This window comes from Sebastes umbrosus, chromosome 18 (genome assembly GCF_015220745.1).
Source record: "Sebastes umbrosus isolate fSebUmb1 chromosome 18, fSebUmb1.pri, whole genome shotgun sequence".
In the NCBI taxonomy this organism is placed as follows: domain Eukaryota; kingdom Metazoa; phylum Chordata; class Actinopteri; order Perciformes; family Sebastidae; genus Sebastes; species Sebastes umbrosus.
The window spans coordinates 27,102,820-27,174,908 of NC_051286.1; the positions used below are offsets into that span (position 1 = coordinate 27,102,820).

The 72,089-nt window shown below is 41.5% G+C and overlaps 2 protein-coding genes and 1 long non-coding RNA gene across 5 annotated transcripts; 1 reads left to right on the forward strand and 2 right to left on the reverse strand.

Moving 5' to 3' along the window:
• Positions 1-923: 923 nt before the first annotated feature.
• Positions 924-34,541, forward strand: pnocb (prepronociceptin b). The gene is made up of 3 exons (XM_037751510.1): positions 924-1,050; positions 25,593-25,826; positions 33,652-34,541. Exons 2-3 carry the CDS (start codon positions 25,686-25,688, stop codon positions 34,303-34,305), a joined length of 795 nt encoding a protein of 264 aa, XP_037607438.1. The 5' UTR covers positions 924-1,050; positions 25,593-25,685; the 3' UTR covers positions 34,306-34,541.
• On the reverse strand, positions 15,514-38,682 carry LOC119477422. The gene is made up of 3 exons (XR_005204229.1): positions 38,262-38,682; positions 24,574-24,580; positions 15,514-15,526 (listed from the first exon to the last, which is right to left on the reverse strand). It is a non-coding gene; the product is annotated as an uncharacterized LOC119477422 (long non-coding RNA).
• A 286-nt stretch (positions 38,683-38,968) lies between these two features.
• Positions 38,969-58,756, reverse strand: znf395b (zinc finger protein 395b). 3 transcript variants are annotated; one of them, XM_037751501.1, is made up of 10 exons: positions 58,477-58,756; positions 54,230-54,393; positions 52,659-52,849; positions 52,462-52,574; positions 50,116-50,315; positions 49,834-49,934; positions 48,418-48,763; positions 42,734-42,829; positions 42,452-42,558; positions 38,969-41,132 (listed from the first exon to the last, which is right to left on the reverse strand). In XM_037751501.1, the coding sequence occupies exons 2-10, from the start codon at positions 54,344-54,346 to the stop codon at positions 41,021-41,023; spliced, it is 1,383 nt and encodes a 460-aa protein (XP_037607429.1). In that variant the 5' UTR covers positions 54,347-54,393; positions 58,477-58,756; the 3' UTR covers positions 38,969-41,020. The 3 variants fall into 3 exon arrangements, with proteins under 3 accessions (XP_037607429.1, XP_037607428.1, XP_037607427.1); XM_037751500.1 differs by having other exon boundaries at positions 48,418-48,766; positions 50,116-50,312; positions 58,477-58,754; XM_037751499.1 differs by having other exon boundaries at positions 48,418-48,766; positions 58,477-58,753.
• Positions 58,757-72,089: the final 13,333 nt, after the last annotated feature.

Consider the following 72,089-nt stretch of genomic DNA (forward strand, 5'->3'; position numbering starts at 1 on the left):
GTTGCATTTAGCTCCACCCTCTCGTGTCACTTCTGGTTGCAAAAAAACAAGATGGCGACAGGGCAAAATGTTGACTGCCAAAAGCCAAGATGGCAACGGACAAAAACCGAGATGGCGACAGGCCAAGATGGCAACAGGGCAAGATGGCGACGGCCAAAAACCAAGATGGCGACAGCCAAAATGCCGAACTTTAGTCCACGAACCAGTGGGTGACGTCATGGTGACTACGTCCACTTCTTACATACAGTCTATGGTTAACATCATCACCTTAACTGAACTCAACATGTTTTACAGACCATAGCTCTTGACCTTGGGACAGGTCTTGTTTTCCATCCCCAGATCTCCTGCATGAGTCATACTAACCTCCTGTCTGCAGACCCAGACTGACTCCATCCGTCCATTGACTGCCCTTCTCTACATTGTTCATTCTTTCATTCACAAGAAGAATAAAGTCTCCTATTCAGGTGCGGTGCCATCGCCACAAACAAAAAAAACGTCTTGTTGCCTTATCGACCTTTGATCATCTCCATGGCACTGCTTTTCTCACTTGTAACCGATATTCTGGGGGTAAACATCCAATTCGATGCGCTATTGTTCCCCTGACCTTGACCGACGGCGGTTGGCGTCGAGGTTGTGGGTTTTATGGACACCTCAGACATAGGAATTTCTGGATCACTCTCATGGTGGATGATGCACACTTTTAGAGCCCCATTAGTTGGCTCAATGAAGACGAAACTGGTGGCGTAGGCGATGCTTGCTACGTCAGCGCAGGTCACGGGTTGGTGTGTCTGCCCGGGGGGTTCGTGCGTAACAGAATGGGGGAATCCACCCCTCTCTCTAGCCCTCCTCTATGGTGATATACAGGGGAAGGGAGGGGAGGCGGGGGAAGTGGAGGGTTGAGCCAGGAGGGAAGGGGTGTGCCATTATAAGAAGCCTCAGAGGAGGCATGCGATCAGTTGTTGAAACCCTTAGCCTGAGGATACGAGCTGAGCCACCAAACTCTCCACAGAAGGAGGACGAAGAGAGAGTATCTTTACGTCACAGATACAGGTAAGGACTTTTTTTTTCCATATGAGTGTGAGCCTACCTGTGTGTACAGATTGTGAATAAGACAAGACACTTGTTTAGAGATGAGGAAACAGTTAATTAGGGAAAGGACTTGTTGTCTATTGTATGCACACACCACTGGCTAATAGATCCTGGGGGAATATTGTTGTTTAAGGGCAACCACTGTTAGGATTCTCCCCTCAGCCCCCCTTTCATTCCCTTTCTTATTCTGCTTTGTGTTTCTGGCTTTGTAATTTGGGGATTTTTGACCTCGGAGGTGATGCTGTAAATAACGCTCCTCACCTGCAGTAATCGTTTTTTTTTAGTTTTTTTTTCCCATTACTCTGATTGTCTCCCCTGCGGCTCTAAAGGTAACACAGTCACCGTCAGCAGTACCCACATCGCACCTGATTATTACTTAATTAACCAGAGAGAAAGTCCCAGATCGTGCTGAGGAAACAGTTAGTCACTCAGTTCGTATTGGGTTAAGGTGTACCTGACTTTAATGTAACACAAGTAGAGTATATATGAAGATATAATATACAAATAAATGTTTGTATAAATTAACTTTAAAAAAGCAAATATAAAATTGCATTTTAGAAACATTCCTTCTAATTTTCACAATTTTTTTTTAAGATAATTGATCAAAATAGAACTGCTAGAAGTCAGTGAACACCACTCCAAAAGCAGCTTGTGACAGATCATGGTGGTATTATTATATGTCAGATTAAATACATCACACAAAAGCTTCAAAGAAACAAAAGCTATTCTATTCAAGCTAAAGCAGCACCAGTGTCAAGCCTAAACAAGTAGGAGAAAAAAAAGAAGTGAATCAGTCGAACGCTGTTATTATGCTAAGCGCCCGATAATGATGATTTTAATGATAATGGTAATGAATGTGCATAATCTTTTGCCATTATCAGTGAAGACGGTGCTGGCGCAGACGGGAGAGAAAAGAGGGTGGTTAATGTGCCATTCACAGATAAATGACTTCACACAGGGGGGAATGTTTCATGAAGAATGGAATGTGTTTACAGGACAGAGTCACATACAGTATTTTATCGGACTAATCGGAATAGTGTGTTTGAGTAAGTTAAGTGGTTAAAGTAAACCGATTTATGTTGAGTTTTTTATTTATTTCTTATTTTGTGTAAAAATGTGCTTATTTATAGGCTTTTTAAAATTAAAAATATCCCAAAATAGATCATCCAAGGATCCATAAAAATTAATCAGATTTTAGTAAATCCCAAAATCTGAAATTGGTTTAATCTAATCCGACCTCAAGAATGTCACGATTTCTTTTGCAATTTATTTATTCTGTCTCGGTTGCTTTGCCAGTACATCATCTCTCTTTAATCAGCTGATAAAAGCTTTTAGGATTTAGATTGAACTGATTCCAGTTTACAGGATTGTTTCTGTCAATATTCATTAAGACTGCTTGCAGTGTTTTACATACACAAATCCTCTTCGTGATCATGGAATGGTTTACCGAGGAATAAGAGAAGCCAAGTTACCTGATATTTCTGTATCTGTTGCAATCCCATGCAAGAGTATTTTTTGTGGTTTGGTCACTTTTTTTTCCCAGCCTCACTGTCCTCACCTTGATAAAAGTGGCGAGCTTGTCTGGCTGTGCTAGATTGCTTTCCCTTGGCTCCATGTCCAATGGATTAGTGCAGGAGTCAACGCAGCTTAACAGCAACCAGATCAATGATGACACCATGTCAGCTGCCTTAACACTCTGCAGAATTCCAGCTCTACAGTCTGGTGGGCTGGTGGGATGTAAAACACTGCAGGATGGGAGATCATTAAAAAGTGCAATGTCCCTGTTGGCTTAAAATTAGGGGCTATCAGTCAATTAAAATATTTAATCATGATTAATCGCATGATTGTCCATAGTTAATTGCAATTAATTGCAAATTAATCACACATTTTTTTACCTGTTCAAAATGTACCTTAAAGGGAGATTTGTCAAGTATTTAATACTCTTATCAACATGGGAGTGAGCAAATATGCTGCTTTATGCAAATGTATGTATATAGTTATTATTGGAAATCAATTAACAACACAATGACAAATGTTGGCATTTAGCATGAAAAATATGCTCCAATCATAACATGGTAAACTGCAGCCCAACAGGCAACAACAGCTGTCAGTGTGTCAGTGTGCTGGCTTGACTATGACTTGCCCCAAACTGCATGTGATTATCATAAAGTGGGCATGTCTGTAAAGCGGAGACTCGTGGGTACCCATAGAACCCATTTTCATTCACATATCTGGAGGTCAGAGGTCAAGGGACCCCTTTGAAAATGGCCACCCCAGTTTTTCTTCACCAAACTTTAGCGCAAGATTTGCTCGTTATATACAACCTCCTTGGCGACAAGCTAGTATGGCATGGTTGGTACCAATGGATTCCAAAAAAATTACAAGTTGCGTTAATGCGTTAAAGAAATTAGCGTTAAAACGAATTTGCGTTAACGGGTTATTATTGCATTATCTTCGACAGCCCTAGTTAAAACCTTTTGTTTTCCAACAGTCAAGAGCTGATTTAGCTTTGACATATGCTGCACAATTAATCGAAATTTTATCGTAATCGCATTGGACTTTGGCTTTGTAACTCTGCAGACCTTTTACATGCACAAAAAAAGATTTAACTCACTGAAGGAAAGGGGAAAAAGCACAAAAGTATAATAGGTCCTCTTTAAAAATTGTGGTGCTGCAGAGATGTTCCGGCTTACACATCATATTCTACAGACTTAAGAAAACATCTTTGTTTGGTACAGATCCCGGCGAAAATCACACCATAATAATTTTATTATGTTTTTCAATGAAAATGAGAATAATGATGTAAAAATTTTAGGGCTATCAAAGTTAATGTGATAATAATAATACAAAATATATAATGCCAAATAATGCCACTAATTTCTTTGATGCATTCATGCAAATTGCGATTTTTAGGTTGTAGCGGGCTCAATTTTAAAGCTAGAGTGAAGATACTGGTATCATATGAAACTAAAAAAAACTAAAAATCCATCGGTACCAACCATGTCATACTAGCTTGTCGTGAAGGAGGTTAAATAACGCTCCAAACTTACGCAAAATTTTGGCGAGGAAAAACTGGCATGACCGTTTTCAAAGGAGTACCTTGACCTCTGACCTCCAGATCAGTGAATATAAATGGGTTCTATTGGTACCCACGAGTCTCCCCTTTACAGACATGCCCACTTTATGATCATCACATGCAGTTTGGGGCAAGTCATAGTCAAGTCAGCACACTGACACACTGACAGCTGTTGTTGCCTGTTGGGCTGCAGTTTGCCATGTTATGATTGGAGCATATTGTTTTATGCTAAATGCAGTACCTGTGAGGGTTCCTGGACAATATCTGTCATTGTTTTGTGTTGTTAATTGATTTCCAAAAATAAATATATACAAACATTTGCATAAAGCAGCATATTTGTCCACTCCCATGTTGATAAGAGTATTAAATACTTGACAAATCTCCCTTTAGCATTTTAGACAGATAAAAAAATGTGTGATTAATTTGCGCTACGGTGATTCAATATAAACGACTGACAGCCCAAAAGTAATTCGATATTTTTTCCTACTTTGACACTCGTCATTTTTTGACATTTTCCATTCACTTTTTATAGCGCTTTCTAGATGGTTTCGCTTGATTTCAGCATCATGGAACATTTCCTACATATGTCAGTGTGTGTGTGTCACCTTTTCTGGTCAGAGCTAAACAACCCTCTAGAACTTTGGGGGAATGCCATGGGAGCAAAGAGTCACGTGAATGCATTTCTCTGCACTTCTCTGCACTTCTCTGCAATCTCAAACAGCGTCCACCCTTTTTAGCTTCGGCCTTTGCAACAGTTTATTAGCCAAATGGAAAGGCGATGTGTCTGCTCTCTCTCTCTCTCAGCGCGCTATCGTTCAAGGTGCACGGGGAGAATATTATTTTGAAGCTATTAAAGACAGCTTCATGGGGACCAAATGAAATGATTGTTGGTGTGAGTTCCATATCATCTGACGCTGGGAATGATCTACCCCTCGGGTGCCAAACATGTTCCCAATTACAATAAACCCTGCGAGTGCAATTGATGGAAACAATAGTAATGATATGCTCAATTGATCTGATGTGATAGTGCCTCGCAAAGGATCCGAATATGAATACAAAGAGTATCATATCGCCATTTAATATTTGCACAAACGCGTGCGCGTGAGAGTGTTATAGTCTTTGCGGGATATGAGGAGAAAATAAGATGCGGTTTATCGTATTTCCACTCAATTTGTGCGCTCCACAGTCTATATGAGATAAGATTTCCTAAAGAATAAAAGCAATGCGAGATAAAGGCACATCCAGGAGCAGGAAGTGTGATTCTTCCAGTAGATATGATCACAGTTACACAAAGAGATTGTTCTCTATCGCATGTAATTGCATGTTAACACTATCTTATTTGAATTTAGCTGCATACACATCATCATCATGACCTCTTCCCCCTCGATGATGCACATAATCCATCTGCTTCTATGTGACAATTTGAATGCTGCAACAGGGCAGGTTAACAGGTCCAATCAGGAGACCTGGTGCAGCTGTGGCGGACCCGTCTAAATTGGATTAAGCGCATTCTCTCAGATGAGTCATTTCAGGATCCGACCTGCAAGGAAGGGCACAACTGCAAGAGCACCGTCTCCAGCTCCTTGTCCCCTAAACTGTCCACTGAGTCACATCACTGTTTATCTGTGGCTGCGCAGGCTGGATTTACAGTGCCGTGTGCGAGAGATGATCCCGATGTGTAAATCCTCCTCAAACTGAAGGCTTTTCCAAAGAGTAACTTGTTATCTGTGTTTTGACAGGACGACGGTGGTCATGTTTGGCGTCGATTTCAGGGGTGTTGCGTGACTCTTGTGGGTTTCTTTGGGCTATTCAATGTGTGTGAGTTTTGAGCTCAAGGAAGAATCGAGGTAATGTCAAGGTTGTAAGGCCATAGGTTTGGTTTCAGAAGTGTGCTTTACTGTCTTGTCTTTGGCTGTTTATAAATCAATTATAGCATCTTTTAAGAGTGTAAATAAAAATATTTCCCGAAAAATAAGTAGCCAACCCCTTTTCAGCCCTGAGGAGTGTCTGGTTTCAGGTTTCATATTGCCCCGACGACCATAGTCTGAATAAGAAGTGGACATAGTGACCATGATGTCACCCATTGGTCTGTGGACTGTCATTTTGAAGCCTCTAATTCGGCATTTTAGCCATCGCCATCTTAGTTTTTGGCCGTCGCCATCTTGGTTCTTGGCTCTTGCTATCTTGGTTTTTTGGCTGTTGCTATCTTGGTTTTTGACCATCGGCATCTTGGTTTTTGGCCTTCGCCATCTTGGTTTTTGGTCGTCGCCATCTTAGGTTTTGGCCGTCGCCATCTTGGATTTTGGCCGTCGCCATCTTGGTTTTTGGCCGTCACCATCTTTTGGCCGTCGCCATCTTGGTTTTTGGCTGTCACCATCTTGGTTTTTGGCCGTCGCCATCTTGGTTTTTGGTCGTCGCCATCTTAGTTTTTGGCCGTCGCCATCTTGGTTTTTGGCTGTCACCATCTTTGTTTTTGGCCGTCACCATCTTTTGGCCGTCGCCATCTTGGTTTTTGGCTGTCACCATCTTGGTTTTTGGCCGTCGCCATCTTGTTTTTTGGCCGTTGCCATCTTGGTTTTTGGCCATCGCCATCTTGGTTTTTGGTCGTTGCCCTCTTGATCATCGCCATCTTTTACTAAATGAACATCATGCTGTATTGAAGAAGACTCACACCTCATGACAATCTTCACCGATAAGGTAGGGTAGTCTGTATTCAGCCTAAGAGGTGAAACCATCACAATGCACTAAGAGCATCCGTCCCTGCTGCTTGTTAAGCTCGTTGCTCTGAACGTATCGTAATAACTGAAGGTGACTGAGAGGAGTGTACCAACATTTTTATCAGCTCAGATCCTCCCACAGCTGGATTTTGGCATCTGGATAGAGAAAACTGTGCAAAGAGGTTTTAGTTTGAAACTATAAAAGTGAGGGGTATAGAAGTGATGTCCCTCTCTCTTCTCCAGTGGAAATTACCACCTTGATTATTTGCATTGCAGTGTGTTAACAGAAAGAACTGTTCTCCATACACTTTGGGAAGCAGAGTGACCAAAAAACAATCTGAAAATAATTCAATTAGGGTTGGCCTCTTAAATGAGTGTATTGAGCACAGTGTAATTGCAGGCAATCAGTGACCTATGAGATACACTATCTCATGTCAAGAGGCTGGCCTGGTGATGAGTCACCGCATGACGAGCACTAATATGTTGCAGCGAGCCTGCTTTAGAAGACACAGCTCATTTGTAGAAGTATTTTAAATTCGTATTTGTGTGTGCATGCAGCTGTGCTACCCATCCTTCCATTTCCTAAACCATTTAAAAGCCTAACACACATTAAAGGATCGGTTCACCCCAAATGACAAAGGAACTTACTTTCTCATTTACTTTTATTGGTATCTACCCACGCAGATAATCTTGGTTCTATTTGGTCAGACTCTGAGATGTCTAACTCCACCGCAATACAATGGGAGTGAATGTCATTTTGTAATTAAACAGCAATGTGCCTTACCAGAAACAATGTGCCTGTTAATCTGCAGTTTTTTAATAAAAGTTTTCACCCGACCAACTTTCTACCAAAGAAATAGTCCCTATGAAAATTGTGTTCCGAGCAACCCCGTCTCCTAGATATATTTATAAATGTGTTTGTAGGTTGATGAAATTTGCAACATATTTCGAGGTAATAAATCAAGAGAGAAGTAGGCTCATTTTCTCATAGACTTCTATACAATCAGACTTCTTTTTGCAACCAGAGGAGTCGCCCCCTGCTGGCCATTAGACAGAATGCAGGTTTAAGGCACTTCTGCATTGGCTTCACTTTTCAGACCCGAAGGTTGCCGCCTGTTTAACCCCAATTACAAAAAAAATATGTATTTTCTAATTTAGCCATGCAAATAGTTTGGGTTTTATTTGCTCAGGTTTTGAGATGTCCGTCTTTGCCACTTCTGCCTCCATCCCAGTACAGCAGAGGTGAATGGAACTTCATTTGTTGCACTCACAGCATTGAAAAATGACATTAGAACAAAGACCTCGGTGTCAACAGTTTTCAGTAACACTACTGTCCACCAAAAAAATATGATGATAGTGATCTGTGGATTATCCAGAGTAACTTTTAATCTTTTTTATGAGCTTCACAGACAAAATTCCATTTACCTCCATTGTATTATTGAGGAAGGGACTGTTAGTAAACTAACTCTTGAAAAAATAAAAGAATAGACTGTAGTGATTTCCTACTCTCAGGCGTCCAGAGATATGTGTCAGGACCCGACTGGAGAAACTATGAATTTTGAATCAGTATTATATGAGGCCTGTCTTTGTCTTCCTCCACTCTCCGTTCACACACCAAACCGCACTTTATTGGCCCATTATCTCAGATCAACGCATTTTCAACAAGCGATTACAAGCGAGTGTAAGGCGATAAAACACTCATGAATCTCCTCAGGTTATAAAGAATTAATCAAGTACCATTAATGGCCCATGAGATGTAATAGGTATGGAACAGGCATTTTAATCATTTCCCCTCTTTATAAAGTGACCACATCTTCATGCCATCCATCCTTGGTGGCTCCAGCTCGGCCTTAATGAAGGGGGGGTTCAGATCTACACGCCACTGGAACAGACTGGAAACCTGAGCTCATTGAAGATAAAAGATGTCAGCCATAATAATCCACAGAAACACTGGGAGATGAGCAGAGGAAGAAAGGGAGGGTTGAGACAAGGACGGAGCGACAAGGACAGGATGCAACAGTGGGAGCAGGAAGGAAACGGAGGGAGAGACCCCTAGGTTATCTATGCATTAGCAGACTCCTTTTGTGTTTCTCAGCTCCATGCAGACGCCTAATGGACGAGATAGAGTGAGTCAGAGCTCCGTCAGAGACGAGCACGGAGCTTTTCTTCTCCCCCCCGTCTCACATTCATGACACCTTGGCCCCCTCTCCACCCTTCATTAACGCCGCTAATGTTAATTTATCACACCGTTAGCTTTATAAATACACTTTGCAACTTTGTACACGGTGCTGCTCATCCATTCACTTGTTGGCTTTTGCTTGAAACACAAAAGTGTCTTTTTTTTTAGGGACCGTACAAAATGTATTGGGGTTGGGAGGGGGGATGAATCTAATGTTTCATTTTATTTAAAAAAGCATTTATAATTTCATTTGTACCCAGTCTTTGACTTGGAAAAAAAACTGCAATTCCCTCCCCCGAATATCTCAGGAATATTTATGGTAGGGCTGTTAAAGTTAATGCAATAATAACGCGTTAATGCAAATTGTTTTTGCGCCACTAATTCTTTAACGCATTAACACAACTTGAGGTTTTTAGGTTGTAGCAGGGCTAGTTTTAAAGCGAGATTGAAGATACTGTATCATATGAGATTAGAAACGCTCAAACTTATGCTATATTTGGCGAGGGAAAAACTGGCATGGCCAGTTTTTAAAGGGTGTCCCTGGACCTCTGACCCACGAGTCTCCCCTTTACAGACATGCCCACTTTATGATAATCACATGCAGTTTGGGGCAAGTCAGAGTCAAGTCAGCACATTGACACACTGGACAGCTGTTGTTGCCTGTTTGAGCTGCAGTTTGTTATGATTTGAGCATATTTTTTAATGCTAAATTCAGTAACTGTGAGGGTTTTCTGCACAATATCTGTCCTTGTTTTGTGTTGTTCATTGATTTCCATAATAAATATATACATACATTTGCAAAAGCAGCATATTTGCCCGATCCCATGTTGATAAGAGGATTAAATTGTTGACAAACCTCCCTTTAAGGTTCATTTTGAACAGATAAAAACGAGTGATTAATTTGTGATTAATCACGATTAAAGCTGAAGTAGGCGAGATTGGAGCAAATATGATTAAAAAGGTTATTTTTATAAAATGGTCACTATACCCTGACAGTACTACATGAAACAGGTAACCTGAAAAAAATAATGTTCCTCTGTGTCCTCCGGTGTCCTCCGGTGCTCTAACGGCATCTGCAAGATTCACAGACCGGAGGAAAGCAAGCAGTAAGAGCTGATCTGAGGTCTGCTGTCCAGCTGCCGTCTATGAGAGCCGGCTTGTTAATCACTCACGAACTCCGACCAAACGGTCAAACTAGGCAGCGCTGATCAAATATGAATCAATATTCTGTTACTTTAATGCGTACTTCTCTCTCAGATGTTTTCAGAATCATCTAGTAGTGCACGGTTTAGCTGTAAAATGAGAAAGTTTGTGACGCATGCCATTGTGAAATCTGGTGAAGAATCGCCAAGTACTGGTCACATGACCGGAGCATAGCCAATAGGAACGCTCTCTTCAATGAAATGACCTGTGATTGGTCAAAGTCTCGGGTCATGAGCCAGATTTCTAAAGCCTGAAAACAGAGCCGTGAGGAGAAGCAGAAGTCTAGTTTTCTCTCAGAACACTTGAATTACAATATGCTGAAAGGTTATTATGGAATTTTTGCCCAATGATGCCAAAAATATACTGACTACTGAAGCTTTAATCTTGTGGTGGGGGGGATCCAGCCACTCAACATTACTCCAGATTTTGTTATGTATTTCAGACTCGGACAAAAAAAATGCACCCAGAAAACAAAACCAAATGCATGAGACCCACGGTCCTTTTATGAATGCTCTCCTTGTTCCTGGGTGATTCAAAGGGACAAACATTTTATCTTGAAAACACGTAACATTTTCAGGGTCTTAGTTAACTCTAATGGAGGCATAATTTGTTTTGGAAAGAACTGGATAAAAGCATTCATTTGTGCAAGATGGAAACACTAAACTAAAAGTAGAGGGACATCAGGCCCTTCGTTACCGTCACATTTTCTTTTTGCTTTCATGCCAGCGTTCGTTTAGAAGGGCAAGGTTGTTTATATTTGTGAATGATGAAGATCTATTTTCAAATGCAGCTCTTACTATGAGTTACAGGCTCCTGGACGGATTATGCTGTCTTGGTTTCCCCTGGTGTTCAGGTTTCTCCCTTTCCCAGCGACCACTTTATCCGTGTACAGTACATCATATATCAGCCCCCGCACCCCGCGCCCAGTCAACTGCTAGCTCTGTCAGATAGATTATGCAAATGATATGAACTGATAAAGATAGCTGAAATAGTATGCAAATTTATAGGGCAGGGTGGCTAAATGGACCAGTGGCAATATCAAGACCAAGAACTGTATCATTACTGGAATAGAGCAGAGAGAGGAGTGTGTCGGTTCATGGCTCAAAGTGTCACAGATGGGAAGGGCACAGATTCAATTTGAAGTTATTGAGATATGGTAAAGTTGTGACTGTTTCTGGACCTGGCTGTCAGGAGCCCCCGGGCACAATAATCCATGCATGTCGAGGAACGTGTGATAAGACATGAGGGTAAAAATAAAAGGGTAAAATGACTTTTTTTGGATAAGTTAATGACGTCTAATAATGTTCACAGGATCAGTGTTGCTGTATATGTTCCCAATAAATGTAACTTTTCATAGTCAGATCACTGTATTCCCATTTAATGAAGTGTTTCTATTACAAATGACCATTTGACACCAAATAATTGGCAATCATCACAACACGATCCAGCGTTTCATAACCTTTGAAGGCCTGACCTTTAAAGTTCTCAAGATCCCAGAAAGTTTTCATTCTTTTAGTGACTTTGATTGTAGCATACTTTAGTATTCTGCTCTTAAGAGCATGGAGAAAGCTCCCAATGTGATGCAGGCCTATAAAAATGATGACATTTCAAATTTAAGTATTAGATTTTGTCTTAAGAATACTAACACTACGTTTCCAAACCCGTTCTCACTTTCAACTTGTCAAATACTGCTGTTTGGTAGGTGCTAGGGATGCACTGATACCACTTTTTTTCAGACCGAATACAAGTATAAGTACTTACATTTGGGTACTCGCCAATACCGAGTACCGATACCAGTACTTCTCTGTGCCTAAAGACCTTCGTTAACAGCCAGCTGGAGGATGTGAGCGACACACGGCAGACTGGGGAGTCCCACATACGAGGCGGTGCGCTGCGACCGGCTCTAGGTCGTCTTGGTAAGACTCGGGGCGAAGGTGGCTCGCGGCCGCAGATTTACAGCGCTCCCCGCCCGGACCTCGCCGCACCGTGGACAAAGGGCTGGCTGTGCCCTCTCTCCCCGCCGTGGAGGGCTCCCTGCTCCCGGTGCGACTGTCGACCGGGGCGGACCGTCCTCAGTGCGTCCCAACCACGTCGTGCCGCCAGATCGGGCCTCGGCCCACGTAAAAGGCGCCAGGGGTCTGCAGCGATGTTGGCAACCCACCTGACCCGTCTTGAAACACGGACCAAGGAGTCTAACGCACATGCGAGTCAGAGGGTGCAAGCCAAACCCTGTGGCGCAATGAAAGTGAGGGCCGACGCGTGCCGGCTGAGGTGGGATCCCGGCCCAGCGGGGTCAGGCGCACCACCGTAAAGTGGTATCGGTGCCGTTGTATCGGAGACGTTTTAAGAGTACGAGTGACGTAGTATTAATAACATGAGAGTCCATTCGGGGCGGGCAGGAGGGGAGGTGGATGGGTCAAACAAAACACAAGACTTTCAACCAGGAGACCGGTGTTCGTGTCCCCTGTGAAACTAAAAGTAACGTTGACTTATTTTGTCTCAATCCAATTGACAATGACAAACCATCCAATAGTTGTAGAGACATTTCATTCAAAACAATGAAATGAAATGAACCACATGGCGGCACTAGAGGAAAGTTAGAGGATCACCAACATCATTGGGATTCATCGTCTGGGTACCATAAACGTCTGTATATGAAATATTTCAGACTGGACCAAAGAGGAGGAATGACGGGAGGACCTACATTGCCATCCCTAGCGATTGACAAAAGGATAAGAAACCTTTACATAGACAACCAGGTGCTCTTCATTTGTAGTTTTTAAGAACTAGACTCTGCTTGATTTGCATATTTCCACCCTTGATATTATCAAAGTTCATGACAGGTCAAAATAATATCCTCTAGCCTTCACTGCTCTTCAGTGAGCAAAAACAGTCAATTAAAGGTGCACTTCAGTAATTTAGTATTGCACTTCAATAAAGTTGGGGGACACACAAATGTCAGATTAATAAGAGATTTGTCAAAATTGAAGCAGCTGAGGCTGAGATGTCCTGACTTTTAGTCCTTAGTATGGGTCAAGCTTTGAAAACACTTAATCCTATACTTCCAAGAATGCAACTGAATATCATCATTCATTAGATCCTCCTTGCCTCCTAAATGCCCCTCTTTCAAAATCTCCATTTTGTAACGTAGGCAATGTCTCAGGTGTCCATCCCAAGCTTCATAATATATAATCTATATTATAACCATACACTGTATAAAATATGGACATAGCTTATGTAGTCTCTGTGACATTATTTTATAAATAAAATAATACTAACGTTGGAGCACAGACTTCTTCAATCAATCATTTCTTTGTCTCATGACTCAAGTTAACGTTACAACTGCAGAGAAATGCAATCCTGTCAGCTCCTTCAATTTCTACATCGTCCTATGTTCTGTCAGATCGGTATATAGAAAAAGAGTCACGGTTGAATGGCGCTGTCCGGTATTCCAGGATTTAGCCACGGACATTACAGTTCCTGATATCCCGATTATATATTGGAAACTGATGCGGGCACGGAGTTCATCCCGCGGCAGCCCATCATCCAACGCCCGCAAATTGCCGCTTGATTATAACCCCTAGTGACATCATCGGGGTTATTTAGGAGCTTGTCCAGAGCCACAGAACATATTATACGACTGTTTTCACAAGCTCACCATGCTCCTCATAATGAGGAACTGAACTCAATATGTAAAATCTCTTTAAGGAAGTATTTCAGAATAAAGGTGAATAAATTAAAAGGGTTGCTACGTGACACGATTCTGGCTTCTTCTCCTAATTTGAACAAAAACATTTATAATGAATCACACTGTTGTAAACGCAGGGATTCAGTAGATGTTCTGTGAGGCCTGCCTTATTCAGTTCAATATTCTCTGTGGAAGAAAAGAAAGCAGCTCACATTCACCCAAACTGATCATTGCTCGGCTCCGTATGCTTTTCCAATTGGGTGCACCCAATCTGTATTTGCTGAAATATATCAACTGAAGCGTGCTGGCGATTTTTATCCCAAAATTGAGATGCACACATTGACACTTGCCATATGCAGTGCATCATACCAAAGCAATGATGGCGGCTATAGATCTCAGAATCACACAGCCTGAAAGTGGCCATCCTGTGGAGAATACTACTGTACATAAAACATGTTAGTGCAGGGCACTCTCCCATTAATGGGAGGTATTACTGCGCAGTAAAGGGTTAAGTGAGGACAAGAGGTGTGCAAACAGATTTGTAATAAATAAGCATCGAGCAAGTGCAGTCACTTTAACCCATCCTGTGTCAACGAGTTGACCAATACAAATCATTGCGACCAGCTCATTATCATAAACATCACAAGGCTGCAGAGTGATGACAATGTAGCCCATTAACACTTAATATCCTGGTCAATTGTTTTCCCACTAACAAAAATGGCTCCCATTCAAAAGAGAGACGACAGCGGACGATGGCATGGTAGGTCATTCCCTGAGCCTTTAGAAGATGGAAATCACTCTCCTCCATTGCATATAAATAAATCTTCTCCCAAAAAACCTGCAGGCTCATAAAATCAATGAATAAATGCAACTTTACTCGCTATGGAAATTTAGTAAAAAAAAAAAAAATCACAGCTTTTTAAAAAAAAAGTCTGTTTGCAATTCATTTGAGAGGTTTATCTTATGCATGCGTCTTCATCAAATCATCCAGCCCTGTCGAACAGCAGTTCGTGAAATAGACACGATACAACCAATTTCACATTTTTTTCATGATGGTCAGCACAAAATCAATTCGCAGCGGTTAACTAGAAGGACTTTCGCCCAGGACAAACCGCTTTTTGTGTCCCGTGTGAAACCCGAAGTCAAAGTTGATGTATTTGTCACGTAACCTCCGTACTGAAGTTATAGCACTTCCGGTTTAATTTAAACCCAAACCGCGACTTTTTCCTAAAGCTAACTAAGTTGATCTTTTCCTAAGCCTAACCAAGTTGATATTTTTCTAAGCCTAACTAAGTAGTTCTGTTGCCTAAACCTAACCAAGTCAATATTTTCCTAAACCTAACCAAGTTGATCTTTTCCTAAGCCTAACCAAGTTGATCTTTACCTAAACCTAACCAAGTTGATCTTTTCCTAAACGTAACCAAATTGATCTTTTCCTAAACCTAACCAAGTTGATCTTTTCCTAAGCCTAACTGAGTAGTTCTGTTGCCTAAAGCCTAACCAAGTTGATCTTTTCCTAAACCTAACTAAGTAGTTTTGTTGCCTAACCCTAACCAGTTGATCTTTCCCTAAACCTAACCAAGTTGATCTTTTCCTAAGCTTAGCTGAGTAGTTCTGTTGCCTAAACCTAACCAAGTTGATCTTTTCCTAAACCTAACCAAGTTGATCTTTTTCTAAGCCGAACTGAGTAGTTTTGTTACCTAAACCTAACCAAGTCTAAACCTAACCAAGTTGATCTTTTCCTTAGCCTAACTAAGTGGTTTTGTTGCCTAAACCTAACCAAGCTGATCTTTTCTTAAGCTTGACTAAGTGTTTTTGTTGCCTAAACCTAACTTAGTCGACCTTTTCCTAAACCTAACTAAGTAGTTTGAAAAAGCACGAAAAACCGTTGTTGAAAGTCGTGCTGAGCGTCACAAAAAAGAGGAAAGATTTGTGTCTATGTACATGAATCAAATAGATTACATTTTGTGACTATTTCACAAACTGCTGTGAGACTGTTGAGTTATCCTAGAAACATGCTGAAAATACTGAAGAATGTTAGAAAATATTGGACAAAAATGTTTTGTAAAATGAAAGTACAAGTTCTAAAGCTTTATGAGCATATATTAGTTACTGATGTACCTCAGATCATCCAATGCTCTCCCCATATTGTTTAGCTAAAAGCCTAAATCACGATATTCTAATATGGACCTCTGAATGCAAACAAATGGACATCCATTGTCTAATTATAACTATTATGACAGACATTACACGACTCTTCATTAATAGGACTAAAAGCTCATATTAATACACTCTGGTAGAATATTATCAATGTGTGAAAGCAGCATCTTTGTAGTGCCGGAGCGTATCCAGGGCCCACGCCATCGCTTCCACGGCTGCTTTGCTCATTTGTTCAACTTACTTAGTAGGGGCCACTTAAGGGAGAACATAATATCAAATGGGCTTAGTCAGCAAGCTAGCAAATGATCATTGCACAAAACATCTCTGCAAGGCAAACAAACAGGTCCCTCTAATGATTTCACATAAAGCCATTTATATATTTCTAAATGAGCCGGGGTCACACACGACCTCTTTCCTATGCTATTGACTATACGAGCGGTAATGTGGTACAGGGGAAACGGTCACGGCGTGCTGGTTTTTACTTGTTTATATATTTTTACATCAGTGTACCCATCAATACGACACCTACTCTGTGTATTGTTAATGCTTTCCATTCACTCTCATCAATATGATGTCTTTACCAGGGCTGTGACTTCTACCCCCCGTCTCCGTCTTCATCACACCTGTGAAAACACTTCCATTGGACCAGACGGGGGCTTGTGTGGGCCAATGGGACATTAAAAGCATTTTTCTTTTATAGTGTTACATAACATTGCTTACAGCAGTTCTTATCATTGTAAATGTAGATTACATTTACAAAACAGGCCTTCATTTTTTAACAAACTTTCTTTTATCCTCAGTATATTCATTTTACAGCTTTGTTGTTATTATAGATATTGACCCTCCCAAAGCCTGATTCTAGCATTATGTAGTGCTTTTATTATAGAATTGATACTCATTATGTCCGTATAAGCAACACTATTACTGCTATGAATAATATGTGATGTAGGCGATGAATTAGTATTCATATTAGTAATATTTCTAATATGTTGATCATCTCAATATCTGTATAAATAATGACTACACAGCTATCTGAACATGTCAAAAAAGGAATCAAAAGCTTTTCCTATATTTTAAAGGTGCTAAATGCAAAATTGGGAGCATTCCTATTGCCTCCCCATGGCTCTCAACATGGCGGCGGCTCGCAACTAACGGCAAAGAACGTTTATAGCCAAGAATTGAAAGTCAATTGGTCGTTCCATTGCAACATCAGCGCCCAGCAGCAAAGCTATACGCTTCCGCCATTTTGGACTGAAAGCGACTACCGGAAGCCAGTAAAACGTCCGCCTAAAAAGTGCCATACAAAAGAAAAACAAAATCATTTCTATTCTGTTGTCATATTCTACCAAAATGGTCTGTGATGAACAATAAAATATTAGAAAATAAGCGTTTTCAGTCCAAAATGGAGGCAGATTTGTCTCTTTGCTTCTATACTCTTTGACTAAGGGACTCGCTGCTCCACTCAGCTGGCAGTTGAAGAGGTAACGTATCCACCTGACTGGTTTCTGCTTTTCTGCGTGCTGTGTCAAACAGGAAACAACATGGCTGCCTGCTCGTAAACTTTCTGTTATTTCGTCTAAACAATCCACCAAAATCTACTTCTGAAAACATTTTAAGAGAGAAATAGGCCATGATGCCACAACTGAATCTGGTTTCATTTTAGAACTACATCGCCTAGTTTCACAGCTTGGTCCAAGTTTCGTGAGCCGGACGTGTCGCGCTGGATGGGCTCATTTGCATAAAGGACTGTTCCAACCTTTTCATTTTGAAAGAGCAATGGCCAATGAGGAAACTCCAACACTCGGCTGACCAATCATGTAACTTCATCACTCACTCAGTGACAGACTTTTGCGTTTGTATTGCCAGGGATCTGCGGCGATGTCGGCAACCCACCCGACCCGTCTTGAAACACGGACAAAGTAGTCTAACGCACCCGCGAGTCAGAGGGTGCAAGGGCCGGTGCGCGCCGGCTGAGGTGGGATCCCGGCCCAGCGGGGACGGGCTCACCACAGTAAAGTGGTATCAGTGCCGTTGTATCGGAGCCGTTTTGCGAGTACGAGTACATGAGCACAGTATCGGACACGATACCCGATACTGGTATCGGTATCGGTGCATCCCTAATCCCAACATCTGTAGAAATCATGACTACAAAGCTATCTTAAATACCAGTGGAACGGTTCGGTTCATATCATGGTTTTGGGGTCACGGTTTTCGGTTCGGTTCGGTACATTTATGTTACAGCGAGGAGGTCATGTTCTGATTTCAATATGCTTTTCATTTATTTGGCAAAAATAAGTTAATAAATGTTTGCCTTAACAAAAGTATGGCTTCCATAAGGAACATAAACACTAAAGAATAGGTTTTCTACAGTGCAGCTAAATGCAGCTTTATTATATTCATATAAATATGATGAAGCTATAAACTAACATTGAAGCATAAGCTCAACCAGAACCATGCTATAAAACGTAGCTTTTTATCTCCCACTTATTCAACACTGGCTCATTGATCATAATTCTTATTATAACAGTTAAGGCACTCAAATACTGACATATTGTCCATAAGAAAAAATAAATTACAAAAATAAAATCACAAATGTCTTTAATGTAAATGTAATGTTCCATCTTAAGGCTGTTGGTCAATCCTCAACTGCTGCTAATGCTAGTTTCTACAGGGCAGGCACAACAGACTAACATTCACACGTGAAGGCTCATGCTCTTTGACCATATGCTTTAATTCTGTATTGTTTATGATGGAGTGAGGTCGTATATGCATTGATAAACACTCTTATAGCATTAGATATTACTTTGGCACAATGTGAATCTGCAGTAGGAGGCTGTCTGAACGTTGTGGGGAAACGGACTCTCCATCCAGTCTGCTTTTGTTTCGCTCCGCTGATCGACACATTCGGTTGATGCCGTTGTAATTAAATGTTTCCAGTGTCCACATATAAAACCGACTTCAGTTGAACAGTGTCGGCGTACAGTTTGACACAAATCGTTGTCAGTTTAGCTCGACTATCATGAGCAACTGGCCGCTACAGCGCTGATATCATTCCTGGTGTGCTGCCAAAACTTTCCGGGTAAAACTCACGCTCCAGAGTTTCTGTTCCGGGAGTGCGAGTAGTCGACATAAACAGCTGTTTGGGTAACGGCGAACCGAAAGGATGTTGCGGACCGAACCGAACGGTTCGGGTCAAATACACAAACCGTTCCACCCCTAATCTTAACATGTTCGCATGGCTATCAACATGGCGGCGGCTGACTTTTTTTTCTTGTGAAGTTATGACTTTATTCTCGTAATATTATGACTTTTTTTTCTTGTGAAGTTATGACTTTATTCTTGTAATATTACAACTTTTTTTTCTCGTAAAGTTATGACTTTATTCTCGTAATATTACAACTTTTTTTCTTGTGAAGTTATGACAATATTCTCGTAATACTACGACTTTTTTCTCGTAATGTTACAACTTTTTTCACGTAATATAATGATTTTATTCTGGAAGTCTCCGATTTTTTTCCCTTCAATGTGGCCCTAAACCTCTGTAGTACATTTGCACTTGGGCCCTCACTGCATTAGACTTATATACTATATACTTACTTACTATATACTCATCACAATGCTCAAATGTTTTGTGGCTCCAGACAGATTATTTTTTTTTCTTGTGTCTAAAATGTCTCCTTTGATAGTAAAGCTTGCTGACCCCTGGTATAGACCTATGTGTAGACACATTCCACATTTTTTCATGTTCAGCTGACCACCTGTGCACGGTGTCTTTGAAGGTTACACAAATAATTACTTAGAATTAATTATCTCGTAGTGTATTAACACTGTCACTGTTCTTTCCTTTAAACAGTTCTTTCCAGGAACTTTCCTATGATATGATTTCGACGGTTAAATATGGGACTCGTAAAGTAAAGTGTTAAAGGGAGACCTAAAACATTTTTCCTGCATCAGCTCCTGAGAGCAAGTCGTTTATGGTGAGAAGAGCAATAAAGAGGTACTAAACCAGAATGAAACTTTGCAGAGACACCATTATTGCTCATGAAATTAATGAATTGCTTATATACTGTGTATATATATATATATATATATACATACTGTGTATGTATATACAGACGTAGGCAAAGTTGTTGGTACCCTTCCGTTAAAGAGAGAAAATCCCACAATGGTCACTGAAATAACTTGAAACTGACAAAAGTAATAATAAATAAAAATTTACTGAAAATGAACTAATGAAAATCAGCTGTTGCTTTTGAATTGTGGTTCAACAGAATCATTTTAAAAAACAAACTAATGAAACTGACCTGGACAAAAAATGATGGTACCCCTAGAAAAGATGTAAAATAATGTGACCATAGGGACATGTTAAACTAAGGTGTGTCCTGTAAATAGCATCACAGGTATCTTCAAACTTGTAATCAGTCAGTCTGCCTATTTAAAGGGTGAAAAGTAGTCACTGTGCTGTTTGGTGTCATGGTGTGTACCACACTGAACATGGACCACAGAAAGCTAAGGAGAGAGTTGTCTCAGGAGATCAGAAAGAACATTATAGACCTTCATGTTAAAGGTAAAGGCTATAAGACCATCTCCAAGCAACTTGATGTTCCTGTGACTACAGCTGCACATATTATTCAGAAGTTTAAGGTCCATGGGACTGTAGCCAACCTCCCTGGACGTGGCCGCAAGGGGAAAATTGATGACATATTGAAGAGACGGATAATACGAATGGTAACCAAAGAGCCCAGAACAACTTCCAAAGAGATTAGAGGTGAACTCCAAGGTCAAGGTACATCAGTGTCAGATTGCACCATCCGTCACTGTTTGAGCCAAAGTGGACTTAATGGAAGACAACCGAGGAGGACACCAAATCATAAAAAAGCGAGACTGGAATTTTCCAAAATGCATATTGACAAGCCACAAAGCTTCTGGGAGAATGTCCTTTGGACAGATGAGACAAAATGGCAAGTCACATCAGCTCTATGTTCACAGACGCAAAAATGAAGCATCCAAAGAAAAGAACACTGTACCTAATGTGAAACATGGAGGAGGCTCGGTTATGTTATGGGGCTGCTTTGTTGCATCTGGCACAGGGTGTCTTGAATCTGTGCAGGGTGCAATGAAATCTCAAGACTATCAAGGCATTCTGGAGCGAAATGTGCTGCCCAGTGTCAGAAAGCTTGGTCTCAGTTGCAGGTCATGGGTCCTCAAACAGGATAATGACCCAAAACACAGCTAAAAACACCCAAGAATGGCTAAGAACAAAACATTGGACTATTCTGAAGTGGCCTTCTATGAGCCCTGATCTAAATCCTATTGAACATCTGTGGAAGGAGCTGAAACATGCATTCGGAGAAGGCACCCTTCAAACCTGAGACAGCTGGAGCAGTTTGCTCACGAGGAGTGGGCCAACATACCTGTCGACAGGTGCAGAAGTCTCATTGAGAGTTACAGAAATCACTTGATTGCAGTGATTGCCTCAAAAGGTTGTGCAACAAAATATTAAGTTAAGGGTACCATCATTTTTGTCTAGGCCAGTTTCATTAGTTTGTTTTTTTAAATGATTCTGCTGAACCATAATTCAAAAACAATATCTGATTTTCATTAGTTAATTTTCAGTGAATTTTTATTTATTATTACTTTTGTCAGTTTCAAGTTATTTCAGTGACCATTGTGGGTTTTTCTTTCTTTAACGGAAGGGTACCAACGATTTTGCCTACGTCTGTATATATATATATATATATATATATATATATATATTTTATATATTTCTTTAAAAAAGCTGTAAAAACCCACTGGGCTCTATCTGTCCAGCGACAGACAAAGTTAGCGACCAGCTGGGGAAACTTAGTGGAGCATTTAGCTGCTAAGAGCCTGATATTTCCCTCAGGAGTTGGTGGCAACTAAAGAGAAAATGATTCGCCAGGTGGCAGATGGACTCAAACACAACTCCAAATGAATGCTAATGCTCCGTGTGTGCTAGATGTGATGAATTCGCAAACTGTTGGCTAACAAGTTTGCTCTATTAACTTAAAAGATGATAATATATCATTGTTGTTTACAGCTTGTTTCCGCTGCCCCCAAGTGGTCAAATAATATAATGCTGTTCTTGTAAACAGACAAAAAGTTATGTTTACATTCAGTGTTACGCATTGATTGTGTCCTTGAGGTCGTCTCGATTGCATTTCCTTTCCTCATAAAACATTTGCAAAGCCAAATTATTTTAAATATGTTTACCTCCATGTTTTACTAGCTTGCGCCCTTCTTCTCCCCTGCCTTTGCTTGCAAAGTGGGGTGGAGAGCAGACCAGTGTCGGAGGAACGTAGTTTCTGGGATGGGGTTTCGGGGTGGAGAAGGCCGGTAAGGCATCGGGGGGCATGGAGGGATTTGTATTTGAGAAGGAGGAGTTCATAGGTGATGCAGGACTTTATTGGAAGCCAGTGAAGGTGGATGAGTGTTGGGGTGATGTGCTTCCAGGGCCTAGTGCAGGTGAGAACCCTGGCAGCTGAGTTCTGGACATACTGGAGCCTGTCCAGGGCTTTGCTGGGTACTCCATTACAGTAGTCCAGACGGGAGGTGATGATAAGGGTCCCTGCCACGGAGTCAGAGACTGATGGCCGGAGTCTGGAAATGTTTTTGAGGTAGTAGAAGGCGGATTTTGTGACGGATTTGATGTGTGACTGAAATGAAAGGGTGGAGTCCAGGGTGACGTGTGTCGTCGGCGTAGGAGTGGAAACTGAGACCATGGTGACGGATACTCTGACCATGTAGATGGTGAAGAGGAGGGGTCCAAGCACAGAACCTTGAGGCATGCCTTGGTTGACTGGGGCTGAGGAGGAGCTGGAGTCACTGATGGTGTAATATGGTCATTTTTGACTCTCCCAAATTACAAAATTTGAATTTTAACCATCAGAGTATGTAATACATAGAAAGGCAAACAAAATGACATATAGTCGTTAAGATTTTAATCTGTAACATGTTTATTTTGTTATGGTTTTCATTCTTACTAAATGTCATTACCACAATAATTACAATAATGTTCATTTTATATATCTAGCTTTTTGAATTTCTGTAATATTTTAAGACATTTAAATACATTTTTCATCAAGCTTTGTGTGTCATATAAATATTGATTTAAAAATAGGGGATTTCATGATTTTCTCCTCACCCTGAAAAATTTAGACAGTAACCACATATGTCAGTCTCCATACACAAAAAAATATAAAATATGTTGTCAAATAAAAATAAATAAGAGTGACTGTCCAGCTTATTTTTAAAGGGACTGTTCGTTCGTTTTTAAAATTTTTTAAGTGTTTTTATTGCCAATGTGTGAACAGGGTGTAACCTCTCAGCCTGTAGACTATTTTTAATGTGAACAATGCGGAACGTTTTTTTCGCGAAAATCTAACAGTTGTGACGTCATGCGTTTTCGCCAGTGCCTTTAATTTCAGCTCTGTTACATTGCTAACAGTGTGTAATGTAGCTAACGTTCGGTTAGAAATGGAGTCCGCTAACGCCAACAAACAACCAGCCCCCAGACTCCAAAATAAACTCCACGGAAGCACAAAACAAAACAAAGTTATATCTGGAGAAGCCCGTCTTGCTAAACAGGAAGGTGACGGACATCGGGGAGGAATTCTAGGATCAACATTGGCCGGGCCTTCGATTCATTGAGGGACCTTCTTTTGGTTTTGGGTATCAAAACGGACCCCGAGCTGGCAGAATTCCTATTGGACAACTAAGTTAACATTACTATCAAGCATGTGAAATATATAGTAATATTGTGGTTATAGCTGGCTAATGTTGCTAAAGTTATTCAACATGATGCCTCTCAATCACGTTCAGTCTCGTGTGTGTCACCTCGCTGTTTTGATTGATGCTCGCTTGAGTCTATGTAGTGCGAGCACGAGCAACAGGACGCTGACTGTCTTCGACTTAACGGCCACAGGTACCACTGTTAACAAGCAATTTCATATTCCTACATACAGCCCCTCTAACACTGTATATTTATCAAGCATATGACAATTTGAACATAAATCCCAAATTTCTGCTGGAACTTAAAAATGCCCGTAGTAGTTGCAGATACAAAATGGAGACTTGCTCATAGAAAAACAGCTCCGTAGCGCTACTGGAGGTCTAAAACTATACAGGGAGCCTTTAAGTTACTAACGTTTTAAAGGATGAATTAATAATTGTTAAAGGGACTGTTTGTAACTTCTTACACGTATAAATCATTGCGGGTCGGTGTGCCATGCGCGCTCGCGTGTGGCTACGCTGTTCAGACTCAGACTCCAACACAAACTAGATGGAAGCACCAAAACCTCTTGGTTGTATCTAGTGAAGCCCGTCTGTTAAACAGTGTTGGCCGCAGTCGGAGGATGCGGGGGAGACCGTAGCTTTGGTCTCCAGGACCGGAGTCTCTGCTGTACTCTGCTCCTCTGCCTGCTTGCCTTCATCCACACACCACGCTCCTTCTCGCTCTTTCGCTCCACTCTTACGTGCATGTGCGCACACTACACACTGCAGAAGAGTTAGTTTAGCTCTGAGAATATCTAGTGAATGTACAGTGGACGTTTGTGCAGAAATAACTGCTGCAGCTCCTCTGTTCCCTCCGGCCGCGGTCGGGAGGCTGAGGCAGGAAAAGCCAACACTAGGATCAGCAGTGATTCATGGAGAGACCTTCGTCTGGTCAGCTAACATTACTGCCAAGCAGCTGAAATATAGAGTGACATTGTGCTTTTAGCTGACGTGTGTCTCCTCACTGTTTTGGGCGATGCTCGTTCATGTCTATGTAAAGCGAGCACAAGCGCGAGCAACAGGATGCTGACTTTCGTTGACTTAACGGTCACAGGTGTCGCAGTTAACAAGTAATTTCTGATTCTTACAAACAGTCCCTTTAATGTAACAAAACATGCAACACTCATAACTGAATGAGCACTACATAAAGGGGGCATAAGTACGTTGGTTTATCTTATAGCCGTGGCCATGGCTCATAAGCCAGCAGAGGCCATATGTTTCTGGTGAGGCAGAAGCAATCAATGATGTTGTGAGTGGCTGTTTTTTCTTTATCTTTATGTTATTGGATGATATCGTGGTGAGGGACAGGATAGATGGGGGTCAGGGAGTGGAGGTCAAGCAACAAACACCGTGCACCTGGTTCACAGTTTTGTATCCTCTACCGAGCGGCTTTTGTTGATACAGGGCACGACCCACGGTGTCTTCAAGCACAGATCCGCTCCCCGCTGCTGTATGATTTCCATCAGTGATCCGCCCCAGCAGCCTGTATAGCGGCCGCTTCCTGCCCACTGGAAAATACCCATTTATTGCCTTATGCTCTCCATCCCACCCACATTGTCCATCTCCTGGTGTTGGCTGAAAACTCTCCAACCACCAACGCTTTGACCGACCGCCCAAATCCAGCCGGTTGATTCCTGGAATAAACTGGAATTGATGCAATGTCCTGTCACTGCTTTCTCCCTGTAGGCTGGACCCAGATCCCTTTATCTCCCAACATTCTCCAGCTGTTTGACCCTGCTGGGCTCCTGTTTGTCCCTGCCTGTGTGGCTGAGCTGAGCGATGAAGATCCCTCTGTGGTACCTGGTGGTGCTGCTGGCGTGTCTCTTCACCCCTGGACGCAGCGACTGCCAGGGGGAATGTGTGGCCTGCGGCGGCCTGCTCCTGCAGCAGCAGCAGCTGCAGCAAGCTTTCAACACCATGGTGAGTACGTGTGTGTGTGTGTGTGTGTGTGTGTGTGTGTCACTGCTGATAAGAGCATCCATCTTCTCAACACTGTATTGTGTGTGTCAATATATACAGCAGCACCCTGATAGGTGTGTTTGCCTGTGTATATGGGAGTTAAAATGAGGTTTGGATGATGTGATTATATTGTTTTTCTCTTGCAATGAAATTGTGATTTTCGAAGCACTCAACCAAAGTGTTTTGCGAATAATTCATTAGTTTCATTTTATTTTGGGGGCATCATAGTGGTCGAGGGGCTAAAACGCACACCAAGGAAACACTTTCTGTCAATTAAAGGCAAAAAGCCTCTCCGCAAAAATTATTTTCAGATTCTAAACTAGGAAGGAAGAGAAAAAATAAAAAGAAGAAATAGTAATAGTAATAATAATATAAAAAAGTTTCCCTGATGATGGCACTAGAGGAAAAGTGGGTGTTTCAAAGTTGTTACAATTCATTGTGCGGGGGAAATGACGGTCTCTTAAGATTTTGTTACTAAAAAACAAAAATGTCAACCTCATGGTGGCGCTACAGGAAAAGTCAGGGGATCCCCAAAGTCAGTAAGCTTAATTGTCTGGTCTGACCAGTGATGAACCATGTAGTCTAGCTAAAACGAAACAATACACAAATACAAAGGTGTTATTTTTCTGAGCTCCTCAACAGTTGGCATGTCGGAGATACATTTCAACCGGACAAATTTGGTGTTCTTTCTGTCTCATAGTGGAAGTGGATTATTTGCATGTAGGGATGTCCAGAATTAACCTTTTAACCATTAACCGACATTAAGCATTTTAACCGATTAACGCTATCGGTTAAAATGGTTCAAAGAAATGTTAATAATTAACTCAAAAGCTGAGCGGCTCAGAGGAGCGGCTCGTCTCTTTAACGATGAAAAGCTGGTCCACCTTAACAGTCCACCTTAAGAGGCAGAGCCGGAGTTGAAGGATACAGGAAGTTGGCTCCGGTCTCTAGCTTGCTAGAGAGGAGCGGAGGAGTTGTAGTTTCATAGCATTTATTCACCGACAAATAAACTACACACACTGCTACACCTACGTTCACAGCTAGAACGCCACCAACAACCTCACACTCACTGCCAACACACACACACGGTCTGTTGGAAACTCACTAAAGTTACGCAGACTGCGTGTGCGGCGGCGAGAACGAAGCCTCCGGCAACGCTAGAGCTGCTAACACTGTTTGTTGGACACTCGCTAAAGTTACACCGGGCAGACAGAGTGTCGTTACGCCGGGCAGACACACAGCTGACAACCTGCTAAACTAAACTAAATGTGTGGTGGAGACTTTTACTGGGAAAGTGGCTGCATGTCCGCGACACTACACGCAGCATCGTAGCTGCTAAGTTAACGCTCCCTGACGGTGAACTGGAGACTCCCGTCAACCAATATCTGTTGTGCTCCTGCAGCTGGTACACCACTGCATGCGAGGCACAAATCTTGCCGGTTAACGGTTAATAATCGGTTAACGAGGGTCGGTTATCGGTTAAGAACATTTTTCAAAACGAGCATCCCTATTTGCATGTGTAAGTATCTGCAGCACTCGTGCAATGCTTCGAGACCAACATGAAGGTCCTCTGCAGCCTCTGCGCTGAGAGAACGCGATTGCTCTCCGGACTCAAACCCCCCAAACTTCAGTGCGCCACACAATCTCATTTTCAAACCACCACGAGACACAGTGGGTAAAAATAGTCGGCGGGCGTCCATGAATAGCTGTAGAACGGCTAATTTAGCTGATAATGATGCAGAGAAAGACAGCTGGGACCTTTTTGGGAGTTGTAATAGAACTCTGTAATTGACTGCTGCTCAGTATCATCAGCCCAGGCTTACATCGGTGACTGACACATTTTATCAGCTCCTCATTGTGTTAGCCGCTTCCCCATTGAGCCACAGATGGAATCCACTGAGCAATTCCATTGTTTCCCACTCCAGACTGAAAGAGTGTGTGTGAAGCCGCCGTGTGTTTGTTATAATGTCAGGACCCACTGATTTATCGGCACGCACACCTACACACTCGTGGACGCGTCCGTACACACATCAGGTGTTTTTTTCATAGTGTCATCCCTTCCACTGGCTACACTCATTGTGTAATGCTAATCTTAAAGGTAAATGCCAGCTTCTCTTTACATTTGTGCTACTCATCCGTGCTACAGTTATTATTTACATCATTCTGAGCAGCTTCTGCATATTGTCTTTTGTATACATATAAAAATCAGGATTAATTTATTGGCAACACTAAGGTAAAGTGGGAAAGGAAAAAAAAGGATCGATGGTGGCGGCATTACAGGCTGTTCTCATACACCATTCCTAGTTATACCTACGAAAAAGTAATGCACTGTAATTTATATATATCCCACAAAATAAATTTGTATGTAATCCAAGTAATTGTGAACCAAGAAATATAAAGAGCGACAAACGCCATGTAGGCAGGAGGTCGGGGTGGATGGGTGGGTCAAAAACCTTCGCCTAGGAGACCGGTGTTCGTACCCCATGTGAAACCAGAAGTCAGCGTTGATTTATTTGTCATAAAACTTCTGTTCTTATGTGACGCCACTTCTGGAGTTATTCACAACCTTTTCCTAAATGTAACTAAGTATTTTTGTCAAGTTACATCACTTCCGGTGTTATTCTAACCCAAACCACAATCTTTTCCTAAACCTAACTAGTTAGTTTTGTTACCTAAACCTAACTAAGTTGATATTTTCCTAAACCTAATTAGTTTTATCTTGAAAAGACTGGAGCGGAAATTGACACGTGCGTCACGTGTTGCTGGACCTTTGTAGGAAAACCCACAAGAAATGTGTGAGAAATCATACGAACCGTTGTGTTTAGGTGACCCAATTGGTGAGAGCTGGAGTCTAGGGACACTCAAGTATGAGACATGAGGTAACCAGATGTTTACGACAAAAAAGAGACTTTATTTTAGGTGAACTTCCCCTTAAATGACATAGACAGGTTTGCACATGCATTTACTCATTGTACTCATAATTATCAACTCAAAGCCTGATAATATATAAACACATACAATATTCCACTTTAACATGGGACTACCGTCATAAAGTGAAAAGATAAAGACACTTGATGAAGACAGGGGAACAGGTCTGGCTGGTCGCAGGGCAAACAAAGTAATGTCCTTCCTCCTCCCCTCCCAGTTATAGGAGCACTGATCGTGTGCAGATTGAGCTCACCTGTGTCTAGTTGCCTCTAAACAGCACAGGTGGCTCCTCTCAGAGCTCATCAGGGTTATGGCAGACATGAAACCTAACTAAGTAGTTTTGTTGCCTAAACCTAACCATGTCGATCTTTTCCTAAACTTAAGTAGTTTTGTTGCCTAAACCTAACCAAGTCAATCTTTTCCTAAACCTAATTAAGCAGTTTTGTTGCCTATACCTAACCAAGTCAATCCTTTACTAAACCTAAGTAGTTTTGTTGCCTAGACCTAACCAAGTCGATCTTTTCCTAAACCTAAGTAGTTTTGTTGCCTAGACCTAACCAAGTCGATCTTTTCCTAAACCTAAGTAGTTTTGTTGCCTAAACCTAACCAAGTCAATCTTTTCCTAAACCCTAATTAAGTAGTTTTGTTGCCTATACCTAACCAAATCAATCTTTTCCTAAACCTAAGTAGTTTTGTTGCCTAAACCTAACCAAGTCAATCTTTTCCTAAACCTAATTAAGTAGTTTTGTTGCCTATACCTAACCAAGTCAATCCTTTACTAAACCTAAGTAGTTTTGTTGCCTAGACCTAACCAAGTCGATCTTTTCCTAAACCTAAGTAGTTTTGTTGCCTAGACCTAACCAAGTCGATCTTTTCCTAAACCTAAGTAGTTTTGTTGCCTAAACCTAACCAAGTCAATCTTTTCCTGAACCCAGTTAAGTAGTTTTGTTGCCTATACCTAACCAAGTCAATCTTTTCCTAAACCTAAGTAGTTTTGTTGCCTAGACCTAACCAAGTCGATCTTTTCCTAAACCTAAGTAGTTTTGTTGCCTAGACCTAACCAAGTCGATCTTTTCCTAAACCTAAGTAGTTTTGTTGCCTAAACCTAACCAAGTCAATCTTTTCCTAAACCCTAATTAAGTAGTTTTGTTGCCTATACCTAACCAAGTCAATCTTTTCCTAAACCTAAGTAGTTTTGTTGCCTAAACCTAACCAAGTCAATCTTTTCCTAAACCTAATTAAGTAGTTTTGTTGCCTATACCTAACCAAGTCAATCTTTTCCTAAACCTAAGTAGTTTTGTTGCCTAAACCTAACCAAGTCAATATTTTCCTAAACCTAAGTAGTTTTATTTTTAAAAGACTGGAGTGGAAGTTGACACGTACGTTACATGTTGCTGGACATTAGTAGGAAAACGCACAAAAAATTAGAAATAATTTTTCGTAAGAAATCATAAAATATTTGTTTGAGGATACGTTGAGCACTAACATGGCCATCAACCATCAGTCATGTGTACAGATTCCTGGATGGCACAAAGGGGGTGGCCAGTTAGATTTCAAGTGTGACCCTTACCACTCTTCTGGTTCTGTTTGTTGACCTTAACCCAACATCAACCCAATCCTTTTGTGTTTTAATAACTTTATTTGACGGATGGCAGAATATGTGATAAAGGTCCCCAGCCAGAATTGAACCGGGAATGATGTGAGTAGTCTAACCTTGACAATATATTTAAGTATCAACCCTTAACCATAGTCTCCTGACAAAATAAAGCCTTTGAAGCATCCTCACTATGCAGAATTCTCACATCCTCTTCATCCTCTGGCCCTCACAAGTATATAAATACATGACTGCGTGTGCACACACATACACACACTCATCTCCTCTCACTCATAAACTCCTTTAGATTGCTCCATTGATCTGACGTGGAGAATCCCGTGGTGTGCTCATTTCATTTACGATGGATAATTAATTTCCGTTGATAGATTCACAGCGGAACTCCCTCTCCTCTCATTCCTTTGATGTGAGCAGGTTTTCTGATAACAATGCAATTTATCTCGTTTGTGCGCGATTTGACGAGTAAATGGGATTTGCGTCTTACCTCAAACTGAAATTTAACTCAGAGGGCACGGGAGTTTAAAAAAGGGAGAAAGGAGAGTGCTTAAGTCTCTGTAGCGTGGCAGCCGTAGCCTATTTGCTCCGTCTGAAAAGGTAATGCACCGTGGTTTTCCACATTCACAGAGTATAAATTATATATTCAGTCTAAGTTGAAGTGAGTCAGCAGGTTAAATATCAGGGCAAAAATGATTTTCAGGTAATAAAACGTGAAAAAGTAGAAAGTATTTTGACCAAAGAAAAAACAAAGAACTTGAAAATGTTCTTCATATGTCCTTACCTCTGTACCGGTATAGTCCTGCGAGTGTTCAGGCACGAAGCCCAACTGTCAGGTGTGATGATAATAAGACAGGAAGGTCATTAAAACTGCACAGAGAGTCTATATAAAAAGTTCAATTCCAAATATATATCATTTTAAGAGCAAATATATCATTACCAGAAGTTGAAGAGCCAATCTGGGAAAAAAAATTGGACATAATTTACCTGCTGTCCTTCAAACTGATTTGTAATTTCCTCCAATTCTGTGCTGTCAATCATTTTGCAGAAAGTAGATGTCACATTTATCAAATGATGGACGTCTCATGACTTTCCATACACGCCCCAACACAGCGGGGACAAAGCCCATTAAACTCCCAGGACACACAAGCTGTCTAGGTCAAGAGACTGCTTTCTCTGCCTGGGTCTGGTTGTAGCCTGCAGCAAAGTTTTAAGGTTAAAAAAAGAAGTGTGATTGCCATAAATAATATGCTGACCTTGGACAATATGTTTATAAACCTCAAGTTGATGCAAAGATGAAGAAGTATGAAGTTTTTTAAGAGCCCTTAACGTCACCTATCCTCCCTGATTGACGGAAGTCGGAGTGTTTTTAAAGCTGCACTAATCAATATTTTTATGAGAAATGGTTCTAATGTGTAATTTGAAAGGGTTGCTCGTAATGACGAACCCACTGAGAATTAATAACCAACTCTGCAATTTCCCTCAGCTCTACGCAGCATTTTAGCATCTTTCAGCAAATTGTTTTGGTTTTCCAGTCCGCAACTTTTGGTTCAGTCTCACAGCTCTCATCAACCCCACTTCTCAACAGGCAGCTGTTTTTATCAGTAATGTTCTGACAGATCCACTGTATGCTACCTTCACTGCAAAGTTAGCGACTAGATAGTAAACCTAAGCCGCATTTCCATTTCCACAGCACGGCTCGACTCGACTCGCTTGGAACCAACCGTTGTTTTTTGGGTGTCCATTAGCAAAAGATGTGGATAGTACCTGACTTTTTCTGGTATCACCTCGGTTAAGGGTTCAAATGATTTGAGCCGATACCAGAAGCTTGAGTTAAAACACTACAAATCAGTGGTTGGTCAGTGAGAATGGTCACTAGCACAACACGGAACATCCTGCACCAACCCGCCATTTTAAATAGCCGAGCTACCTTCAATAGCGACCACAATTTGTTTATTCACTTGACCAAGATTTTTTTTTTAAATGGCGGCCCACAAAATCCACTATGTACATTTTACCGCACAACTGACGAAGTGCAGAAGTTCTTCTGTTCGGTTCGGTTGGTTCGATGTCACGGCAATTTCGAAAACAAAAAAGGTGCAGCTGTTTTCTCTTCGGTTGCACTTTGAAAGGTCAGCAGCAACCGAGGTCAAAGTTGAAATAATTTGAACTTTGAGCGCAGCGCTCGATGGTGCTGTGCCACGCCGAGGGCAGTGCTTCCGCCTAGTCGGGCGGCACCGCTCTCTCCATAAGAAAACTATAGCACAGCCAGCGCAGAGTGATTTTGCTGCTAATCATGTGTGGGCGGTTTTAAGGTCCAGACACACCAACCCAACATCAAGAACTAGCAGCGATGAAGGCCTGAACCCTCCGTCGCCTCACGTCGCCTTTGTCTTGGCCGACAAGTTGCACTTGAACACACCGCAAAGACTAGAGCCGACGGCCAGTTAGCACGTACGTTTTGAACCTGCCTGAGAGGAAATAACTCTCCAGACCAGCAGGCGGCGGTAGTCTGCATTCAACAAAGGAAACCGGAAGACCGAGGACGGCGGATATACAAGCCGTTATTATGATTCGCGCATGAAACAAAGCGGCGTTTGTCGACCATTTTCACACCACTCTAACTCACCACTTAGCTTCATTCCAGATGTTCATGTCGCTGTGAAAATATCCGTGTGTTGGAACAACCAGATGAGATGAAGATGAAAAATGAGAAGAGCCTTCAGTGTTTGCCCTCTAGACTTTGCTCGTCGGCTAGCTTTCCTCACGTCCGTTTCTCTTCTCGTGCACTGATTCGTTTAAGCTGAACAGCAAATCAGAGTGATTTCTCTCACCGACGAACTCCGCCGCCGATTCAACATGCTGAAAAACCTCCGACTTGGCCAGACTAGAGCCGACAGGGCGGGACGCACCGCAAAAACTAGGCCGACAGACGCTCACCGACTGTGGTCTCGGTGTGTTGGGGCCTCAAGGCCCCATGTTGCTGCCTGTGGAGATTTATCTATTTAAATGATGTGTCAATGCCTTCCATTGTGTTGCCATACTGAGAAAGAATCAATACTCTCAAATTAAACACCAAGAGGCTCAGCAGGCTAATTAAAGAGCAGGTAAATCAATGGGTTAGGTCTTAGAACTGGTTGCCACCAGTGCCATAGCTAGAAACTGTTTCACCCCGAGTAAACTCAAATTTAGAATTTTTGATTGGATTAATAAATTAGCATTTAACACACCCCTCATCTTCTCCCTCTGCAGGTGTGTTTGTTGGAGTGTGAGGGTCACGTCTCCTCTTCACTCACATGGGAGGTGTGTAAACGTGCCGTCAAGCTGTCGCACCATCCCACGCTCTCTGAGGGAGGCGCTCTGTTCAAGAGAACGGGAGGGGAGCTGGAGCTGACCTCTCTCGACCTGAACTCTGACAGCGAACTACTGCAGTCTGCAGCCGCAGAGCGCTTCCAGGAGGGGGAGCAGGATGAGACGCCCTTCGAGCAGCGCAGCGTCCAGTATGACTCATCGCTGCTGGAATCCTCCGAGGAAGGGGAGGGCCTGCGGGGTCTGGATCTCAGTCTGGCAGACGAGGAGAGGAAGCCGAGGGAGGAGAGGAACGTGGGGAGCGACAGCCAGCTGGAAGGGGACGAGGACGGCGGCTCGGAGGCCGTCGCCTTGTTCAAACGCTTTGGCGGCTTTCAGAGGGGGCGCCACGGATACAGGAAGCTGATTGGCTCACCCATGAGGCCCTTACAAAAGCGCTACGGCGGGTTCATAGGCGTCCGGAAATCTGCCCGCAAATGGAACAGTCAGAAGCGGGTGAACCAGCTGCTCAGGCAGTACCTGGGCATGAGGAGCAGCCGCAGCGGCAGGTTCAACAACGTCCCCGTAACTCGGGTTTGGAGGCAAAACAAACTGTAACGTCTTTCCGTCGCTCTCGTTACCCCAGTTACCTCAGCCAATCACATTTTCAGCAGCTCACTCTGATTTGAAGTATGACGTCGCTCATTGTCATCAGAAGAACAGACTCCGCCATCTCGCTGCACCTCTCTTTGTGTCTCCTAGTAACGAGGAATGTTTTGACCGTGATGTCCTTCTTATTAAGCATATTTTCATGCCATTCTGTGAAATAAAAGAATTAGAGAAGTGCAATTGAATATATTTTTGTGTGTCGGTATATTAAAAAGGGGCCAAATGAGATTGGAAAACTGGTTCATTGCGAGCTTTTCAAAGGAGGTGAGACCCGAGGGCGTGATATTTAAAATCATGTTGAATACACTTTCATGCATGTGTGGATGGGACTGAAGTCATGGCTTCAGTGTTTTTTTGCACTCTGTAGTTTATGTTATGAGAGCTGTTACTAATGTCCAGTTCTCATGTAATGGACCTATGACATAGGTTTCCCCTTTTAAAATGGCATTTGGGAATTATTATTATTATTATTATTATTATTATTATTATTATTATTATTTGTTACGAAATAGGTTACCCTTTTTAAAATGGCATTTTGGGAATTATTATTATTATTATTATCATTATTATTATTATTATTATTATTATTTGTTACGACATAGGTTTCCCCTTTTAAAATGGCATTTGGGGATAATAATAATATATATATTATTATTATTATTTGTTATTGTTATTATTATTATTATTTGTTATGACATAGGTTTCCCCTTTTAAAATGGCATTTGAGAATTATTATTATTATTATTAGTAGTTATGACATAGGTATCCCATTTTAAAATGGCATTTGGGAATTATTATTATTATTATTATTTGTTATGATATAAGTTTCCCCTTTTAAAATGGAATTTTGGGAATTATTATTATTATTATTATTATTATTATAATCAAGAATCAAATTGCAAGTGGACCAGCACTGTGCTTTCACGATGGTTCAGTCAGATGGTTGGACAGCGCTGAAGCACACTGTTAATTACTGATATAAGAATCTAATTTTCTGCTTAAAGAACTTAATTAATTAAACACAATGGATGTAAAAGTGGTTTTCTGAACTTTACAACTCATCAAAAGTCTGCATTTCTCCTAAAAAAAAAAAAAAAAAGCCTAGTTCACGTTGCTTCAATCTGATTATTGGCAAAAAAAATATTTTTCCTTTCTATTATATTCTAATTTTGGCCATTTAGCGGGGTTAGGGACTGTTTCTCTTGCAGGAATGAGCAGCAGGTTGGCAGGCTCCCTCGGGCCCCTTTCAGTGGAACAATACTGCCCTCTAGTGTTTGAGGTATACTCAGAGACTGACTCGGGGTCCGTTTTGCCATGTCCTCAGTCATATCTGATGTAATTTGTTGGATTTTTCTGCAATAACAGTTAATTCAGAAATTAAGATAAGGTGTCTAACATATAAATACACTTCATTTATGGCTGATAATGACACGATATTCACAGGCAAACTAAAAGATCAGAACATTTCTAAAAACCAGAAAAATATTATTCCTCATTCTCCCATTATCAGTAGTGTCTGTATGACGGCTCATAGTTGATCATATTTACCAGCCATCTGAGGGACTGTACAAAAATGATTTGGGTGGGGAGGGGGGCTGAACCTTATATTTCACTTTTCAGAAAAGCAAAGCCATTTGCAGTGTTATTGATATTTTCTTTGGACCATCCTATTGACGAAAAAACTGCACCCTCCCTCCAATATCTCAAAACTGAATTAAGTGCAATTCATTTCACTACTAAAAGCTAAAGTAAGGCAAAGTGTATAGAATTGTGGGACAATGCAGTATATTTAATTTTAACTAGGGCTGTCAAAGTTAACGCAATAACATGTTAACGCAAATTCATTTTAACGCCACTTATTTCTTTAACGCATTAACACAACTTGCGATTTTTAGGTCGTAGTGGGCTCAGTTTTAAAGTTAGAGTGAAGATACTGGCATCATATGAAACTAAAAAATTCCATGTCATATTGTCAGGAAGGAGGCTAAATACATTTACACTAAATTTTGGAAAGGAAAAACTGGCATGGCCATTTTCAAAGGGGTCCTGTTGGGCTTGAGTTTGCCATGTTATGATTTGAGCATATTGTTTTATGCTAAATGCAGTACCTGTGAGGGTTTCTGGACAATATTTGTCATTCTTTTGTGTTGTTAATTGATTTCCAATAATAAATACATACATATATTTGCATAAAGCAGCATATTTACTCACTCCCACGTTGATAAGAGTATTAAATACTTACATTTTGAACTGATAAAAAATGTGATTAATTTGCAATTAATCTTGATTAACTATGGACAATCATAAGATTAATTGCGATTCAATATTTTAATGGATTGACAGCCCTAAATTGAATCCATAATGTGAGTTATATAAAAATGGTTTACTATAGCCATTGATGTGCACATTAGAATTATAAATTGCCATTTTTTTGACAAACTAATCAATGTTGAATACCACTCAATTAGAATTACAAAATAATTTGTTTACAGTCCCTAACTTACCCTGCAATTATAGAAACGAGGGAGCAAGTTAAAGTGATGCTAAGGAGGAACTCAGGAGTAAGGAGAAACTAATCCCCAGTCAGTTCTGTTCATGTCACTGTGGTCCAATTGTACGGAAGTGCACAAAGCTGGAAATTGGCAGGGCCACTGGGTGTGTATTGCACTGTAGGATGAGAAAGGAGGTCTAGATGAAACCAGCCCTGAAAACCACCGTCTTAATGCACCATTTAAGAGCAGAGGGATGTAAATGAACTGTGCATGTCAGCTGTGGTCATTATTATACAGAATAATGTGTTTCTGCTTGGGTGAAAAAAAAAATTGTTTTACCATCAAGATATTTTCCTCTACTTGCAGGTCACATCCGTTATTTTGCATCTTAATAGTGTTTAAGTGTTTACTAGTGTTTGGTTACGAGGTGTATTAATGTATGAGTGCGTGGGTGATTGCACAGAGTGGGACTGTGCACGTGCATGTGTACGTTTCTCTGTCAATCCAACACAACAAAAAAAAATGGAATTTGTGAATACGGTGTACATTTCAGACTACATTTCTAACATGATACCATTGTTCTGAGTCTTCATACAAAATGTGTATAGAGAAAACTACAATAAAATAGTTTGCTATTTCTTTTGTGGACTGTCATACAGAGGGGAAGAAAAAAAAAGAACAAATTCAAATTCTCAGTGCTTTTTAATTTGTGTTTGACAATATATTTCCTCTTTTTTTTTATTGCTATTACAAACTCATTTCCCTAATGCTAATCCCATCGCCATGACTCCATATAGCTTCACGGATAAAACCATTAACACTGGTCGTATGCCAACACACGGGCAGGAAGGAAACAGGAACTTGGTTTGAGTCGAACCAAATGTAGCTTATTCTTGTGAGTTTATATTCCGACAAAGTGCCAAAAAACATGAAAATTAAAAAAAAAACAATCTGCCCAGTACGCGGGCGGAACGAGACGATAAAAAAAGGTATAAAATACTTGTACGTAACTCAAAGCACACAATATAATGTACATCATAACCACTGTGTAACCACTGGAAGAGAGGGTTGGAATAAAGGAAACAGCCAAGTAGCAGTCTAATACAGTGGAGCTACAGGGGCAGTAACATGACCTTTGGATAAAAGTAGGAGAGTATTGTAGGCTTAGCACATCACATGGTCAAAGTCAGTCAACAGTTAGCACCATCGCAGACTTCAGTTTTTCAGGATCAAGTTACAAAGATACAGAAAAGTCCATTTGCGTTTCTTTAAGAAAACCCCCCCTAAGGTTGAGGCTACATCCACACTAGCACGTTCAAAATGATCTCGACGAGCATTTTAGCACCGTTTCAGAAATAGTCTCCGTCCATCCCAACCATAGACTGTATATATAAATTAACGATGCATCTCCACTTCCTCTATAGAAGTGAAGCCAAAATATCCCCATACGGTAGCTGCCATCTTGAGATTTTGTCTGAGCAGTAGTGATCGGGGTGGAGTTGAAGCCACGGTATCGAGGTCCGGCCCACACACCCGCCTGAGCCAATCACGAGCTGAGCACGGCCGCAGCTTGTTAGCATGAGCCACCTAGCTGCTACGTTAGCACCATGGTAGCTGTTTGGCTAGAAAGACACAACAACTAACAGAATATCTCTAAAACTACATTTATGATCATATTGACACATTCTATCAAACAGATTCATGACGATTATGGAAAGTTAAAGGTCCCATATCGTGCTCATTTTCAGGTTCATACTTGTATTTTGGGTTTCTACTAGAACATGTTTACATGCTGTAACGTTCAAACAACACATTCTTTTTTTCATACTGTCTGTCTGAATATAACTGTATTCACAGGAACATCAGAAACGCTCCGTTTTAGTGCATTTCAACGGAATGGCAATGGAATTGCGTTGCTAGGAAACAGCTTGGGTCCATGTTTACTTCCTGTCAGCTGATGACATTCAAATACACTGCAACACGAAATAAACTGAGACACATTTAGAATGTTTACGTTTAAAACTGTGAAATTGTCTAAATATTGTATATTTGTGACATCACAAATGTACAGCTATCCTGACGACTTGTTTCAAACACACAGTTTCTGAATACGGGCTGTGTGTGTTTATCTGAGGATTGAGCGTTTTGATACTCTCACAGTATTTATATGTCACTTAAACCTGCTTTATAATATAAAAGACATGAAAATCTCACATATATACAATATGGGACCTTTAAAGTTACATCTCTCCTCTCGTACAATTCTCGGGCCGCCGGATGCACGACTATTTCACTCAGAACAGCTGTCAATCACAGCTGCCAATCATGACATCTCCCCCCCGTTTTTACAACACAAATAACTAATTAAGACCAAACTTATCAGAAAAAATGAACACTTGAACATACATTAGTGTGATAAGAACTACCTGAAATGACAGTAACCATCCTTGGGAAAAATGTATTTGACGTGTACTTTGACCTTTTAGTTTGGCCCATGTCCCATCCGCTAACATGGAGGGGGGCGGGCTTTATGACCCATACTGCAACCAGCCACCAGGGGGCGATCCAGATGTTTCGGCTTCACTTTTGGGGAGCTGTCATGTCGTCCATCTTTATATTACAGTCTATGATACTAATGCGCCAGAAAATGCATATCGCATGAACTTTCACTGGGCATGCGCGTGCCGGTGTATACATGTAAACAGGAAGCAGATCGTCTACTCTGCGGTCGGAAGAACAGCAAGGGCGAAAAGTAAGACCAGAGATTTCTTTGCTTGGACTGATGACAAGGTGGAAATGTTACTGAAAGTAACATATGTAGTATAAGTCGGTGGAAAACATAGATTGGGAGTCATTATAGAGCACATGCGGTTTTCTAATGCCGGGACGGGATCCAGTTTTTGACTGCCTATGTTCCGGTGCCTCTTTGCGTGGTTCCGGTAGGTGCGGCGCTGTCCATTGCACTGAAAACGGAGTAGACAGAGAGAACACGTCACGGTTTCTTAGCCTGCTTGCTTTTCCTGGTTGTAAACAGAACTTTCGGTCCTAATTCCATTTCCTCCCCATAGTGAATGGGAATCGTGGAGCATTCTGAGGGGCGCCGCCATTTTTGGAGGGTAGCATACAGAGTTCGGTAGACTGTCATTATCTGTCACCGGTCTATTCATGTGTCAATCGTTCATCACCAGAAATGTATAAAGTACGTGCGAAAGACAAATGTCCATATAAAGAGAAGCTGACAGAGGCAAAGGGGCCATATATTACAAAAGTGAAATCAGTTTATGATATCGATACTTAATGAATTAGGAGGACCTTGACAGCTAGCCAACCATTACAGTCACTGATGTGTTTTGGTGTTAGTGAACACCTGTCAGCAGTTCAAAATATGTAAATCTTTGGAGGCTGATGTCCAATTTACAAATGGGTAGCCATATGACATTAAGATCTACAGGCCAAACGCCAACTACACAATCATCATCAATCTAATACGGGATATTTAATCTACTGGTATCTTGCAAAACTAAACCCATAGCGTTAGCCAGACCTTTGTGTCTGACTGTATGCTATATATACTACAATTCAGCTTTTCAATCTTATTCACTGTGCAGTGTTTTGTGTTATCTTTTGACACTTGCAGTACCAGCCAGCGGATGACACTCTTACCCTTTAACCTCCAAAAATGTCCGACTTGCTGTCGGTGACATCATATTCCCATTATCCCTATTGTGAATGCTCTGATTAACAAATCCAAATAAATAATGTGTTTGTTTGTGATGATAGTTTTGTTTAATTTTAAAAGCTAGCACCTATAGGCATAGATTTTTGGAGCCACCTCCTGATTCACAAATGAAGCACTGATCATGTGATAAGGGCATGACCACGTCCCAAATCAGGAAGCGAACATGTCTGCGTCAGCATTTTAATAAGTCTCTGTTTTGGGGGGTCGAAAACGGCAGAGTAGTGTGGACGCTAGGCGTAAACGTAGCAACAGTTATGAAAGCGTGTTAGTGTGGATGTAGCCTGAAAGTAAAAATCAGTTTTAAGTGTTGTTTTTCTTGATGGCTCTCAGGCCCTGATTTATATCCTCATTTTGAATAAAAGTCTCTTTTTCTCACTCATCCATCCGTCTCTCACACTCTCTCTCTCTCTCTCTCTCCGTCACGCAGCAGTCTTTAGTCGGGGAAGCGCTGGCAGGCTTTTTTCCAGCGGCAGGCGGTGCACCACTGATCCTTGCGCTCCACTCCGTACACCTTGCGGCACTTTTTGGCCTCCCCGCGACCCTTCCTGCAGATGCGAAGACACAAATCATGTGATGAGAAGCGATACGAGGGAGGGCAGGAAAAGGAACGGGCCCTGCCGCACACACACGATGTGATCAATCTCTATAAAAAAATGAGACTGTGTGAAAATAAGACTGATAACAAATGAGGAGACGATTGAATCAATTTTATCTTTCCTGGCCAAGCCCATGGAAATGTGATTTTTACAGACAGCAGCAAAGTGGGCGATAAAATGACAACCTGGAGGTGGAAGATAGTGGACAGATACTGGAATCTATAACAGCAGAAAGCTGTATGGACACTGATAAATAAAGCTTTATTCACACTCCGTGTTCAAAATATATTCCTGATAGTGATCGTCAGTGTCTTTAAGCACAATCTACATCTGAAATTATATATATATATAATGAAATATATTCATTAGAGAGACATGGGTGTAAAAACAGTAACCATTATGAGTACAGAGTAACATGAATACAGACATCCCCATCAGCCTCCGCTGTATTTCTGTTTACTGCTAATTAGCTAATGTTAGCATGCTAACGCAAAGCCACACACTAGCATGGCTGTAGACTATTTACATCTTACTAGACCAGGGGTCAGCAACCTGCGGCTCCGGAGCCACATGCGTCTCTTTAGCCACTCTCCAGTGGCTCCCTGTGGATTTATAAAAATGGACATGAATAACTGTTTTGTGTTTACATTTTCATTTTATTTATCATTGTTGTAGGTCTATGGTACGACTTTCTCATAATATTAAGCCTTTTTTCCTCGTAAAGTTACGACTTTATTCTCATAATATTACAATGTTTTTTCTCGTAAAGTTCCGACTTTATTCTCGTAATATTACGACTTTTTTTCTGGTAGAGTTATGACTTTATTCTTGTAATATTACGCCTTTTTTTCTTGTAACGTTGCGACTTTATTCTCGTAATATTACAACGTTTTTTCTCGTAAAGTTATGACTTTATTCTCGTGATATTACGCTTTTTTTCTCGTAAAGTTATGACTTTATTATCGTAATATTACGCCTTTTTTCTCGTTAAGTTACGACTTTATTCTCGTAATATTCCGATTTTTTTCTCGTAAAGTTATGACTTTATTCTCGTAATATTCTGACTTTATTCTGTAAATCTCAGATGTTTTTTCCCTCAATGTTGCCCTAACACGCCATAGTACATTGTCTCTTTGGCCCTCACTGCATTAGACTTATATACTATATACTTAGACTATAAACTGTGTTACCTTCATCACAATGATCAAATGTTGACCCCTGATCTAGCAGGTTAAAGTGTTAAAAGTTGAACAGGAGCAAAGCCTCACCTGAAGGAGCAGTGAGTGCGGGAGGGTGACGCGATCATCGGCTGCAGCCGGTTCTGTTGGAGCCACTGTTCCCCGACGCTGACAGACCGACAGCGAGGTTTCACCACCTGAAGAGACACACGACCACAGGTTAAGTACAAAAACAGGGTGGAGAATGAGTCATGGAAGAGACAGAAAATGCGGCTGTTTCGTTTGTCAGTAGCAGGCATGGTTGTCCCGTAGCAGGTTCTAATGTTAAGATGACAGACACATATAAAGACATAAAGGTGACAGAGGACTCACCGGAGTGTTACTGTGGCCAGAGAAGGAGGTGGAGGGGGTCCAACCCTGGCAGCCGGGGCTTGTGGGGGCCACGGATACCTGGACGGGGCTACAGGCCTGGATGGAGCAGGAGAGAGGAGGCAACATGTCATTCATCATATCTGTAGGACCTCAAACTGGCTGACAACCTGTTCCATATATATATATATATATATATATATATATATAGTTAGTAAGTTACATTTTTGGTACTGGACTAAAACAAACAAAAAAAGCTCAGTCTGCTCTGATTGGTCAGCTGGCCCTCTCTGTTGTGATTGGCCGCCCAAACCAAACTCTTCGGACTCCACTCTAGCTCCGCTTTAACTAGTTTTGTTTGAGGGTGTGCCAAACTAGCCGCTACGTGGGTATTTTGCTAATGTGTTACTTGGTGACATCACCACGTTCCGTATATATATACATATATATATATGTGTATATATATATGTATATATATGTATATATACATATATATATACAGTACATACTCTCAATGGCAGGGCAATAACAGCCGGTCATACCCACCAAGAGCTGAGATGGAAAAATACTGGAAAGGCACCGGTGCCCAATGGCTAGTGGACCTGAGAACTGACCACAGCAACCTCCCAGAACAGAAACTAGTAACCATCTCAATGACAGACATCCAAGAAAGAGGGTCAAAGATGAAGAGCTGGACACCACCAGGCCCCTACATGATCCACACATACTGGCTGAAGAAGCTAACGGCACTGATGAACACCTAGGAGCACAGATGAACCCGCTGCTAAGGGATGGGACCCACCCAGAGTGGTTAACCCAGGGCAGGACTATCCTAATCATGAAGGACCCCCAGAAGGGAACTATCCCATCCAACTAGCGGCCAATAACCTGTCTCTGCACAACATGGAAGCTCCTGTCAGGCATCGTAGCGGCTAAGATGAGTAGTCACATGGCTCAGTACAGCGAAAAAGCAAGTCCAGCACCCTAAGGCTATATACTAAGCGGAAAGAGGGAGGCTGAGGAGTAGCGAGCGTCAGAGCCACTGCCTAGGAGGAAACATCGAAAATCCAGGAGTACATCAAGAAGATGGCCCCAGATGATGAGCTGCTAAGGGAATACCTCAGACAGCAGAAACCGGATGATAGTGAAGAGGAAGAGGAGCAGACAACATGGAAGGACAAGCCCCTACATGGCATGTACCACCGTCAGATAGAGGATCAGACCAGGGTCTACCATAGTAGATCAGACCAGGGTCTACCATAGTAGATCAGACCCAAGGTGCAGGCTGTGCAAAGATGCCGCTGAGACAGTCCAGCATTGTGGGATGTTATTCTCTCCTTTCCTTTGGTAAAGGATGGTCCAGTGTATCCTCTGCTAAAGGAGATAATAAAGGAAGCATTGAAGCTTCTTTCCTCAGCATTTAGAGGATTCAAACAGCTCTCATCATGGCTGCTACTGAGATACTTCCAGGTCATTTCACGCCGTCAGAAACCTTCCTAAGAGAAAAATAACTATTCGACAGCAGCCCTGTTCTCACTTTCCCCATATAGTCAGTCACCATTTACACCACCTCTGTTTCTTTGTTCTTTGTCGGTTTGTGTTCGTTGCTAAATGGAGTTTTGTTTGAGATCTGCCAGCTGTAACTTCCTGCCTTTTGGGAACTTTTGTTTGATCTGCCAGTCTCTGACTCTACATTTGGGTCCTCCCTGCTTCCATCAGCCATGACAAATTTGAAACATAGATGTTGTTTTGTAGGTGTAATTTGCCAAACAGTTATAACTCATCAATTTATAGCTTTTCTATCCAGTTGCTGTAACATCCAAAATGTTATTCCCATTCCCTCTGGCCTATATTTCTCCTCCCTGTGCATATGCTACTGCATTCCTCCTGACCCATCCCACAGTATCGACAGAATGAGTTGAAATTGCACTAATATCCACAAAATAAAACTTGGTGAGAGTGAGTATCCACTGTGCTAACCCTGGAGTTACAGTCAGTGTGTCTAAATCAGGAAAAAAACAACAATGTGCCAGTGTGAGTTCAGCGCTGTGGTCGAGCATTTCAAACCACAAGCTGCCAGCAGCCATGACACACACACACACACACGCACACACGCACACACACACACACACACACACACACACAAACACTGCTCCACAAGCGGCGCTGACCCTTAATTCAACCCAAACTCATGCTTCGGCAGGGCTAGATTTCTGCATCCATGAGGAAATTAAAGACAAATGTGGTGCAAAAATTGACACAGTTTCACATCTGTATCACATGAAAAATGCAAAAAAAATATTTTTTAAAGGTCCCATATTATAAAAAAGTGAGATTTTCATGTTTTTTTTATTATAAAGCTGGCTTAAGTCCTATATAAATACTGTGAAAGTATCGAACGCTCAATCCACAGGAAAATACCCACAGCCTGTATTCAGAAACTCTGCATTTGAAACAAGCTGTCAGGATTTCTGTCCATTTGTGATGTCACAAATGTACATTATTTAGACCCTTTACACAGATTTAAACATTCTAGATGTGTCCCAGTTTATTCCTGGTTACAGTGTATGTGAATGTCATCAGCTGACAGGAAGTAAACATGAACCCAAGCCTAGCAACGCAATTCTGTTGCAATTCCGTCGAAATGCACTAAAATGGGGCGTTTCAGACAGAGGGTAAATACAGGCATATTCAGGCCGACAGTATGAGGAAAATAACGTTTTTTTTGTACATTACAGCATGTAAACATGTTTTAATAGAAACACAAAATACAAGTATGATCCTGAAAATGAGCATGATATGGGCCTTTAAGTTTGCTAGGGACATTTTTCAGAAAGTTTTTAGGTTGAATGAGTATATGTAATGTGTACGTCGGGTCCTAACCGCTGTACAACTACACCGGAAGAATTCATGTTGTGTTTTTCTGCCTTTTACAGGCTGGTGAGAGTCTAGTCTCCTTTGGGGGGCGGAGGGGAGCGAGCAAGCCGACAGCTTACTCTCTCACTGTCACAAAGCATCCATTTACAGACTCAGTGGTACAGGGTAAATGCAGGTCACCAGTGAAATGTGCTGCTTTGTGATGCATAAACAAAGTTGCAGCTCATTGGCTCGTTAGAGGGGGATTTGCAAGGAGGCGCCGGCTAAGGGGGACCTATGAAACAACACAACAGCCGTGTAACACAAAACCTCTGCAACAGAGAAATGAAGATGATGTCCTTTGAGATGTTTAGTACAAATCTAGATACATTAGTTACTGTTTTCATTTACAGCCGGATTTCATGGAAAAGATGATTGAATTTGGGCAAAACTGTGATGTCTGGAGCATAAATTCCTGTATTCTCACACGCTACGTCTACGCCTGGCATTTAATAATTCATGCTAACAAGAGCCGTGCTGTCTCCTTTCGTCGCTCTCAAACTATTTCAACCCACAATGCACTGCCTGCTTGCAGAGAGGAGCTCCAATACTGGGAAGTAAACAAGTATTTATTGAAATTAGGGATCTTAGATGAAAATGCTAAAACAAGTTATTTTGTGCGAAAATGCAGTTTGACCTCGAAAAATCTCTCATGTTAGATGGATTGAGTGTCTTCTCAGAATAAATTTCGGCATTTAGACAACTAGTGCAGTGTTCGTTCGTTCAGAGCGTGTGCTGGTCCGAAATGGGCCCCCAGAAGATCTGCTTGCAGCGTTGTCGAAAACCGCGGTATGGCTGCTTGTACCCACCAAGTGTGAGGTTGATCGGATGATGGGCTCTCGAGATATGCAATATGCGAAGGGCAATGCCACCTATCAGCCAAATGGCACCAAATTCGTCGTGGTCACTCAGACATCATATCTACACATGTCCACCAAATGTGGTCCCAATAGCTCAAAGGAGATATGACAATTTCTTTGCAATATAAACCCTGCCCAGATTATTTTAGCTAACTTTGAGGGCCAGCTATAGAAAGACTCTAGGGAAAAATCAACAATCCAAAAAGGCAACTTTTTCCGGCTTGGTCCAGAGATGTTCTGTACCAAATTTGGCGACAATTCCTCAAAATTTGTAGGAGGAGCAGCAAAAAAAATCTGATTCGGACACATTCAAAATGGCGGACAATTGATCTAGACACAACTGGGCGTGGCTTATTTAGATAGATTTGCCTGGACCCACAGGATCCAGAAAAAAAATATTTTGTTTCTGAGACTTATGGTTAAAACAGGCCAAAATGTAGAGTTCATTGTTTTAGCGCCACCATCTGGTCAAATTGCACCACATTCGACACTGCACTCCCTTGGGTCCTGAGCAATACACCCGCCAAATGTGAAGTAGATCGGATGAGCGGTTCTCGAGATATGCAAAGGACACACGGACAGAGATTTCTTGCTTTATAGTTAGATAACAAAGCATTAAAAACTCTGTGCTGCACACTGTTCCTTTAATCTCAGATTACATATTATGGTCGTTTTATGATTTAAAGGGACTCTATGTAAGAATCAGAAATTGCTTGTTAACAGCGACACCTGTGGCCGTTAAGTCAACGAAAGTCCTGTTGCTCGTGCTTGTGCTCGCTCTACATCGCTCAAAACAGTGAGACGACACACGTCAGCTAAAAGCACAATATCACTCTATATTTCAGCTGCTTGGCAGTAATGTTAGCTGACCAGACGGAGGTCTCTCCTGATCCTAGTGTTGGCTTTTCCTGCCTCTGTATCCCGACCGCGGCCGAAGGGAACAGGAGAGACACCGGAGTTTTGGTCGAAGACGATAACGTTTCTCTCTGCGGAGCCCCGTCACTTCACAAGACACGGGAAACCTCTGTTGGTCTGGAGGAGCTGCAGCAGTTATTTCTGCACAAACGTCACTAGATATTCTCAGAGCTAAACTAACTCTTCTGCAGTGTGTAGTGTGCGCGCATGCCCGTGAGGTGGAGCGAAAGAGTGAGAACGAGCACGGTGTGTGAGTGAAGGCAGGCAGGCAGAGGAGCAGAGTACAGCAGAGACTCTGGTCCTGGAGACCAAAGCTACGGTCTCTCCCACGTCCTCCGACCACGGCCAACACTGTTTAACAGACGGGCTTCACTAGATACAACCAAGAGGTTTTGGTGCTTCCGTGTAGTTTGTGTTGGAGTCTGAGTCTGAACAGCGTAGCCACACGCGAGTGCGCATGGGACACCGACCCACAATGATTTATACGTGTAAGAAGTTACAAACAGTCCCTTTAATACAGTAAATGTATTACATATTGTTCCTTTAATCTGCACAAAAACTGAAGTGAAAAAAAATCACATGTGGTTTTACGGGGGTTATGTGCGGAACTATTTCCTGTGCACGTGACTTTCCGGGGGTCTACGTTGACTTGCAACCTCATGGTGACAACAGGACTCCAGCCAGAGGGCTTTTGTTCCCTTTGGACAGAGCCAGGCTAGCTTTTTCCAGTCTTTATGCTAAGCTAAGCTAACTAGTTACCTCTCTGCAAGAAAAGGAAAATTACCCAAAGAACTTCTTACAATTTTTTAAAGGTCAAAAACGCTCTTAGTAGTGTAATTTCCAAATGATCCAGATCATTCAAGAGGTCTTACTGGCTCAGAACTCATTTATTTCCCCAATCTTGTGCACACACTTTTCCTGCCAGTGCTTGACAGCCATCACAGTCAGCGGGGCCAAAACTCCCCCAGAGACTGAGAGCAACACTGCTGCACCCACCTGATAGAGATGCTCCGAGTGGATCTGCCAGAAGCTGCTGGGGGCCGACTGGCTGAGCGGACTGGGCCTGCTCGGGCCGGGTTCGGAGCTGGAGTTGGACCTGGGCCTGTGAGCTGGAGGGATCTGGAGCCCCAAGGCCGAAGAAGGAGGAGGAAGAGGAGGACGGGGAGGAGGAGGGGGAGGAGGAGGTGGAGGAGAACCACAGGAGACCCAGCTGAGATGAGAGGACGAGGCCTGGCCCAGAGCCTGCTGGGAAGGAGCTGGAGCGGAGCTGCTGGCGTCCACGGTCTCACAGGAGATCTTGGTGTAGTAGAAGTCCTCTTCTCTCTGGGACTGATCTGACCCACTGCTGTGTGTGTGTGTGTGTGTGGAGGTGTGTATGGCAGATGGAGGGACAGACCAGTGGACAGACAGGGTAAAAAGAGTGAGTTGTTTGTTTGGACCATTACTGAATGCAGCACTCACTGTGGCCCAGATATAACATCTCAAAATGTTTCATCAGTCAGAGCTCTTCCACAACCTGAAAATTTTATCCCCTCTTGTTTTTTTAATGTTGTTTTGCAGCTTCGAAATGTTCTAAAGGGCTAAACCGTCTGCTTTCCACTAAACCTCAGACTACAATGGAGGAGTGGCTCCAAATCTGAAAACATATTCCTACTTCTTAATAACAGATACGCCTCGATAATTTCTTAAAGGTCCCATATTGTAAATAGTTGATTTTCATGTCTTTTATATTATAAAGCAGGTTTAAGTGCTATATAAATACTGTTAAACTATCAAAATACTCAATATACAGAGAAATACACACAGCCCATATTCAGAAATTGTACATTTGAAACAAGCCGTCAGGATTTCTGCCCATTTGTGATGTCACAAATATAAAAATTTTAGCCCTTTACGCGGTTTTAAACGTAAACATTGTAAATGTCTCCCAGTTTATTTCCTGTTGCAGTGTCGGTAAATAACATCAGCTGACAGGAAGTAAACATGGACCCAAGCTGTTGCCTAGCAATGCAATTCCGTTGAAATGCACTAAAACGGAGTGTTTCAGACAGAGGGTAAATACAGGTATATTCAGGCAGACACTATGAGGAAAATAAAGATTTTTTTTTTTTTTAACATTACAGCATGTAAACATGTTCTAGTAGAAACACAAAATACAAGTAAGAACCTGAAAATGAGCATGATATGGGACCTTTAATATTCTAGAAACAACATACAACAATCTTGCAAACATAAGGTTCAGCCCCCTCCTTATTGAAATAATTTTTGTACAGTCTCTAAGTTATCAAAGAAGGAATCATTTTGGTATCTGTGCCTAAACTTAGGTATTGTCTCAGCACTAGTATTGAAACATTTAAGCACTATTCATCCCTAATAAGCATGAAATTGATTGTACACGTAAATCCAACTCACCCGAGATGCAGCACACGGATGTGTCTTTTAATTCCGACTGAAGACGTGAGCACCTTGCCACAACTGGGCCACAGACACTTATACACACCTCTGAAAGAGCTCTGTGAGAGAGAGAACACAGCACAGGTAAGGCACAGGAGAGAAGGTGAGACAGGAAGACACAAAGTATACTTCCTTAGCTGATTCTAGAGACTTCTGAGGCAGCGATTTTCCACCATATGGTGCTAATAATCCTTTAGCAGCAAAACTGTTTAAGGACACATATACAGCTATGTAAAGTACCTTTGGCTTTTTGGCATTGAGCTCCTCTCCCTGATCCAGCTCCATTTGTAGGCCTTCGTCGGGGCTGCTGTCCATCTCAGTGACGGAAGGCGAGGGGGCGGGACTAACGTTGCCGTGGTCCCAGCTCCAGTAGCCGCTGCTGCCGCTGTCGGAGAGCTCGCCGCCACCACACTCCATGTCAGCTGATGATGATGAGCCTGCTGGAAAAACGAGAAGTTAGTATTCATAAAAAACAACCTCTTGTCCCGTTTTACCCTCCCAGATGACCTATTTTCTCTTAATACTGTAATACTGTGAAAATATACCTTATGATTTAGATATCAAATTCTAGGGTTCCTTTATGACTGAAATAGACACTGTGCATTTGGGACTTCTCTCTCTCTGCCCATTCTACAGAGAACAGCAGGTGTCTTCCGCTGGTGCCAAGGTTGTGATGTGTGTCTATTTTCTGTCCATCATTTCAGCTTCTATTTACTGCCTCTTTGCTCTGTTCCCTGTTTATTGTTATTTTATTTTCATGTTGCCAAAAATAATTTAAATAGCAAGTAATCTATTTTTACTGGAAAGTAGACCTATTAGTAGCTGCTTTATCACTCCTGGTAGTTTCTTTATTACCTCCGCCAACGCCAAAGGCCTAGGAAGGAGGTTATGTTTTCACTGGCGTTGTTTTTTTTTGTTTGTTGGTTTGTTTGTTTGTCGGTTAGCAGGTTTATTCCAAAAGTTTGCGATGGATTTGAATGAAATTTTTTGGAGGGGTGGGGTGTGGCACAATGAACAATCCATTACATTTTGGTGGCGATCCAGATCATGATCCGGATTCAGGAATTCTTTTAGGAATTCCGATCAGCCTTAGTATTAGGACCTCTGGGTATAACACATGCGCAGTGTAGCTGATGACGCGTTGATGACGCGTTGATGACGCGTTGATGACGTGTTGATGCAGCAGAGAAACACGGTGAAATTACAGTTGAGTTGGACCAAAGCACACTTGGTGATTGTTGGAAAGAGTAACGACGACGGTTTAGGTGAGTTTTATTTTGTTTCTGTCCAGTTTGAATGAAGTGTTTTACGATGTTTTACGATGCAAGCTGAACGGAGAGGGGGGGCATTCATACTCGGGCACCTTGGCGGATGTCTGTGCTCTCCGAGTGCCATTCTAGTTTATCTAACATATTTAAAAGGTGCTGCATTCACTATCCAGAGCATTAATATAGCAGCAAACAGCTATTTGCTATGTAAAGGTATAGTGGAGTAATGTCTATCTGAGCAGAGAATGAAGTCGGGCAGCCCGTGCGTGCTTTTAGTGCATGCTAGTGCATGTTAGCGTGCCCCACTGGCTAGGTCGCGGTCGCCGCTCTACACTGCTCTCATACGGCGGTTCCAGCTCATAACGCCATTCCGACCGATGGCGGCGTTGCAGAAGTGTAGCACATTGCTGTGTGCTTGCCATTACCGAGTTGCTTCGCTGGCTACTGTTACACAACAATTTAGCATTTTCCCATATCATGCTCATTTTCAGGTTCATACTTGTATTTTGTGTTTCTACTATAACATGTTTACATGCTTTAATGTTCAAAAAACACATTATTTTCCTCATACTGTCTGTCTGAATATACCTGTATTTACCCTCTGTCTGAAACGCTCCGTTTTAGTGCATTTCAACGGAATTGCAACGGAATTGCGTTGCTAGGCAACAGTTTGGGTCCATGTTTACTTCTTGTCAGCTGATGTTATTTACACACACTGCAACAGGAAATAAACTGGGACACATTTAGAATGTTTACATTTAAAACTGTGTAATGGTCTAAATATTGTAGATTTGTGGCATCACAAATGGACAGAAATCGTAACGGCTTGTTTCAAACGCACAATTTCTGAATACGGGCTGTGTGTATTTCTCTGTGTATTGAGCCCTTTGATAGTTTAACAGTATTTATATAACACTTAAACCTGCTTTATAATATAAAAGACCTGAAAATCTCACTTTTTACAATATGGGACCTTTAATATTTTTTGGTTGACACTTACAACTGCAGACTTGATCATTAAAACTCTTTATTAATGACTTTATTTACATTTATAACTGCACACCTGGTGGTTTATGACTGAATTATTATCAAATAGAAGGGATGACCACCCGCCTATGGGACTTTTCATGATCTTGCAACCCAATATTTGTTCTTGATTATGGCCTATAAATGATATATAAAGCCTTAGTAAATGTTTTGTTTGCCATTAATAAAGCCATCAGTTACAATGTATAAGCCCTTTATAAAGGATGCCTTATTAGAAAATGGAAACAGCAGGACACTGGTGAGGCTGGTGTGTTGGTGTAGAGAGACAGACCTGGTCCAGGATCTGTTTGTGGAGGGCTCTGGACCACGGGGCTGCAGGACAGACTGGTCAGAACCATGGCTGCCATGATCTCGTCCATCTCCACGGACTCTGGGCTGCGGAAACTGGATAAAGAGACATCCTCAGGCTCTAGTGTGACGAAGTCCACCCCTCACACACACACTCGTACACTGTTAACGATCTCTCACCTGTATGGCGCCTCTCTAGTGGCTGACACACTGCCGAGGTGCATTATGGGTCCCACGGTTTGCAAGGGAGCGGCCAGGTTGCTCCAGCCTCGTTCGGCCTCCCTCGTCGGCAGGTAAACCGATGTCTTGTTCTTCTGATGTCCGATCTGCACGGATGCTTTCTCAGCCTGGACACACCTCTGTGTATACACCTTAAGATATAAGTCATGAAATAATGAGCTCCTAGTTCAAACAGTTATGTTTTTTATGTATTTATCTACACTCCCAGTCAGTAATTTAATGGAAATGGACGTTGACAGAGTAACCGAGGCTCTATTCAGGTCCTATTTGAGTTAGCAGTTTGCATTAGTCTTTGATACCCTGACTGAGTCTCGCTGTTTCCATGAATAAAGCAGTTAAGAGAATATTTCCTGTCCATCTGTGGCGTCCTGCCTGCAGCCTATGGAGGAAGGAACCTGCCAAAATAAAAAATAAATAAATAAAAGACTCGATGAATAAATAAATATGTCATTAAATGTGACAAAAAATAATATTAAAAATAAATGTAGCCATTAAATAACTGATAAAATGTGACAAATTGACATTTCTTTATTTATTGATATTTGTATTAATTCCCTTATTTATTTACTCTTCTGTTTCATTTCCCATTTTATTTATATAGGTATTTATTTGTATACATTTTTTAATGTTATTTCTTTCTTTTTGCATTTATTTTATATTTACTCATTAATTTTTGCATTTATTCATTTTTGCACTTATTTTTTTTTTTTTTTTTTTTATTTATTTATCTATTTATGCATTTATCTATTTATTTATGCACGAATTTCCCCCTTTGTATTTCACCTCCTTATTTATTTCCCCAAACTTATTTATTTCTGTATTCTTTCCTTTATACTTTTCTTTACAGATTTTTCTTTACATTGCTTTATGCTTTTCTGCCTCATTATGCAAATGAGGGGTCAGAAATAAATAAATAAATAAATACATTCATTTAAAAATAAATGCAAAAATAAATAAAAGGGAAAATAGACAGAAGAGTAAACAAATAAGGGAACTCATAGAAAGATAAATAAATAAACAAGCAAATTAAAACAGAAGTATCAATTAATGTCACATTTATTTTAATATTATTTTTGTTACATTTAATGACATATTTATTTATTTATTTATTGATTCAGTTATTTGTTTATTCATTTATTTTTTATTTTGGCAGGGATCCGTCCTCCGTAGCAGTCGGCACGATTTGCCTGTATAACAGTGTGAAAAGGACGTGGGTGCCAGCCTCTGACCAGGCAGTACATTACCTCTAACATAGGGGGAGGTAATAATGATCCATTTATGGGAGCTCGTTCGTCCTCATATCATCGAAATGAAAGTTAAAACCTACACATTGCATCCTGGTGACCGGTGATGGCTATATGTACATGTGTTTACCCAAAATGCAAATGAATGTATAGATAGAGGGTTGGATGACTGGCAAAACAAAATAATGTGACACAATACCTGGTAAATAACACATTCATCATTTCAGTTGACGTGAATGGGAGTCTCGTCCCTTTCCGTCTACTCACCAGAGGCCCGTTGCTGTTGTGCGTCGCCGTCGAGGTGCGGGCCTGTGATCCCGACGGGCAGACTGCCGTCCCGCCTGGCCCTGCTCCAGCTCTGTCCTCAGGTCCCATAGCTGCCATGGTGCTGCTGCACACAATGAGGGGACTCAGCACAGTGTCACACTTCCCTGCAGACAAGACACCATGGACAACATGAGATTCCAACCAAAAATCAAAATATCTGGCTACATTTCAAACGTTTCAACATCAGCATTGAAATATTCATAAAATTGCTTATTAAAGGTCCCATATCGTGCTCATTTTCAGGATCATACTTGTATTTTGTGTTTCTATTAGAACATGTTTACATGCTGTAATGTTAAAAAAAAACTTTATTTTCCTCATACTCACGGCCTGAATATGCCTGTATTTAAACTCTGTCTGAAACGCTCCGTTTTAGCGCATTTCAACGGAATTGCATTGCTAGGCAACAGCTTGGGTCCATGTTTACTTCCTGTCAGCTGATGTAATTCACATACACTGCAACCAGGAATAAACTGGGACACATCTAGAATGTTTACGTTTCAATCTGTGTAAAAGCTCTAAATATTGTATATTTATGACATCACAAATGGACATAAATCTTGACAGCTTGTTTCAAATGCAGAGTTTCTGAATACGGGCTGTGTGTATTTCCCTGTGGATTGAGCGTTTCGATACTTTCACAGAAAATCTCACTTTTTTATAATATGGGACCTTTAAAGGAGTACTCCAACAATTTAATATAGCACTTCTATTGAGTAAGGTACTCACGAGAGACAGATAAAAAAGAATGATAAAAATCGAAGCAGCAAAGGTCAAAATATCCTGACTCTTATCTGTAGCATTGGTCTAGCTCATACACTATATAAAGATGGATGACATGACAGCTCCTCAAAAGTGAAGCCAAAACATCTGGATCGCCTCCTGGTGGCTGGCTGCAGCATAGGCCATAAATCTCACCTCCTCCATGTTAGCGGATGGGACATGGGCCAAACTAAAAAGTCAGAGTACATGTCAAATTATTTTTTTCCCAAAGATGGTTTCTGTCATTTTAGGTAGTTCTTATCACGCTGATGTATGTTCAAGTGTTCATTTTTCAGATACGCTTTGTTTTAATTAGTTATTTGCTACCATGGTGCTAACGTAACGCTCATGCTAGCAAGTTGCGGCCATGCTCGGCTCGTGATTGGCTTGGGCGGGTGTGTGGGCGGGACCTCGATACCGCAGCTCTAGCCGCCCCGATCACTACTGCGCAGACTCTGGCTACAAATTACATCTAAAATCTCAAGATGGCTAAGATGGACATTTTGGCTTCACTTTAGTACAGCGGGAGGACGTGAAGATGCGTCGTCCATCTTCATATACAACATATGTTCTAGCTTCAATAACACTAGATCCTACATTTCCCACAATGCAACTCAAAAGCATCTTTCATTTGAACCTCCCTGCCTTCTAAACGTCCACTTTTTTTCAAACTCCACACCACCAGTTTGTCTCATGTTCATGTCTTTTATATTATAAAGCAGGGTTAAGTTCAATATAAATACTGTTAAACTATCAAAACGCTCCATATACTCAAAACGCTCAATATATGGAGAAATACACACAGCCCGTATTCAGAAATTGTGCGTGTGAAACAAGCTGTTAGGATTTCTGTCTATTTGTGATGTCACAAATATACAATATTTAGACCATTTCCAACTTTAAAATGTAAACATTCTAAATGTGACCCAGTTTTTTTCCTGTTGCAGTGTATGTAAATGACATCAGCTGACAGGAAGTAAACATGGACCCAAACTGTTGCCTAGCAACGCAATTCCGTTGCAATTCCTTTGAAATGCACTAAAACGGAGTGTTTCAGACATAGGGAAAATACAGGTATATTCAGACAGACAGTATGAGGAAAATAATGTGTTGTTTGAACATTAAAGCAGGTAAACATGTTCTAGTAGAAACACAATATACAAGTATGAACCTGAAAATGAGCATAATATGGAACCTTTAAGTCACCTTCGTATCACATCATATTCCCTAAAAGTAACTTTTGTTGCAATATCTGAACAGCTTTCTTCTTAAAAGCATTAAGCGAGGAAGGTTAAAGGTTATTTCCATCTAGGAGGAATATGCTCGGAGTGAACCGCTGCATCAAATGAGAAATGTTAGGCTTTCTCTGATGAATAAATATGGTGATCTAAACAGAAGGCAGCTTCGCCGACTTGTTGGCAAACACATATGCACTCATTCCATCTTACATCTCTCTGCCTGACGGTGCAGAGCGAAAACACCACGAGGGATTTGAAAATGATTGCAGGAAATTGAAGTGAACACAGACATGTGTGGATTCAGATAGTCTCTGGACCAAAATGTTGCTGTATTTGTTGTCTATTCTTATAAATGATGTGACTGATAACAAGTAATCTGTTGTTGGGTGCATTCACTGGGGGCCTGTCACCCATAGAGGTTAAATGGGGCAATGCTGCATTCAGGGCACGTGGGAATAATGCTGACAAAATGGCCAAATTGCTCAAAAATTTGGATTTTACAGCATTCACCATTCATGATACTATGTTTCAAATATTATGGCAATTTTGGGCTGTCAGACTCGATGACAGGAGTTTTCTGAAGAGTTTGAATGGTCCTGATCAGCTACTTCATAATCAAACCACATATTTCAAACCACATGCACAAAGTGAGAACATTTGAGCTCACGTTACAGCAAAAAAAATAATAATAATAATAATAATAGTGCTAAAATGTGTATTTGATTAGTGGCAAAGATGCCAAATGTCTCTTGTTATGTTTGCTCTGCTGTTGTTTTCGTTGTGTTTGGCTTACTTTTTAATATCTGTTTTGAGTATTTATTTTATCGTTGTAAGGTGTCCTTGGGTGTCCTGAAAGGTGCCACCAAATAAAATGTATTATCATTATTATTAAATATTTTGTTTCTCAGATGTGAGGCGCTTTATATTGTTGTAAATTAAATATAAAATAAAAAAAATTTAAGATGTCTGTTTGAACTTGCTTTGAAATTGTTAGTTAGGCTGGTTGTAGCAGGAAATAATAATACTAACAATGTTTATTATGATTATGATATGACGATGATTATCTGTTTTTATTATTTACACATACTTGTAGTATTTGTTATTAATATGAATAATATTAAAATAATGAGTAAAAAAACAACACAACAGAACACGGCAATAAACTGTCAAATAACTCCGTACATTAACCCAGCTATGCTCTGAAATAGTCCTTATACTGTGTTATAGTGTATAAAATGTGGCTGTATATTGTGACAGGAATTTACAACCATTACTGGTTTTCATACATCAGAGGATGTCTGGTGTACCAGTGCCAACCAGTCTTAAGTTGTTTACCACTTTAAAACCTTTAGTCTGGCAGTAATTTCAACGTGAAAGTCTCAACTCTCCCATTCTTCTCCGTGCGCCCCGAACGCAGCATAAAGCCCACCTCTGCACCAATCAGCATGCGGCTTCAGTAGTAAACAAGCGCCAGGGTGTGGGCGGGGAGCCGCCGCTGATTGGCTGAGCGCTGCCTCTCCGGCACACACCTCCTTTCTGACAACGTGTTCAGACACGAGTTAGTCCGGAGGGACCGAGCCGGACCAGGGAAGACTGCTAGACTCAAAGACTCAGAGACTCACATCTGAACGTCTAAAGTCTAATAACACACTCACTACAGTCAGATCACACATATTAACCATCATGCAACAGGAGGAGGAGATGAACAGGAAGCTGGTGTAAACACAGTGTTGCTAAAATTAAACCAAACAATAACGTCATCCCTCCCCCCCTCACTGATGTAGCGAAAAGCAACCAAACTCATATTTATGGACGCGCTTTTTAATATGATAATAATATAATATAGGCCTAATATTCCTTATGCACATTTGATGCAAGTCGCACATGATGATGGAGCTTTAAATGAAGCACTTTGACAAACAAATAGAACATGAACTGTGTTTCTAGTGCTGGTTATGATTAGGATAATAAGCGACTAGAAGTCACAGTTTATGATCCATAACTCCAACACTGATGTCCACCCGGAGACGCAGACTGAGATCAGGAGGAACAGACCCCCCCCCCCCCCCCCCCCCCACACCTCCCCCACACCCGGATCAGCCGCTGAAGGAAAACAATATTTATTTTACTGCGCTGCAGAAACCTATATACACTCTATATATACATAATAAGTGTTGTGGTCCTTACCGTTTCTGGGTGGAGACCTCGGTCTGTCCCGTCCTGTCGGAGAGGAGCTGCTGCAGCATCGGCTCGTCGCTGGCTGGCTGTCCCGCCGCTCGCCGGCTCTCCAGTCTGCTGCCGGAGGGGGTAAAGGGGGCTGGTCGGTCGGTCGGTCGGTTACGCGCCTACGTGTGTGTGTTTGGAGAACCAATGCCGGCGGTGGCAGCTGGGCAGATCGCAGAGATATCAGACCTCTAGCGCGCCGCGGCGTGCACAAAAGGATGATCTAGGTGAGGGGTTACCAGAGCAGCAGCAGCAGCATCCTCTCTCTTTCTGTCTGTCTGTCTCAAGCACATACACATCTTGGTTTGATGGTTTGGATTCCGTCCTTAATAAATAAATAAATAAATAAAGCACATTTTTTCCCCCCTAATCTTTATTTATTTATTTAACATGTTTAGCATAAAATGCACTGACATTACAGAGTGTATTTTTTCCCTACATTTTAAGATGCTATAAATAGCAATGCAAATATACTGTATAGGCCTATAATATCCAATATGGATATAATACCAAAATGGATGAAATATAGGCTACCATAATGTCAGAAGTGCCAATAGAAATATTATAATATTTGCTGAGGAATATGTGCAATGTAGTGCTGCTAATCTGATACAGAGAAAGAACTGCCACATGATTTGTATTAAAGAAATAAATCAAAAAACTGATCGAACCCCATCGAGCGTCATTAACAGTTTCAATATAATATATACTGTATAGCTCAAAACTAATAAAACTGCTGACACCATGGCATACAGCATATCAACCCCCAGCATCACATGATAAAATGCCTGCACAGAGATCAAACACAATTTGTGTGTTTCCAACGCTCATGTGTTTGTGTGTGTGTGTGTGTGTGTGTTTGAGAGACCGGATTAGTGTCTGCTGTCTGCACCCTCTCCACCAGACATCCAGTCAGCAGGGATTTTAGGGTCTGAGCACTGACACAGTCAGAGAGAGAGAGAGAGAGAGAGAGAGAGAGAGAGAGAGAGAGAGGCAGTAACCAAATCCTATAGTCCCAATCTGATTCCTAAACCAGACACAATATTTCATTCATCAATGACACCGTGAAAACTCGACAGGGCCTCCGGCCTTCGACTGGTTAGAGAGACTGAGATTGATATAATAAACACATAATGATTTTTCATAGCAGGAGCTGCCAAGTAAACATTTACAGAAACTGGAAATTGGCTGACTATCAATTTTAGGTCATTACAAGTCGAGATATCTTCCATTTGAAATAATGGCACCTACTCTTAAAGGGACTGTTTGTTACTTCTTACACGTATAAATCATTACGGGTCGGTGTCCCATGCGCGCTCGTGTGTGGCTACACTGTTCAGACTCAGACTCCAACACAAACTACACGGAAGCACCAAAATCTCTTGATTGTATCTAGTGAAGTCTGTTAAACAGTGTTGGCCGCGGTCGGAGGACGCGGGGGAGACCGTAGCTTTGGTCTCCAGGACCAGAGTCTCTGCTGTACTCTGTTCCTCTGCTCCTCTGCCTGCCTGCCTTCACTCAGCTTGCTTCTCCTCACGTGCATGCGCTCACACTCCACACTGCAGAAGACTTCGTAGCTCTGAGAATATCTAGTGAATGAACAGTGGACGTTTGTGCAGAAATAACTGCTGCAGCTCCTCCAGACTAACAGAGGTTTCCCGTGTCTTGTGAAGTGACGGGGCTCCGCAGAGAGAAACGTTATCGTCTCCGACCAAAACTCCGGCGTCTCCCCTGTTCCCTCCGACCGCGGTCGGGAGGCTGAGGCAGGAAAAGCCAACACTAGGATCAGCATTGATTCATGGAGAGACCTTCGTCTGGTCAGCTAACTGGCAGTAATGCCAGGCAGCTGAAATATAGAGGGATATTGTGCTTTTAGCTCACGTGTGTCTCCTCACTGTTTTGAGCGATGCTAGTTCATGTCTATGTAGAGCGAGCACAAGCGCGAGCAACAGGACGCTGACTTTCGTTGACTTAACGGCCACAGGTGTCGCTGTTAACAAGACATTTCTGATTCTTACAAACAGTCCCTTTAAAGGTACAGTGTATAGGACATCTAGCGGTGTGGTTGCAGATTGCAACCAACTGTGTACCCTCCGCTCACTCCTCCCTTTCCAAGACTGTGGGTAACGTGAGCAGCCGAGTGTAACACCGTGGTAACGCTGTTCGACTCGCTCAGAGGCCATCCTTACCATAATAACACTACTTTAGTAGCAACAGAAGTCAGACGGCGGCTGGCGGTATCACAGTTTAGCACTCTGCGGCTCACGTTACCGAAGTTTCACAAGCGTGTCGGAGAACTACGGTGGCCTTCAGGTAACGTACGAACGCAAAAGCCAGAGCCAGTGTTTGGTTTTCCTGTTCTGGGCTACTGCAGAAACATGGAAGAGCAACATGCAGTTCCCCAAATGGCCACTCCAAAATTGAGTCAATCCCCATAGACCCCCATGTTAAAATGTGACTTTTTAGCAGAAATAAACATGTTTACAGCCTGGTACAAAATAAACAGTTTTGGTCTTTATAGCTAATTTCTTCATTCATGACAACTGTACAGGGGGCTGAATCTTTAAATAACTCACCTATTTAAATTATATTAAAGCTTAAAGGTCCCATATCGTGCTCATTTTCAGGTTCATACTTGTATTTTGTGTTTCTACTAGAACATGTTTACATGCTGTAATGTTCAAAAAAACAACTTTATTTTCCTCATACTGTCAGCCTGAATATACCTGTATTTACCCTCTGTCTGAAACGCTCCGTTTTAGCACATTTCAACGGAATTGCAACGGAAGTGCACATGAATTGCGTTGCTAAGCAACAGTTTGGGTCCATGTTTACTTCCTGTCAGTTATTTACATACACTGCAACCAGGAATAAACTGGGGAACATCTAGAATGTTTACGAAACAAACGCACAATTTCTGAATACGGGCTGTGTGTATTTCTCTGTGGATTCAGCGTTTTGATACTTTCACAGTATTTATATAGCACCTAACCCTGCTTTATAATATAAAAGACATGAAAATCTCCCTTTTTACAATATGGGACCTTTAAAGGTGGAGTCTGTGATTCTAATCCAATACACTTTTTTGTCAAATTCAGCGATCTCCTCAAGGTCCACAATCAGTCTGTGTGTGTGCTGAAAATAAAATCCTGGTGTTGATACATAGCCCTGACTCTGTAAATAGGAAAAACAAACTGGATCGGACTGATCCACAAGGGCTGCCCTACCGAATGTCATTTTTTACATTCAAAGAGGTTTTTCAATGAAACTTAGAATGTCTGTTAATAAGCTACAGGTGCAACTCAAGCCTTCCTTTGCGTGTGACCTGCAGCAAGTGGGAGCACAAACCGTTTTTGACCACAGTGAACATGTTGTTTTTGAAATGCTAAATGCCAACACATATGGATTGAAGCAGAATATTTCGATAGATAAAAACATGTTGCGAAATTTGGAAATGATTAAGTTACATCGATCTTTTTTCAATAGTTAAATTTGGACTTTTATGACACACGGTCCGGCCCACTGTGTGTGTATTTAAATAATTAATATAGCCTGCAGAACAAGCTTATCGATTATGCATTTATTAGGGCATGGAGAGAAAAGATGGACGGAGATGCGACACCGACCTGGCGGTCGCTTTTCATGTCAACACACATGAAGCAGATGAATCCTTTATTTTTCTGAAGTCTTTTCCTCAGACAAACGACTTCTCATGGCCTTTTTTCATTTTCTCCTGAAGGCTGAACCCAGGCTCTGCTGCCACACTAGACACTGAAATTCCCAGGTTTCTAAAAGTGGGATTTCCCAATCCTGCAAGCACTCGCTTCTCCGGGAGTAAATCCCGCAGCATGTTCTCCTTCTGCGCCTGTGGCGCAGCCGCATCGGCACATCACAGACGTGCTCCGAGGTCAGTCCATCCAAATGACGGACGGTCTTCAGATTTTTCCGTCATTGTTAAATTTTTTTGCCAATGATGGAGAATATTCAGTTTACGCGACCTCTGCTGCTGCGTCACCGGGGCCTGCCTCAGCTCCACTGAAAATCCACCTCTTTGCCCATTTTTGGATTAACCGGGAGTTAGGCTGTGTTGTTAATACCAAGATGGTGACGGCTGGAGCCACCCACCTGGAACTTCACAACGCCTCTTCAGCAGGGCTGGCTTAAGGCATATACCAGGGCTCAGCAACCTTTATAATCAAAAGAGACGTTTTAGGCAAAAACAACAAAAACATCTGTCTGGAGCCGCAAAACATTTGAGCATTGTGATGAAGGTAACACAATTTATAGTCTAAGTATATAGTATATAAGTCTAATGCAGTGAGAGCCAAAGAGCAAATGTACTACGGAATATTAGGGGCACATTGAGGGAAAAAAAATCTGCGATTTTCAGAATAAAAGTCATAATATTACGAGAAAAAAGTCGTAATATTACGAGAATAAAGTCATAACTTAACGAGAAACAATTCGTAATATTACGAGAATAAAGTCATAACTTAACGAGAAACAAGTCGTAATATTACGAGAATAAAGTCATAACTTAACGAGAAACAACTCGTAATATTACGAGAATAAAGTCATAACTTAACAAGAAACAAGTCGTAATATTACGAGAATAAAGTCATAACTTAACGAGAAACAAGTCGTAATATTACAAGAATAAAGTTCTAACTATGAGAAAAAAAAGAAAATAACACTAAAAATTACTACTTTATAATATTATGACATTATTATCATAATATTACAACTTTTTTGTCTAGTAAACCTATGACAATATTTTCATAATATTATGACTTTATTCTCAAAATCTCAGATTTATTTTTTTTCCTCAATGTGGCCCTAATACTCCGTTGCACCATAGACCTACAACAATGATAAATGAAAATGAAAATGTAAACAAAAAACAGTTATTCATTTCCATTTTTAAAAATCCACAGGGAGCCACTGGAGAGGAGCTGAAGAGACACATGTGGCTCCGGAGCTGCAGGTTGCAGACCCCTGGCACAGGCCATATAGACGGTCGCCTAGGGCACCACCTTCTGGGGGACGCTGGTCGTCCTCTACCCTAGAGAGATCCAAATTTCGCCTAGCACACCAAAAGGGCTAGAACCGGCCCTGTTCTTGAAGACTATGTCCATATTTTATATAGTCTATGTGCAATATAACTGGAGCTGCAATGTTGGAGGGTTGCAGCTAAACGGCACCAGAAATAAAGGGATAGCGTCCGCTCAGGTACGCTCGACCTGACAGAACTTTTTATAGACGAAAAAGTGCGGTCCAGATTTTACTGCGCATGTGTTGTACTCCAATGATATGACGCGATATGACGCCTTGACTTCTCTTTTTTAGCCTCCTTGCTTTGGACCAATGATCACTGCTGATACAAATACAGAAATCTTCATGTGAAATAACCAAAACTAGGGTCATGTTGATCATAGGAAGACGAAATAGGGCTCTTAACGTACAGTGGCAAAGGAAGCAGAATCACTGACATCCGTGTTGTCTCACTTGGGTGTGTTTTATTTGGACAGTTCAGCAGGTTAATATGGCAACGCACTGCATGACAACTGGCATTACAAGAATGACGACTCCACCCTGCTTTGAGGTTTTCTGACCTTTGGTTCACTTCGAATTGTCAGTGAGCCAAGGAGGCGCACCCATCTCAACCAGGATGACTTTTATACCGTCTTTGTTTCCAGTCCCACAAGTATCAGTGTCATACAATAAAAGTAATACTACAATTTAACCTGCGCCACCGTGAAGAAGCACTGGAACAAAAAGAGAAGAATACAAAAGAACAAATACAAATAGAAGGTTCATCCCTTAAATGATAATGAAAGTTCACCAAAAGTTAGAAATCACAATTTATCAGTGTTGACATGCAGTTTTGTTAGATATGAATCTACAGCCAGCAGTCTGTTAGCTTAGCTTAGCATAAAGACTGGAAAAAGCGGGGCAAAAGCTAACCATCCTAGCTGTAACTTCACATTTAATGGACACATAGAGAGTGGTATCGATCTTCTCATGGAAATCTCAGCAAGAAAGCCAATAAGCATATTTCCAAAAATGTCAAACTAAAAAGTAAACATGATTCATAGTTAACAAGCTAAAAGTTTCTGTCCTTAAACTGTCGTCTTCCACTGCATTCTGCAGGAAACAGCCTCATGTAAAGTACTGTTCTAGGTTCAGTCAACAGTAGGAAGTGGGCAAAATAAGAATCCAAACTCTTAAAAAGCATAATGAAAAATACACAGAGAAGCTGATAGAAAGTCTTTAGATATAAAAAGTTCTTGTCAGATGAATTCAGAGTCCACAAATGAGAGACTTTCAAAAGAGGTTCTTCCTTTATGACTGTATCCAGATAAGTGAAGCCTGATGTGATGAAGACAAGGTGTGGACAGTGGCTCCAGCTAGCAGAGGACAGGGCCAACTGTCCCTCCTACCCTTCGTTCTCTTTCTCCGTCCATCTGTCCATTTGGGACAATGTCAAAGTGTGGAAAATTGGTGTTTCTGTGCAATGGGATGATGAGCGTGATTTGTCCTCTTTTCTGCTTCTTGCCTTAGAAATTAGGAACTTCTGTTTTCTGGGATGTGTTTGTCATAAGGCTGGTTAATTGGCCTGTTGTGTAGATCTTTCTAGCGTATTGGCAGGCATGCTTTTGTGATCCCTCCATGAAGAGTCTGGGTCTGGAAATTTCAATGAGAAAGGGTAAGTGAAATGTAAACGTTTGATTGAAATGTTTTTTTCATTTGCAAAGAACTCACTGTTGGTTCCTCCTCCTCCATCAACCTGTCAAAGAGAAAGACAGAAAGGGTTAAACGGATAATAAGGACGGACATAATGTATGTAAGGTAAATATGAAGCTAAGGCCAGCAGCCAGTTAGCGTAGCTTAGCATAAAGACTGGAAACAGGGGCAAAGAGCAAGCCTGGCTCTGTCCAAAGGTGACAAAGTCCACCTATCAGCTTCTCTAAAGCTAACCAATCAACACACTACATCTCGAGGGCAACACCAGGAATGCTGTTAAGCAGAAAGTGTGCAACTCCCGCTGCCTGGGAATGTGGCCATTTGGAACAAAACTAAATACTTTACCCTTGACGGTCTTACAACACTTTGTACGATTTAGTTTCTTCGAAGCATATCGAGACCTTTATACTTGCTGCTGCTTGCAGCTATGGATAGGACATATTATGTTACAGATACGCAACGGTGAAAGAAAACTGGGGCATTTTGGAGATTGCTTTATGCATTCCTCAGATTGCTTTATGCATTCCTGACTCCTCCTCCTATCAATCTCTCAATGTGTGGTTCCTGGCCAAAGCACAGGAAAGTAACTAGAGTGGAACAAAACAACTTTTCACAACCACCAATGGGTTGTTTTTTAGTTTCACTGCAGACTGGCTGTGATCACAGTTTCTTCCTTCCACGCCTGTGATGGTATCATGGAAGCTATTTCAACCTTTCGAGGTAGACGGCACATCAGAAAGAGTTGCAGGTGTCGAGCTGGGACTTCGTCTTACTGCGTGGGGGTACACTTCCTGCATCAAGATGAAGTGCTACAGTGTACGGCTTAAAGTTGGTGTCTGGTGACTCATCAGATACTGATTTGGTGATGTTGCCCTTTGTGTCTCATTGTTTGTGAGTCCCCCTGCACTCCTGCTGAGTCAATCAACGCTTGACTCAAACCCCATCGTGTGGTATAATAACATTTCCTAAGGCATTACAGCATATTATATTGTATTTTTAACATCTTAATCCCACCAGGCACTTGCAGGAATCATGCCCTTTTAAAAATAATCTCTTTCTAATGATGCAGGATAGTCAACCTGATATCACACCAAAGAGTGTAATAGACCCACCTGCCCACCACCTGGCTGGGATTAAAATAAGTATGTAAACTAAGTAAAACCTGAAGGGACTCGAACCCAGGTCTCCCGCATGAAAGTCCTGTGTTTGATGGAAAGTCCTGTGTTTGCTAGTAAAATAAGTATGTAAACTAGGTAAAAAACGTACAAAAACGTAAACGTAACATCACTGCGGAAAACACGTGACAAACATCACGTGACAACCGTCACTACAAAACATATGACAAACGTCACTAACTATCTTGCAATACAAAACCCAGGTCTTGAACCCAGGTCTCCCACTTGAAAGTCCTGTGTTGGTTGGACTGGTCTGGGATAGGGGTCAATCTTAATCCTCCCAGAACTCAGTGCAATTTTGTACGGAGCCCAGGAAGGCACATGGAGAGAAAAAAAAAATCCAAATTGCTTTTTCATAGAATTCATTGAATTTTATTTTGAGATTGGCCTGAAATAGACAAGACCAATGAGACAAGAATTAGCAAGCTAGCGCACCTGGTCCCTCTGCCTGCTCCGGAGCCCACAGTGCTGGGGGGATTTGCGCTGGCTGAATTTGAGTCGCTACAGCCGCTAACTGAAGGTCCGTCTCCGGACTAAGGAATGAGGAGGAGGGAACGTGGGGTGCGCTAGTTAGCTAATTCTTGTCTCATTTGTAGTCTGATAAACAGTAAATTAATCAAATGAATTGCCCCGTATCGCTAATTTAGGTACTGTAGATGTGATAGGGACCCTAAATGAAAAAGTTTGGCAACCTTTGATTTTTTCGCCCCCACCATTTCCCTTCTGGGGCTGCGTAGTATTGGACACAGTGGACCACACCACACTCCCTCCTGATAGAAACTTTGTTCGTTTATATGACTGTAAATCTGAGAACTTTTTCAGCCCTCCCATGTCAATAACGATTTGAGGTATTTCTGAAAATAAAATAAAAATAAAATGTAATTTATCTTTATTTCATTTTGTTTAGACCTGTGTATCAGTACGTCATAACCAAAACCTTTGTCATTAAAGCTGATATTAATCATATTCAGAAAATAATGGCCATGATGCAGTCATAGCATCCGGATAGAATTGCTTCTCTTTTTGAGCAAAACTTCACATAATTAGACATTTTAATTGATGGCCTAATCTATTTTCATTTGTCCCATGGGTTTGCATGGTTTGAATGTAATGAGGCCAATAGCAGCTACAGTATCACAGCCTCTACCGTCCTCCTGCTGATAATCAGCCACTCCTAACTGGCAGCTACTGAACTGCAATGCTTTTAGATATCGAAGATGCTGCTGCATGAATGGAGTGAGCTCTTCGTTGACAGACTGATAGAGAGAGGGAGGGAAAGAACTGGAAACCGAGAGAGAGAGGAAGGTGAGAAAACAGGCAGTTCATACCGTTGTGCCGTTCACGTCATACGCGTTGCCGGGGTTCCTGTGGATGACAAAAAAAGAAAAATGAGAGGCTATCAAGTGTAACAGTGATCTGTGTGTACTCAGTGTGTATGAGGACAAAGGTGCATACAGTCTTATTTACATATGTAGGTTTGATTGATGGCTCAACACCTTGAAAACGCTGTCCGCCTGTCACCTGTTTTCTCTCTGAGTTGGTATCCTTATTATCATCCTGGTTCACTAGATTAAACCTGACTGGCTCAGCTGAGCCCAGGCAGAATTTCCCATTCCACTGCTTAACTTTGGGAAGGGCTCAGGCCAAACTGTCACTAGCAAACTATAGTTAATTTCAAGCTCAAGTCAATTCTTTGGCTCTTACCATCCGCAGTACTGGACTGAAGGTTAAGGGCTTAAAATATGCTGGACTCACGGTTTTCGGCCAAATTCCTAAACTTAACTTACAAAGGTTATAATGTGCTCTTGACATTCATCCTGGTTATTCTGTACACATGACATCTATTGCACGTCTGTCCGTCCTGGGAGAGGGATCCCTCCTCAGTTGCTCTTCCTGAGGTTTCTTTCATTTTTTCCCTGTTAAATTTCTTTTTTTGAAAAGTTTCTCCTTATCTGAAGGGAGGGTCTGAAGACAGAGGGTGTCGTATGCTGTACAGGTTCTAAAGCCCCTTGAGGCAAATTTGTGATATTGGTCTTATATAAATAAAATTGACCTGACTTGAACTTTCTCCAAAGGACTTGAGACTTAATTTGGGACTTAATTTGGGACTTGATTTGACAAGACTTGAGACTAGATTTGGACTTGATTTGACAGGACTTGTGACTTAATTTGAGACTTGCTTTGAGAGGACCTGAGACTAGATTTGGACTTGATTTGACAAGACTTGTGACTCAATTTGAGACTTGCTTTGAGAGGACCTGAGACTAGATTTGGACTTGATTTGACAAGACTTGAGACTAGATTTGGACTTGATTTGACAAGACTTGTGACTTAATTTGAGACTTGCTTTTGAGAGGACCTGAGACTAGATTTGGACTTGATTTGACAAGACTTGAGACTAGATTTGGACTTGATTTGACAAGACTTGTGACTTAATTTGAGACTTGCTTTGAGAGGACCTGAGACTAGATTTGGACTTGATTTGACAAGACTTGAGACTAGATTTGGACTTGATTTGACAAGACTTGTGACTCAATTTGAGACTTGCTTTGAGAGGACCTGAGACTAGATTTGGACTTGATTTGACAAGACTTGAGACAAGATTTGGACTTGATTTGACAAGACTTGTGACTCAATTTGAGACTTGCTTTGAGAGGACCTGAGACTAGATTTGGACTTGATTTGACAAGACTTGAGACTAGATTTGGACTTGATTTGACAAGACTTGTGACTTAATTTGAGACTTGCTTTGAGAGGACCTGAGACTAGATTTGGACTTGATTTGACAAGACTTGAGACTAGATTTGGACTTGATTTGACAAGACTTGTGACTTAATTTGAGACTTGCTTTGAGAGGACCTGAGACTAGATTTGGACTTGATTTGACAAGACTTGAGACTAGATTTGGACTTGATTTGACAAGACTTGTGACTCAATTTGAGACTTGCTTTGAGAGGACCTGAGACTAGATTTGGACTTGATTTGACAAGACTTGAGACTAGATTTGGACTTGATTTGACAAGACTTGTGACTTAATTTGAGACTTGCTTTGAGAGGACCTGAGACTAGATTTGGACTTGATTTGACAAGATTTGAGACTAGATTTGGACTTGATTTGACAAGACTTGTGACTTAATTTGAGACTTGCTTTGAGAGGACCTGAGACTAGATTTGGACTTGATTTGACAAAACTCAAGACTAGACTCGAGATCTTGCTTCAACAAGACCTTAGACTTGCGACTTGACTGAGATTTGCTTAGAAAGACTTGAGACTTGACTTGAAATTAGAGAGTGGACTTTGGACTTGCTCTCAAGGACTTGAAACTTGACTTGAACTTGCTTTACCAAGTATTGTGACTTGACCTGAGACCTGCTTTGGCAAAACTTGTGACTTGATCAAGATTTGTCCCGATTGGGACTTGATTTAGACTCTCTCAAAAGAAGTGAAACACTGAATTAATTAATCATCAGGCGTATAGGTTTATAATAATGGATCTCCTCTGCAACATAAAACAAAAAACATAAAACAAAAAGTTAATCAGTTTCAGCTTTCAGCTTGTGAGATCACAACTCAGACTACTGTCACCTTAAAGTCTTCCTTGTATTTCTCTGAAGTACTACTGCTGAAGTATTCCTTGATGCTCTTTGTCTAAACTCATTCGACACACAGTGGCACTGGTGTGTTCCCCTCCTTTAAATATACATAATATGATTTATGATTCCTGTCCATCACTAACAGTCCCATTCCGGTTTCATTCCTCTGAGTGACAGACAAGTCTTGGAATGTACAAGAAGAAGATAAGAACTGTTGTTTCACCTCACAGCTCGTCTGTGTCACCGTCATTGGTATGTTTGGTGTGACAACCGCAGTAATGGGCGTGCCGAAACACAAAGATGTGGGAACATCAGAAGGTTAATGATCCAAGCCCAGCCCATTTGGCTCAACTATCTTAAAACGATACCTGACTGCACTTCCTCCTTTTCAAACAGGCAACACCCATCAATCAAAAATCGCATATCGAGTTTAACAAGTCTCTGTTCTGTGGCTGTTGAGAAGTGATGAATAGCAATTAAAGCCTTTTGAAGGCCTTGGGACAGAAAAAGTGAATCAGCCAGCCACTCCAAACTGCGAGAAAACTTGTTTTATGTTGGGTGGCAGCGTTGCACACTATTACTCATACGTTAGGTGTTCTCAATCCCTTTAACTCCCTTTGAACGACAGCACTGAGGAGATCAAATGGTCTGCTCATATTTGATAGTGTACGCGAGACACACGACTCGACAAACGACTCGACACAAATATACTCATCACTTTTAATCATTGCGTTTCCACTCACCTTTGACACCTCATGCAAAGGGCGAGGAGGGTGACGCTGAGGATGAGGAAGACGACGAGGGAGATGATGCCCACCTCTGGGGTTGCGAACCCGCCCAACATGTCAACCATCCCTACTGGAGCCACTGTCCTAGTGTTCTGGAAAAGATGTCAAACAGAGTAAAGGCACAAAATTTATGAGCATCCAAAGTGACATTTTCACAATCAATTACTCCATTCGATACAATCTGATGATGTCCAGTAGCATCTAACATGTTGAAGTCCAGCATTTCTCCCACATGAACATATTCTTCGAAAGGACAATATAACAAAATATATAATGCAGGTACTATACATGTACAGGATATAATACAGAGTTCATAACTTACATTGTATGCTGCTTGACTCCGCTGTAGCTCTGTCACCAACTGCTGCCAGTCATTCAACTGCCTCTGTTTTATGTGGCTCACGGCAGGCAGGTGGCTTAGGGAGGGGCTTGTCCTGTCTGTCATGAAGGAGGAGCAGACACAAGCCCATTGTGTGTTTTTTGTCATCACTAAATCATATCTGCACCCGAGGGAACTCAGCGCTGGAGATCTCTGCGGCTTTCTAGGAATGTTGGAATGCGCGTTGTAACCCAAAAAATTCCTCGAAAGACGGTGGTTAATCAACATAAATAAACCAGATAAATCAACTTTTTTATCAAACTTATGCTGGAAGTCCTCGCAGCTGCCTGCCAGGGGGAAGCTGATTAGGCTGACACACACACAGTTGTGTTTTCATGCCTTTTGGGGACATTACATTGACTTACATACATTTCCTGGAGACTTACCCTAACTGTAACTGCTAATTTCCTAAACCTAACCCTTACCCTAATGCTAAACCAAGTCCTCATCCTAAAATATAATGATTTATGTAATGGGGACATGCATTTTGTCCCCATTTGGAAGGCGAGTCCCCACAGTGTCACTGTGTAAACAGGTTTGTCCCCACAACATGATTAAAACACACACACAAACACACACACACACACATTCATTCGAAAAAACACTTCCCCATAGTTTACATGACTGCAGAAAATATTCAACTCATCGCAGGCCAAGGGTAATTCCATACTCATATCTTTGCAGATTTTAAATATGCAGTCATCTTTGTTGTGTTGTATTCCTGATTTATGAGTTATTCATCACGATCTCTCAAACACACTTTTTACATTGTATTTTCGCTAATAAGGAGGCTGTAGCCCCATTTGAAATGCAGGAACTTTCTCCCTGAACTACAAACCTTTTGAGGAACTCTTCTATCGACCGCAGGGACCAGGGTCTAAATTAAGTTCTGGGGAC

Bases quoted from the DNA above. Each gene is read 5' to 3' on its own strand.
- znf395b (XM_037751499.1), bottom strand. From the start codon at position 54,346: ATGGCAGCTATGGGACCTGAGGACAGAGCTGGAGCAGGGCCAGGCGGG. The intron at 49,935-50,115 runs GTACTTTACATA...TCTCTCTCACAG, and splicing joins TCAATGCCAAAAAGCCAAAG to AGCTCTTTCAGAGGTGTGTA. The intron at 41,133-42,451 runs GTGAGGCTTTGC...TCGCATCTGCAG, and splicing joins CGCACTCACTGCTCCTTCAG to GAAGGGTCGCGGGGAGGCCA.
- pnocb (XM_037751510.1), top strand. From the start codon at position 25,686: ATGAAGATCCCTCTGTGGTACCTGGTGGTGCTGCTGGCGTGTCTCTTC. The intron at 25,827-33,651 runs GTGAGTACGTGT...CTCCCTCTGCAG, and splicing joins AGCAAGCTTTCAACACCATG to GTGTGTTTGTTGGAGTGTGA.